The sequence below is a fragment of the Physeter macrocephalus genome, chromosome 19 (genome assembly GCF_002837175.3).
Source record: "Physeter macrocephalus isolate SW-GA chromosome 19, ASM283717v5, whole genome shotgun sequence".
In the NCBI taxonomy this organism is placed as follows: Eukaryota; Metazoa; Chordata; class Mammalia; order Artiodactyla; family Physeteridae; genus Physeter; species Physeter macrocephalus.
Window position 1 is genome coordinate 85,721,946 of NC_041232.1, and position 70,635 is coordinate 85,792,580.

Here is a 70,635-nt window from a genome sequence, read left to right on the forward strand (position 1 = left end):
CTCGGTCGCTGCCAACACCCCCCCCGCCCCACGAGGGAGAGGATCCCGTAACACCTCGCACGAGGAGGACGCCCCGGGACCCCCGCTCCACCCTTGAGCGCCTGAAGCCAAGGCGGGCACTGCCCTCCTCTCTCAGGCCTGCCTTTTCAGGTTTATGTTCAGAAGGTGTCATGTGAATGATGGATGCGGACAGTGGAGACTTGTTATTTAAAAGGAATTTTAAAAGAGGGGAAACACTTGGGATCTTAGAATAAGCATCTTGATTTTTCTCGTGTCGGTATCTGTAAGTGTGTGAAGGGTGTCCAAGCATGTGGAGTGTCCATCTTGTCCAGAGCGGAGAGAAACAAGCACGTGTCTTCTGCATGGCCCTGTTCTGCCTGTTGAAGACGAAGCTGGTCCCTCCTGGGATGGGGGAAAGGAGGAAGAGGAGTCTCTGAGCAGGATGGAGGCCTCCGCGTGGCTGAGACAGCCACTCAGGGCACCAGGAGCACACAGCGCTGGTCAGAAAGAAAGGAAACCAGCCCTCGTTTCTGGAACTCTCTGTGCATTTTGTAGGGGCCAGCTGAAGCAAAGGGAGAGAGGGAAGCAGAGCCAGCCACCGTCGTCGAACACACCCACACCTGCTGCCGCTGGGACCCAGGAAACCCTAGAGGTCTGTCAACCTTGACCCCAAGGCCAAGAGCGGAATGCAACAACGAAGTGGCCTCCCAGGGCTGGGCCCTTACTTGGCAAGTGGGAGCGGATCGGGGACCCTGTTCACGGCCAGAGCCATGAGGGGCTGGTCCATGTCACGGGCATCCGTATTTTAAGTTCATGTATTGCCTTGCTGAGATAAAAAGGGCTCTCGGGGAGGCCCTTCAAAAAGCCTGCCCTGCGCAAGACAAAGGGTCTCGACCCTTTCTGAGGCCGATGGAATTGTTAAGGGCCCCAGAAGTGGAGACACTCAACCCCAGCTCTCCGTGGAGGGGAGGGTCTTGGGTGTGGCCCCTCCCCCAGGCGCCCAGGAAGTTGCCTGCAAGCAAAGCACCCGAGCCAGGACGACTTCCTGTTTCTCCACAACAGGGGGCATCATTTATGACCCACTGTGTGATAACACAGGCCTTATAAACCGAAAAAAATGTCTTCTACGATGTTGTCCGTAAACGTTTCCGGAGAACCAACAGGGGCCCAGGAAAGGCTGGGGGAGGGAATGTTACTCTGGTTCTGAGTTCCTCTCTTTTCTCAAGGTATTAACAGTGGGCCCTGATTCTAAGGAAGGAGACGGGTAGAAACAGGCAGGAAAGTGGAGGGGAGCTGGTGGGAGCAGGCAGATACTCCCCCCGACGCCGGGACAGAAGTCACCGACTTTGGGGGCAGACCTTAACTCCACAGTTCATCTCAAACCTTCCAAACAGGTTAATTATCTACCTTACGGCTTCCTTGAATGAAGATTCCAATCCCTTCTCCTTACACCATGCGCTTCTAAATGAAGCCAGCAGACAAACGGTACAATTCATAACGTCTCTGTTCAAATTCCCGGTGACCTCTCCTGCTTTTAGCCTGAATCTCTAACCTATTTTAAACGTGCCATTCCCGTCCCCATCCCCCCACATTAGGAGACGGGGGATGCTTTTTTCTCTTTCTGTCTCCTTCCCCTCAGTAGATGAACTTACCGTGCAATCCTGTGCTCGTCCTGGCTGACCCCCTGCCGGGAGTCATTGTCTCGAGGAGAATAGGGAATCGAAGAGCCTTTGTGCAAGGGAACAGAGAAGACAGACATTATTATGATTTCGTATTCGAAGCTCTCGTCTTTTCTTTCTTTCCTTTTATTTTTTTCCCCTGGATCTAACAGCTGTTTCCCATCACAACTGGTGTTTGAAAGACATTGCAAAAATGAGTGTATCAGTATCACAATTAGTTTCACAGGCGGCTAATAACTTACTTGCCATCCATGCTTGATTTCATCAGGATGGCCCTGATTTATGGTTGTTTGTCCCCGTGGCCGCCAGTGCTACGGGGAGGGGCCTGCTGGCCCGCGGTGCCCTTGCGGTGCAGGGGTGGGACGCCGGCCGGTGGCTGGAGCACCCCACGCCTGGCCTCCGTGGACACCACGCCAGCACCTGCCCCCTCCTCCCACCGGCTCCCTCCTTACAGCTTATGGCCAGAGATACTTCCAGGCTTCCCATTAGTCCAGACATGAAAGCACCGCGCTTCGGTGGGGAGGCAGCTGTCATTGGTGCCAAATTATGCGTGTCTGGTTTTGGTGATGTGATCTACTACCGTTCGTTAGGGACCGGGCTGAGACCATCGACTCATTTTTCTTGGGCCACCCCGGCCCCCCGAGCAGGTCTGAAAGGGGTCCCAGCGCCGCGAGGCCGCCCCGTCCTTTGCTCACTCAGCAGTTTGGCTCTTTGGATTTTCTTTTTTTTTTTTTAATGAAAAATTTTCATGCAAAAGAGCGGAACCGGGCCTTTAACACGGAGTGAAAGGCTCCCATCTTGCCCAGATGGAGGGCGGGGATCTAGTGGAAGCAGTGAGGGCTCAGAAACACTTACAAGTCTGTACTGGCAGGTCAGGGGGCCTCCAGGCACCCCAGCTGGGCCTTAATGACACTCATAAAAAACAAGGCCAGGGACATAGCACACTTTGGGACTTTGGAATTCGCACTGAATTGTACGGAGCACCTCCAGAAGGCCGGCCATGCAGACCCAATGAACAGGTCAGGGCCTCCTCTCCTTGGTAAACGTGGGAGATTGGGGCTGTTGGGAAAGTCGCAAGCACCAGGCTAAAAGTAAGCCTTCCTGTTTCTCGGTGACCGAGAATGGACAAAGGAGACTCAAGGAAACTAGTGAAAAATGCCAATGGAGCAATAACTAGGGGGTGGGGAGGCTGACCCCCGGCTCCAGGCCCTCCAGCTGCCACGTCCCACCTTAGAGCTCCCGGGGGCAGAGAGGTGACATCATCAGGGCAGAGGAGGACACGCGGGGAGGACCGGAGGGGGCTGGCCTGGGCCCTGTGAATCAACCGGGGCTCGCTAAGCCCCCATCTCCCCTCCCTTTCCCCACAGGGAGCCCCCTCCTCAGCCTTCCAATTCTGGGGAGCAGACGTCCTGGCCCAGGATCTAGAGAGTGAAGTTCCCAGGCTGCCAGGCAGGCCGGGACCAGAACACGCAGGACCCCCGGAGGCCCTGGGGAGCAGGCGCCGCCATCACCTTCCAGAAATCCTTTCGATTCCGGCACAGCCACACACACCGCGCGCCCCCGGCTCCAGATGAGGTCCCGCTGGAGCAAAGGCAGAAACCAACAGGGGCCCCCACGCCCCAGACAAGCCCCAAACAGCCACTTCACCTCCACCGAGCGAGGAAGGTGCCGGCTGTTTTACAGATTAAAAGAAAACCATAAAACCCCCGAAAACATGCCCTCAGGTGGTGACGGTGTAGACAGCTGCTGTTCCCCCAGCTAGCACACGGTGACTTTCACGTGCCGAGCTCGGCAGGCCCAAACGCAAAGAAGCAAAAACCTGAGTCGCCAGCATAATCAAAATCTGTTTGTAATTACCGAAAAAAGGGGAAAAAAAAAAAAAAAAAGATCTGAAAGATCTGTCCTCACACTGTTCAACGGTGCTCTGCAGTTTTATATCTGTGCTGCTGATTATCCCAGATTTGGGGAGAAAATATAACAGAAACCGGCAAAGACTTCAACTTCCGTTTGTTTTGTGTTTTTGTTATGTGTTACTTTTGCGGACCGATTCCAGTGACTGAGACGTCGGTCGGTCGTTGCCTTGTTTGTTAGGAGGGGCGCTGATTAGAGGCAGGTTTCACAAATGATGTAAAGAGAGAAAAGCCAAAACGCCATCAAGTGCCAAAGGAAATGCACGTTTGAGGTGGCCTCGCGGGACATTAGTTCTACATTTTTTCCGCGCACTTTTTTTCTGCGTGTGAGTTTGGCCAAGTCAGGGAAGCCCTGCGTCCTTGGTTACTGCAGCCAAAGAGGAGAAGATGAGAGAGAAAAGTGACAGCCCGTCCATCGCACTCGGCATGTTTACATGTTCTATTACCCCCCAAAAAAGCTTTACAAAATGGAGTGTCAGGAACATTGTGTAAAAGAACGCTTATCTGGGAGACTTTGATCTTTGTCTGAAGCACCATTAGGACACTGAAAGGATGATGGCTCTGTAGTGGGGGGTTGGGGGGAGGGAGGGAGTTTTCCCAGAAAAAAAAGCTTATTGTCCTGCCTCCTGGTTGCATTTAAGACAAAAATCCTGTGAGATCCCACGGGACCAGCTGGAGGTGGGCCAACGCGGGTAATGCCACCGCCCAGGCGCCCAGCACACGGGGAGCAGGACGGCACCCCAGCCTGCGGGCAGCCCCGCTCACGGGGCTAATGGACCTGTCAGTGCCATGGAGGGAACCGGCCCCGGAGCCGGAGAATTAGAGCCAGAGGGCACTCCAGCCCTCCACCCCAGCTATGAGGACACCGCCCAATATGCTCCTCACAAGGGGGTCGGGAAATTAGAGCCTTGTGAATTTCCGGGGATTGTCTATTTCATCTCCATCTGATAAAACAGGCACAAAAAGAAAGAAGGGAAAAAAAAGGGAGGAAGGGAGGGAGGAGGGGGCCAAGGAGTAGGGGGAAGAGGGGAGGTCGGAGGGAGGAAACACTCTTATGATTAGGATTAACATACCCACTTTTTTTTGTTTTGTTTCGGCTGCGTTGGGTCTTCGTTGCTGCGCGCGGGCTTTCTCTAGTTGCGGTGAGCGGGGGCTACTCTTCGTTGTGGTACGCGGGCTTCTCACTGCGGTGGCTTCTCTTGTTGCGGAGCACGGGCTCTAGGCGCGTGGGCTTCAGTAGTTGTGGCTCACGGGCTCTAGAGCGCAGGCTCAGTAGCTGTGGCGCACGGGCTTAGCTGCTCCGCGGCATGTGGGATCTTCCTGGACCAGGGCACGAACCCGTGTCCCCTGCGTTGGCAGGTGGATTCTTAACCACTGCGCCAGCAGGGAAGCCCTCCATACCCACTTTTATTCTTTATCTTTTTATTAGAGTATAGTTGATTTACAGTGTTATGTTAGTTTTAGGTACACAGAAAAGTGATTCAGGGATAGATGGATAGATAGATATAGATATTTATATATACACATAAATATATATATATACATACATATATCCTTTTTCAGATTATTTTCCATTACAGTTTTTTACAAGATAGTAAATATAGTTCCCTGTGTTATACAGTAGGACCTCGTTTATCTAGTTTATATATAGTAGTTTGTATCCGCTAATCCCATATTCCCAATTTATCCCTCCCCACACCCCTTTCCCCTTTGGTAATGGTAAGTTTGTTAGTGAGTCTGTTTCTGTCTTGCAAATAAGTTCATTTGTGTCATTTTTTTGGATTCCACATGTAAGTGATATCATGATATTTGTCTTTCTCTGTCTGACTGACTTCACTTGGTATGATCATCTCTAGATCCATCCATGTTGGTGCAACACTTTTATTCTTTATTTTTTACCTGTAAAGAGACAAACAAAAGTGAACCCAGAAAGGAAATTTTAGTTTGTACTGTGAATGTTCCAGCTGGAAAAATTCAAGGAAGAGTAATTCCGCGGCCAGAGAGAATAATTCATGAGAAGGGTTTGGGCCAGTTCAGATGGCCTCGCAGCTCACAGAGAACTTCGGAGCTTCCCAGTGAGTTTCTTCTTCATAAAATGATGCAAGTGACACTGATTTGCATGACTAGTATCACTCCTAAAAGTGACGTGGAGGATCAGGACGCCCTTGGATCTGAGTTCTTCAAATGTTATTGATTATGTCGCCCAGTAAGACAATCTTGATTATGACCTTTGGGAAAGTGGTTCCATCATGAACCATCTTCCATCAGGTCCTTGCCCATCAACCTGCATCAGGGGGCATCCCAATTCCTCATGGAACCTCCACCCCCCTGGAGAAGGCCCAGCACACTGGGCAAGATCAGAGGTTCAGTATGAGCTCCCTGACTTCACGGAAAAGGGTTTACTAAGCACCTATAACTATGGGTCAAAGGGGGTTAACCACAGAGACCCATGGAAATATAGGGCATAATCGCTGCCCCCAAAACAAAGCAAAGAACATCCTAGATAGAGGTCCAAACAACCCTCATGAACCAGGAAGAAATAATCCCATACAATAAACTGCAAACAATGTGGCCCATACAATTAAAACCGAGAGCCGATGGTGCCAGTTGGAAGCGAGATAAAAGAATCATGAAGGGGTGCCTTGGATGATGAGAAAGTCCAGATCCAGTGGGCAGCCCTGCCCTGGGCTCTCCGTGGACCTCTGGCCACACACACATCTAAGACCTGGGGTACACAAACGGAGGGAAATAAGGGCCCACTGAGGAAATAAACTCAGAAAGCCACCTGGCACAGCTGAAGGGTACACACCCTGACCTGGTAGGAGGTTGGGGAAAATGGGTGTGTTCCTCTGCGCTTCTGTTGTCGACTATGGTGGGAATTCTAGCATCTTCCCCACTTACCTCAAAGGTGTGGTGTAAACACAAAGTGACAAACGGTGGTTATTCTGGTTAGGGCCTCTTTGAGTTCTGCTGGAAGGCAGGCCGCCACCTGCCTGAGCAGCTCCAATTGCGTGGTCAATATTTTCAGCACAAGCCACAGAGAGCTAACTACGTTGCCCGAGGTCCACCAGCTACGGGGAACCAAGGACTTGAATGTGTTGTGTCCAAATTCTACGTTCCTTTTACAACATTCTTCCATCAGTGATTCTTATGTCTTTTTATATCTTTTTCTAAATTTTATTAAAGTGCAGTTGATTTACTATGTTGTGTTAATTTCCGCTGTACAGCAAAATGATTCAGTTATACACATGTATATATTCGTTTTCATATTCTTTTCCATTCTGGTTTCTCACAGGATATTGAATATAGTTCCCTGTGTTGTACGGTAGGACCTTGTTATTTATCCATTCTATATATGAAAGCTTATATCTGCTAATCACAAACTTCCAATCTATCCCTCCCCCACTGTCCCCGCTCGGCAAGGAAGTCTGTTCTCTATGTCTGTGAGTCTGTTTCTGTTTTGTAGATAACGTCCATTGGTATCAACAATTCTTAGACTTGAACAAGAGTTCAAACAACTAACGTCCTAAGATGTTACTTTTGAAAAACAGTCAGAGAATCTAATAGATTTCACCCCATTTCATCCTGGTGGCAAGTGGATGAGGGGGCAGTTAGCTGCTCTCACAAAGGATGAAATTAAGGTGCAGAATCTTCAGCAAAACACCCAGAACTGCACATCCAGAAAAGAGCCAGAGTTCAAAGCCAGGTCTATCAGCCCCCAGAGCCCAACATTCATCCTGCTGTCACGACCCTGAGGATGTGGAGCTTTGCCGGTAGGGAGCAGGAAACCACAGCTGCCCCGGCACAAGCTGCGTCGTGTCATGGACAAGACATTCAGAATCCCTGATTCCTCATCTATGAAATGGGGACACAAACACTACCTACCTAAAGCTGCGTGTGAATTAAATTAAAATATTGACATTTAACTTTTTAATAAAAATTAAATGAATTAAAGCTTAATTTAGTTAATTAAATTAATTTAGATTGATTAGATTACATTAAAATCAAATTAAGCTGATATGAAAATACAGCTCATCTAAGCTATATGTGAATTAAATGAAATAATATATGTACAGGTCTTAGAGCAGTCTAAGCAGTTCAAGGCCCGTTCATGTCATTCATGATGCTTGTAGGTACCAACGGTGTCATTACCACCACCATCGCTATCATCATTTTCATCAAAATTTTGCTTGTGGCCGGGACAGTTCACTCGGGTTCACACTTTTGGTCTGAAGAATATTCTGTGTAGCTTGTATACAGCGGTCAACATGAACAGGATTTTGAAATCATTTCTTTCAATGTCCTACGAATTTGATGTACATTTTCTATGTGTGAGTATTTAGCAAAATGATCAAAGTTTATCATCTGCCCTCAGGACCGCTCGTAGTGCTCCAAATCCATCAACTCAACCCATCTCCAAGGTCATCATGTCTTGTTTGCACACTCACCTGTGGCTTTTGCCCTGAGCACCCCGTCTTTTAAAATCTGACCGTGTCCAGGGCCTGATAAATTGATTCATCATCTTGAATAAAGACACAAGGAACTAGAAAAGGTTGCTTTGGGTTAGAAGATAAACTGGAAAATGCCGAGCACGTGTCCAGAGCACGTCCCTTCCTTCCACACCTCCCTGACCCCCCTCATTTCTTCACCCACCCAAGTCCTTCCTGTCACTCATGATTCAGCTCGTGCACCAGCCCCTCAGGAATTTTCTAATATTCTGTGGAGCTGAGCTAGGAGTTTCTCTGCTATGGAGAAACCATGCAAAGTCCATCACCACGTGTTCCACACCCGGTTGAAATACTGGTTACTTGTTCCCTACTAGACTAGAAGCTTTTCCAGGGTGAGAATTATCTCTTAGTCATATTAGCACAAATGCATCCAAACACTCAACAAATATTCACTGGACATCTGCCATATCCCAGTGCTATGACAGATGGTCCATTCCTAATGCTGCATGGAACTAGCCACGTAGAAGAGAGAACTAAGCAGACTGATCAAACTTAATGAGTATTGAAAGAATCTCAGGCATTGGTCATTTCCAAATAGCTTGTCAATCTAGAATTAAACGATTTCAATGTATCAATATTTTGATGCCCTCCTGCAGGCACGTGACAGGCTTTAGGGATGTCAGGACAAGAAAATGTACATATTCTGCCCTCAAAGACCTTTTAATCTCACAGAGATAAGATACAGGGAAGAGATAAATATAATCGAATGCAGAATACAAACGCTATGAGGAAAGTTCAGTGTCCTGTGGGAATTTAGAGAAGAGGAATTCTTCAGCATATGTAAGATCAGAGAAGGCTTCACAGAGGAGGCTTTTGAGATGGAGCTCGAATGATGAATGGGATTTTGGCAGGAGGAGAGGTGATGGGGCAGAAAGAAGAGGCAGAGGAAGGTTGCTTGGGAGGGGGGCAGTGTGGAGCCCGGCCAGGGAACCTGATGGACCTGGGTTTCATGAGAGCGTAATGTATGTATAATGGGGTGTATTCCTTTGCTGGAGCTGCTGGAACAAACTACCAAAAGCCAGGTGACTTAAAACAGCAGAAACTTATTGTCTCATCATTCAGGAGACCAGAAGTCCACAATCAAGGTATTCTGGAGACCAGAAGTCCACAATCAAGGTATTCTGGAGACCAGAAGTCCACAATCAAGGTATTCTGGAGACCAGAAGTCCACAATCAAGGTATTCTGGAGACCAGAAGTCCACAATCAAGGTATTCTGGAGACCAGAAGTCCACAATCAAGGTATTCTGGAGACCAGAAGTCCACAATCAAGGTATTCTGGAGACCAGAAGTCCACAATCAAGGTATTCTGGAGACCAGAAGTCCACAATCAAGGTATTCTGGAGACCAGAAGTCCACAATCAAGGTATTCTGGAGACCAGAAGTCCACAATCAAGGTATTCTGGAGACCAGAAGTCCACAATCAAGGTAGGGGCCTGCTCCCTCCAAAGGCCCAGGTGGAAGATCCTTCCTTGCTTCTTCAGCACCTAGTGGTTTGAGGCCACCTTCAGAGTACCACTCCGAGGTGTCAGCATCACTCCAGTCTCTGCCTCTGTCTTCCATGGCCACCCTCCCTCCGCGTGTCTCTGTCCAAACTGTCTTTTTCTTGGGAGCATTAGGGCCCACCCTACTCAGTTATGGCCTCATCCTAACCTGATTACGTCTGCAAAGGCCTGATTTCCAACAAGGTCACGTTCACAGGGAATCAGAACTTCAACAAATCTTTTCAGCGGGTACAATTCAACCCACAATGAGGACCATCAGGAAACAGGGATAGAAAGGAAGTTTGGGGCCCTGCTGTGCGAGGTTGTGAATGACCTGGAGGGACATCACTGTTTACATAACATACAAGACTGAGGTCCCCGTCCATCGTGAGAACCTAGAGTCCTTATGGGCTTTATCACGCTGCCCTTGGGAAAAGGGTGGCCCTGAAGAGGGGCCCATGGGGCAATGCATCACCTTCTTCTGGGACACTAACACTTCTGGTTGTACTGTACATACTTTGGGGAAACCTCCAGGCCACAGCTGTACTCTGTAGCTCTGTGAAGCAATGCATCACAGAACGACTCAGCAGTGGCCCGAGGGTCTTGCTGCCCGTGGTGAGAATGGCTGTCCTGATAAGACAAGGCCCACCATGACCTTGACAGATATTTGCGGGGTATTTGATCACCCAAATCCATAGAGGCCAAGAAAAATCCCGTGTGCTATTACAGGCAGACCTCAGAGATGTTGTGGGTTCAGTTCCAGACCACGCAATAAAGCAAATATCACAATAAAGCCAGTCACACAAGTTTTGGGGGTTCCTAGTGCAAATACAAGTTACTTTTATAATGTCTATTAAAATGTGAAATAGCATTATGTCTAAAAAAAAGGGCATACTTTAATGCTAAAAAATGCTAACCATCATCTGAGCCTTCAATGAGTCATAGTAGTAACAGCAAAGATCACTGATCAGAGATCACCGTGACAAGTATAATAATAATGAAAAAGTTTAAAATATCACGAGAATTACTAAAATGTGACACAGAGGCATGAAATGAGCCAATGCTGCTGAAAAAAATGGTGCTGACAGAAATGCTCAATGCGGGGTGGCCACAGACCTTCAGTTTGGAAAAAAAAATCACAATACCTGTGAAATGCAATACAGCAGAGCACAATAAAATGAGGTCTGCCTGGATTGCATGTTCAGTATTTTATTGTGCTCTTACTGTATACTCACTAGTCACAGTTCCTCCATCAAAGTGCATGTACATTAGGCCTAAAAATATCCAATAGGGTTTTAAAAAATTGGATAACTGTCATGCAGAACGAACCCCAATCCGCTTCTAATCAGGGCTGAACCACTCATAAGAGGCAATGTGGCGCCAGGTGCGCCACTGAACAACCGTCTCTTCGGGATGCGTTCAAACCTTCAGAAAAGAAAAAAAACATAACTACGCAGAAACTGATTTTGAACCCCTGATAGTTGGGTCAGAGTAAGAATACACTGCTTCAAGATTTAACATGGGGCTTCCCTGCTGGCGCAGTGGTTGAGAGTCCGCCTGCCGATGCAGGGGACGCGGGTTCGCGCCCGGGTCCGGGAGGATCCCACGTGCCGCGGAGCGGCTGGGCCCGTGCGCCACGGCCGCTGGGCCTGCGCGTCCGGAGCCTGTGCTCCGCAACGGGAGGGGCCACAACAGTGAGAGGCCCGCGTACCACAAAAAACAAAAAAACAAAGCAAACCAAAAAAAGATTTAACCCACAAAATATATGTTGTTTTGTAATTTTATTATATTATTTTCGATGTACACAATTTTAATAGCACCACCTCCCTCACCGCTCCCCATTTGGACGGACACCATTCTGCACCCTGACACTCTGTCTGGTGTCCTGTCCTCCTGCCATATAACTGTGTGAGCCCCTACACCCCCTTTCCTAGGGAGACAGACAGATAAGCATGCAGCCATTTTTTTCAAAAGTTTATCTATCCTGTCAAGGTGATCGGTTTAAAAGACGGGCTTGGTTGTGAGTGTGAAAGAAGATCCTGCCGCTTTGGGGAGAGTGATTTACGGCAGAGAGGAGGAAATAACCAGGAGATGGATCTCTGGCGGCCGAGGCCTCCATCACGAGGGTGGGCCCCCCTGTGCTGAGACCAGGCAGCCACCTGCCGGGACCACAAGTCTCACACTCAAGTCCTCATGAACTGCACAGTTCTGGGGCCGCAAAATCGCCCTTCTGCATTTCCCGGGAAAACTGGGCTTGAACAATTGTCCTCCCTGGGTGAGATGAGTAAAATGTCTGTTATTCCCGGAGCCAGACTCCCCTGCTGGGTGGGGAGGGGAAGGAGGAAGAGAGGCCCCAGGAAGCAGGGCAAAGACACGGGTCCCCGGCCTGGGCGGCATCTCTAAAGGAGGGAAGGTTCTGGCACTTAGAAGCATGACTCGGAGTCCCGTTGTGTTTGTTGTGTTTGCATTGAGATCCAGTACACGTGCAATGCTGACACTTAATTTGCCACCCTCTGATGGGACAAAATGTCCAGCCCTTGTTAACCCTCTGACCACCTAAACACCCCTAACATTTGAAGGTCACCAGGGAAGACACACTTGCATAGACCTTATTCACCAAAATGTAATGGAAGTTGTCGAATCCTACTCTGGGGACCAAAAGCCTCTCCACACACGTGTACAGTTGACCCTTGAATAACAGTGGGGATGCAGACCCCCTCCCTTCCCTGCCCGGCCCCGCCACCTCTGCCTCTGAAACAAAGGAACTGATGATAAATGACTCACCCGAGGACAGGAAGCCAAAAGAGACTGGACAGAACCAGGACTCAAACCCCAGTTCTTTTGATCTTTACATACCGCGATCTCTAATCGAACACGATTTCTCCCCACACGTACTTAATGGAAAGATCTGCAAAATGAGAAGACAGACAGGTGCTGTATTTATTGAACACAGACCTTCCTGTAAAGGGACTGGTGCTGTTCAAACCCGTGTGGTTCAGGATCAGTGTGTGTATTTGCTCCGTGTGGGTGCAGGTCGCTATTCGCTGACGCCTATTCATACTTCCCGTCTTTACAGCAGCCCCTGCTGCGTTTCCGGGGTACCATATCGCGGAATTCCTAAATGATGTTGCGATTTACATGGATGTAGACAGGAAGAGTTCCCCCGCCCTCCGCCTGCACCCTGTGCCTCACCTCCAATAAAGATGCCGGAGAGCCGAGCCGTGTACCCAGAAATTAAAGGCACCGCTGATCCCGGGAGCAGGACACGCGGTGACGCCGGTGGACACCGAGCAGTGTAGCGACACCTTGTGGCCGGAGCCGGCGACAGCGCTCCTCACGCCTTCTCCGCGTCATTACTCAGGAGCGAGGGGGCAGCTGGGCTTGGAGAGCAGCGGCCAGGACCCCCTCCTGCACCCACTGGAACTTTCCCGCTTTCGCAGTGGCGGAGCCTCACCATCCCCGGGTCTGCCAGACCCTCTCCCACCAAAAGCCCTAGAACTGGGGGGATGATTTGTTTGCTGTTCAGTCATAGTTGTACACTCATTACTCACATTTTATTAAAATGATTTTGAGACTTTTTTTTTTTTTTAAGCAGTGAGTTCTGGTTCTGGATAATTTTTGAGTTATTGACACTCCGAAAAACAAAGCATTACTTAATTAAAGCAAGTGGTATAATAATGTGTTTCTTTTAAAGAAACCACATCTCACGTTCCAAGCCCACTAAGATACTGACTACAAATGAATCCGCTTCACTTCGAGTACATACTCTCTTTTACATCTGATCTACCAAACACACCGCATGGGAGTTCATTATTTCCAGAGATGATTATTTCAGCACTTCATCTTGACTGCACCAGTTTTACCATTCCAGGCGTTTTCATAACTATTGTTTAATTTACCATTCGATTTGCACAGCTGACATCCTGTGGTCTTGACATACAAGCAGTCCAAAATGGTATTGCTGCTTTTTTTTGTTCCAGAAACTCAGAGGCCTGGGAGGTTTGCAGAAGCATATTAGGAGTATTGTCAGATGAGCTTTACAGCTTTGACCTGAGTGGCTTTGCATACTTACAACAGACCCTGAAGTTAGTTGGGGGTTTAATTTCTACGACTCCCTGGATATGAATTTACTGATAACCTGGAACCTCTTGCCGGGATGAAGGGCTTTGAGCAGCACGTGGCCTGCCCTCTTCCCAGACAGCACTCTCCCGGCATCTCCTGTGTGTGCAGAGAGGTTCCCAGACCTTCACCTTGAAGTCTGGGGTAACTGTGCTGACCAGAATCCCTCCTGGAAACAGAATATTCATTTTTCTAACTAAAAGGATTCAGTTCAAATGTCAGCTGAGTCATCTGCTGATAGAGAACTAATCTAACATTACAAAGAAACCGTTTTCCGTAAATAATTTGAATTTCTCTGTTCTGCTACAGTTCCAATCAAGATGGCCACTCAAGAAAAATCACGTTTCATTCTCATGCACCCAAATCATCTGTCCTTCTCCATGTGTTGGTATCACTTATTCAGTCCCTGCTCTGGACAGATGCTGTGCTGGGTGCAAAAATACTGACCAAGATAGAGAGGACACAGTCATAGCTCTTCACAGGCTTAAAATCAAGAGGAAGACAAGAGACACATGAAGCTTTCACCAAGGACGGACAGTGAAAAGCGGGCATCACCAGGGTGTGTAGCAACAGAATACATCACCGTGACCGAACATGGAAATGCAGCAGTTCAGAGACCTGGAGAACTAACCCCGCCTCGCCCCGTCTCCCCACCCTGCCCTGCCCACTGAAAGGCATGATGCTCCTCCCGAGCTGGTGGGGAAAGAAAGGGTAGCATGAAAAACAGAAACTAAAGGAACCTAACCAAGCTCCTTCTCTGCACATTTTAGAGAAAAGACAAATCTATTTTCTTCCTTCAAATCAAGGTCAATGTGAAAAGAAATGATTTCTAGAGTTGGATGTCCACCCCCTCCACTCCCCGTCTCGGTGTGGCTCCATTTCATAAAGCATCGCTAACCCAATGATAAATGATAAAGTCACTTGGGCAGTAGCCAGTAGCTCTCTCCTTCTGTTCTGAGACCTGCATCCAAATTTGAGCCTGTGAAATGGCTTGGGTGATCTTAATTGGACAGTTGTCAACATTTCAAAATCATTGCCAAGTTCAACCAAATGGAAGTCTTTGATCAGGCCTGGCTGTGTGTGTGTGTGTGTGTGTGTGTGTGTGCGCGCGCGCGCGTGTGCCTGTGTTGTGTGTATCGCAGGGTTGCCAATCTGAGCCCATATAATACACCTGTGCACCCTTGCCCTGTCACGTCTCATTAGCATCTGCTCTACATGACGAGTTCTGTGGGAGGGGGAGAGAAAATGGCACTTCACCTTCAGTAAGTTTGGTCCAGGAGGGAGCAAAATTCGTAGATGAAAATTTTGGAGAGTGGATTCAACTAATGAAACATTAAAATCTAAGAATATCGTTGCATAGAATATAAACGTTTACATAAAAAAGAAGAGGATATAATTGTGGACAAAATGCTTCATAGTAAGCATTCCTTTTTCAGTGCATATATTTTTCAGCACAAACATCTCAGTCTAAGCTAGACTTGAGAACAATTTAACTGATTCCATGTCAGCAGAAAAGCAACAGTGAAAGTAATGAAAATAATCAGGAGAATAACGAGACTTTTCTGAGATTTGCCATGTACGAGATACCTTATTTGAAAATGAAACTGTTGGCACGGCAAACATGGACTCATCAGAGGGAAGTTATTGAAATAAAAATGCAAAGATATCTAAACCCTCCGTGTAGGGAACCCAGCTCTGAGCTGAGGAATCTTTCCCCTTTATTCTGTAATGTTTACTCATGCAGAACCTAAAGGTCATTTCTATTAGTGCCAAATATCACGAAAGCATGAACAGAAGAGAAAGAATATGTTTTTGAGACCTTCTTTCCCTTTTTTCTTGTTTCAATATATTGGGATGAATGTTTGCCAAAAATTAAAGGCTTCCATGAAAGTGTAGATGCAAAAATACAAGGCCTTGCCTGATAAGAGTGGGTGAGAATAACAGAAGTATCAAATAAATGTTTGTGAAATCAATCAGTGGGTGGTCAAGGGCCATAAACAAATCCATACGGTTCCATAAAATGAAATAATATTGTTAAAAGCTGAGGGTTTTTAAATTTCTGGTTAATACTGTATTTCCAAAACCATCACCAGCTAAATTGTGCCGAATCCTTACGTCATATAGATGTGCCAATTGCCTTTAATTTCCTGTAATCAGCTCACTGGAACAGTAACTAAACAAAAGTCTATGGCAGGTTCTTGATCTTGTGACGGAATCATAATTAGAGCCTTGAAGAACTCAGTCTCCCTGGTCACACACTTTGTTGCACAGATGTGTTGACCTCACTAGGGTCCGTCTGTCGAGACAGCTTAGAATTTCCCCCACTGCCTTTTACACGTGGCCTTACATAGGTGGACTAGAGGTGAGAGATGCTCTTTAGAGTCGCTCCATGATGGCTGTGTGTGTTCCTACCCCGTGCTTCCACTGCAAGGGTCAAGTCAGGTTCTGTGGAGGAAGAGAAGCCCATGAATTGTCTCAACAGTTTAGAGAAACACAGAGGTCTCTTCACAGCCATTGCCCCATATTTCCTATTGGGGATAAGTGTTCATTTGAGTGCCTGCAGCCGTGACTGGGTTTCAAAAATGTCCATCAGCAACAAGAAAGGTTGGTCCCAAAATGGCCAACGGACCCTGGGCGGAAGAGAGACCACTTTCCCTGTGCTAGAAGCTCTGTGCGTCAGAAGTGGAAGGAACCTCGGACCTTCTATTGCTAATCATACAAATTTGTACACCCATACTTCTGTTGTTGTTGTTTTTAATGAAGCTTGTTATTGTGAGATCATTGTTAATTTGCATGCAGTTGTAAGAAATACTACAGAGATCCCATGTACCCTTTACCCAGTTTCCCCCAATGGTAACATCTTACAAAATGATGGTACAATAAGCATGACCAGGAAACTGACATGGATTCAGTCAAGACACAGGACGAGTCCATCCCCGCATCCCCCAATGTCGTGGCCCTTTTATCTACAACCAGGTTTCTGCAGCCCCACCCGCTCCTTTACTCCGGGCAAACCCTAATCTGCCCTCCATCTCTATGATTTTATCGCATCAAGAATTTACGTAAATGGTGCACACGAATAGAGATGCAAACTATTATTATGGAATGGATAAACAACAAGGTCCTACTGTAGAGCACAGGGAACTACATTCAATATCCTGAGATAAACCATAAGGGAAAAGAAGATTAAAAATGTATATATATGTATAACTAAATCACCTTGCGTTACAGCAGAAATTAACACAACATTGTAACTATACTTCAATTTAAAAAAAGAATTCCTGTAAATGAAATCAAACAGTATGTAACTTTTGGGGTTGCCTTTTTTGACTCAGCATAATTCTCTGGAGATTCATCCAGGTAGTTGCAGCAACAAAATCCCATTTTATTCCTGAATAATGTCCCATTGTGTGGGTGGACCACAGCTTGCATAACCAGCCACTGACAGACACCTGGGATGTTCCCAGTTTGGGCTTATTACAAATACAGCTACTCCGAACATCCATGTGGAACAGGGAAGAGCAAACCTGACTCCGCACTGGGTCATTTCCTTTGCTGCAACCTTTGTATTCTATTGCTTTACCTACACGTTAATCACTAAAGGAATCTTGCCTGTGGCTTAAAGTATACATAATGGCCCCCATCTCCAGGAACCCCGCCTCCCACGCCTGTGTCTTAAGCTAAAATACCTTTGTTCAGCTCACAGGAAACATCCTGACCAGGCCCACCTGCGAATGGCTGCAGGAAAGAAGAAATGAACACAACCCCTCCGGAGTCTGGCCCAAACCGGGAAATATTTTAAGAAAATGTAGAAAGAGACTTACGGATAATTTTTAACGTTGACAACGAATCAAAACTCTTTAAAAATACTGGTTTAAAGAAACTTCTGTGTCTTTTAAAAGAACTGAAAATAGCGACAAAAAATTCAAGTTGGCACAGGTTCATGGCAGCTCTGTGCAAAACAGCCGAAGTGCAAGAGCGCAAGTGTCCATCTACAGATGAATGGTCCATCCATACACTATGATCCCACGATAAAAAACGAAGTGCTTACACACGCAAAAATGTGGATGAACTTGCATCGGCCTGACACCAAAACCTCTGCTCGGCCAGGAGTGGAGACCCCGGAGCGGAGCCCACCCACCCCCCAGACTCCCAGGGCCACCGGAAGCAGCCTGCGAGCCTCGGGTGGAGGTGAGCACGGAGCCCACTGTCTACTGCTGTGCCCATAGTCTGACTCCCAGGCTGGTGTAAACCGGGAAACAGACGCCACATCAACTTGCTCTTGAAGCAGCCTGGGAGCCTCGGGTGGAGGTGAGCACGGAGCCCACTGTCTACTGCTGTGCCCATAGTCTGACTCCCAGGCTGGTGTAAACCGGGAAACAGACGCCACATCAACTTGCTCTTTTGTGCAGGAATTGGCTCACGTGCCCACTCCAGGCCCCGCCCTGAAGCCTGGGGGTCACTGGAAAGAGCGGAAGGGCTCCTTAGGCTCGTTATCCAAAGCCAATGTGAACACAGCTTTGTGGGTTCTTTGGGGGTTTGTCCCAGGATGACGGCCAGAGGTTGGAGAAAGGGGCATTGGAGGTGAGGTGGCCGCAGGAGCTGAGGATGCCTGGCTTGGAGCCCAGCATTCCCTTCTCGGATCTGCTGCCTCTTTGGGGCTTCGGTTTGAAGCCACATTAAATGAAATGAGTCCAATGCTCTCTGAACTGGTCAGGCTATGCATTTGGTCTCCCCTCTCCCTCTTTCCAAAGATGGCTAAACTACAACTACTAGACCAACTGTCCCAGATGTACAAGGAGGTACAGTGTTTTCAAAAGCTCCTCAGAGAGAGGTGTTCTATCATTTCCCAATCTTACTAACACTCAGTATTTCCACAATTATTTTCCTATGTCTCCTTCTTTAACTAATAGTTTTCATATATTTGTTTATTTGTTTCATTTCTCAAGATCTTTTACTATTATGGGAAAACTTTGCAATGATCCCAGCCAGCTCACAAAATAAATCATCTTAGGTTACTCTCAAAACAATTGGCCCAACTGTCGTTCATAAAGAGTCTCCATGCCATTAGCCCATGATAAGTATCTTTGAAGTAGGTAGAGTGAAAACTATTTTCTTAGCCTCTAAGAGAGGAAACTTAGGAAACTGGGGTTGTAGAAATGAAGGGTAGATTTCCTTTCCCTACAAATAACTGTTTGTGTACACATCCTTCAAATAGCAGAGCCAGATATGTAAATAATTGCACCTGTGAGAGGTTATTTACAGAAAAACATCTGTTCTATCTGCGGTCAAGATACAGAAGAAAAGTTAATTCACTTCCTAGTCTTTGTACAGAGCAAAAAGATATCATTTCTGAGGTCTCTTACATCCTACGTGCTTTACTTGCCATCTTTAGTTATCATAATAACCTTATAAATTAGTCGGTTTTGATCCCATTTTACAGAGAAACTGGGGCTGAGAACTTGCTCAAGGTCACATAACTTGTCACCGTCTCTCTGCCTAACCCAGGACCTGGGTGGCACAATGCCCTTTGATTGACAGGCAAATGTACCAGTTAGCTATGCCCCAGGGAGGACCACACATTGATAATAGTGTGGATTACTCTATCTGAATCTGAAAATTTTAACATTTTTTCTTACATGAGACTTCTACTTAGTTACCTCGACCTTTCCTAGAGAAAGTGTGTGTGTGTGCGTGTGTGTGTGATCTTATTTTCTATAATCACTCAAAGTGAATGTTTGTTCAAGACAAGAAAAACCAAGTGACCTGGCACTAAGCCTCCTTCAGGTTTAATTTCATATTTGTTTGTTTTGATTCCCAAACTGGCTGTACGTTAGAATCACTTAAGGTACTGAAAAACACAATGCCTGGGCACATTCCCCAGAAATTTTAATTCAGCATAAAACAATGTAGAAGAATTTCTTATGAAGCAAAAATAGTTTTCAAAAATGAACTTAAAGGCATTTATTCTTGTTCTGTATACCTGCATAACAGGAAATGCCAAATAAATTTTCAGGCTGAAGATAAATGACACCAGACGGACACCAGAAGGAAAAATTTGCACTAGAAATGATATATGTTACTATAAAAAGTTATAATTGTATTTTTAAATTCATTCGAGACATGTGACTATTTAAAGCAAATATTATAGCAAGTATTATAGGGATAATGACATATGTAGTTGTAATATATAATAACTATGGCACAAAGTTACAATATGTAACAATAGTGTAGTGTAGAAAACTATACTATTGTACATTTCTTACTTATTATGTAAAACAGAATAATATTAACTCTAAGCAGAATGTTATTAAAGATGCATTGTAGTCTCTAGACAACCACTAATAAATGACGCAAAGTGCTATAGTCAAAAAGCCAATTGAAGAGTTACATAACCCAAAATAAGGCAGAAATGGAGGAATAAAGAGGAAAAAAAACCTCAGAAAACCAAAAACAAAAGAGTAAACCTAAACCACATAATATTAGTAATTACACTGGATGTAAATGGATTAACACTCCAGGTAAAAGGCAGAGATTCTGAGACTGGATTAAAAAATAAATAAATAAGACCCAACTCTGTTCTGGCTACTAGAGATATCCGTAAATATAAAATGAAATATAAACATACAAGCTGAAAGTAAGAGGATGGAATATATATTATTATCAAAATAAGCTGCAATGGCTATATTGATATCAGAAAAAAAAATAGACTTTGAGACAAGGAGTATTATCAGGATAAAATACCTTTTCATAATGATAAAAGGATCAATTTATCAGGAAGACAAAATAACCATAAATATGCACATACTGAATAAAAGAGCTTCAAAATACCTGAAGCAACAACTGGCAGAACTAAATGGAAAAACAGATGCAAGTACAATCATAGTTGGAGATTTTATCACCACTTTCTTCGTAATTTATTGCACAATTAGATAACACAGTCAACCACACAGTAACTATAAACTGCACACTCTTTGAACTGTACACGGATAGTTCATCAGGATAGACCATATGCTGGGCTGTAAAACATGTTTCAGCACATTTAAAGGGATCAAAACCTCATAGAGCATGTTCTGTTACCACAATGTGGTTAAATTAAAAGTCAGTAAAGTAACTGCAAAGCTCTGATTTTGGAAAGCAAGTGTGATGGCTAATTTTATGTGTCAACTTGTCTGGGCCATGGTGCCCCGATATTTGGTCAAACCTTATTCTGGATGTTGCTGTGAGGATGTTTTTGGTTGAGATTTACATTTAAATTGGTGGACTTTGAGAAAAGCAACGTGCCCTCCATCATGTATATGCCTCATCCGTCAGTTGAAGACCTGAATAGAACAGGTTGACCACTCCCGAGCACGGGAGAGTCCTCTAGCAGACGGTCTTCAGACTTCATCTGCAACGTCAGTTCCTCCTGGTTCTAGAGCACGCAGCCTGTGGACTCAAATCACAGCTCTCTCCTTGTTACGAGTCCAAGCTCGCTCTGCTAGCCGCACGACAGGCCAATGAATCGGAGACGAGGTGTTGGGGCCAGGAATACGACTTTATTCAGAAAGCTGGCAGACCGAGAAGATGGCCGACTAGCGTCTCTGAAAAACCATCTTATGGGGGTTTGGATGCTGGTTTCTTTTATAGCAGAGATGGGGAGGAGACGAGGAAGTAAAGTAAAAAGGTCATAAGTTTTGCAAATGTCCCCTGGAATGGCCAGCCTCGGGGAGGGGATGGGTTAATTTCTTCTTTCTTGCATCCATCCACAGGTGGACAGGGTCAGGAGGTACAAAGGCACTTTGGTTTAATATTCAGGCAATGGGGCAGGGTTCCCTGAGGCAGGCCATTATGTATGATTATAAAACAAAAGCAACGAAAAGCAAAGGCTAAAGTCAAAGACACAGACCGAACATGGAGTCTGATTTAGCTCTTTCCTGTTACATCCCCACTCTCCAGCCTGCCGACCCCGCCCATCAGACTTCTGGACTCACCAAAATCATTTATAAGCCATGATGTGAGATAACCTTGACTAATACAGCAGGTGACACATGTCAATACATTTAAAAATAACAATAAGACTCAATATAAAGGAAATTAGAAAATATCTTGAACTGAATGATAATAAAAAGTATAATTAATTTGCTAGAGTGGCTCACAGAACTCTGGAAACAGTTTACTTGCTATTTACCAGTTTTTCATAAAAGGATGTGAGGAAGGATATGGATGACCATCCAGAAGGAAGAGACACATAGGGACGCTAAGTGGAAAGGGCGGAGCTTCCACTCCCTTTCTGGGCTAGCCTCCCTCTCAGCACCTCCACATGTTCACCCTCCTGCAATCTAATCAAACCCCACACTTTGGGGAATTTTATGTGGGCTTCATCATGTAGGCATGATCAATCATGGATCCATTTCCAGCCACTGTCCCCTCTATGGAGAAAGGGGGGCTGGGCTGAAAATTCCAAGCTTCTAATCTCGGATTGGTCTTTCTGGCGACCGACCCCCAACCAGGAGCCCACCAAGACTCACCTCCTTAGAACCAAAGACACTGTTATCACCCAGATTATTCTAAGGATTTAGGAACTCGGTGTCAGAAACCAGGATCAAAGACCAAATATTAGGATAAAAGATTCTCCTAGTGGTCTTATCACTTAGGAAATTACAAGGGTTTTAGGACCTCTTGCCAGGAATTGGAGGCATATATACATATATATATATTCTATTACCTCAAATTATCAAAACTTCTCATAAAGAAAATCTCAAGCCCACATTTTTTCACCAGTCAGTCCTATCAAATATTTACAAAAAAATTAAACCAATTTTATACAAGCTCTTTCAGAAATACAGGATAGATCATTTCCCAAAGCATTTTATGAGGCCAAGATAATTATCATAAGAAAACTTTTAAAGACATGAGAAAAGAAAATTATAGATTAATAACTCACATGGACACAAAAATTATTAATACAACTGAGCAAATTAAATCCAGAAATATATAAAAAGTAGAGATATACAATGTTCATGAGTTAGAATCCTCCATATTGTTAAGAAATCAATTTTCCACAAATTCTTGTATAGATTTAGTTCATTCCAAATCATAATCTCACCATGTTTTTCAATAGAAATTCACAAACTGCTCCTAAAATGTATACAGAAATGCAAAGAACCCAAACAGTTATAAAAAAAAAAAATCTTGAAAAAAAAAAAAAAAAAAAGGAACAAACCTGATTCTCACACTACCTGATGCCAAATATTATTAGAAAGCTACAGTAATCAAGAGGGTATAGTGTTGGCATAAAGAGAGGAGAAAGGGTTTCTTTAAAAATATATAGATTCCTGAAAGAGACCCACACTTCTGTAACCAAATAGTTTTGAAAAGGACATTTGAATAATTAAATGGGGAAAAGAAAAGTCTTTTTTTAATGGTTCTGCAAAAATTGGAAAAAAAATTGTTGAAAAAAATAAGGACCCTCAACCTTATGCCTTACACTATACACAAAAATTAATTTGAGAAGCAGCATGTACTTGGACACTAGAAAGTGATAACTATAAAGGAGAAACAAGATAAATTAGCCTTCAGCAAAACTGAAAACTTCTGCTCATCAAGGGGTGGAGGGAGGTCCAAGCGGGAAGGGATATAGGTATACATATAGCTGATTCACTTCCGTGTACAGCACAAACTAACACAACATTGTAAAGCAATTATACTCCAATAAAAAAATTGAAACTATTAAAAAAAATCACCATTAAGAAAACACATAGGCTAGAAGAAAAGACTTAAAAACAAATGTCTGATGAAGTATTTGTCTCCAGAACACATAAATAACTCTTTCAAGTTAATAATGAGACAAATACACTTTCTTTAATTCTTTGATCATACTTTCCTTCAGTCTTTAGACATGATTTCCTTTAGTTCTTTGAACTTACTTGTAATAGCTAATTTAAAATCTTTGCCTAGTAAGTCCAATATCTTCAAGAACCATTTTTTTTTCCCTTTATATGGGCCACACTTTCCTGTACCTTTGCATGTCTTCTGAAATTTCGTTGAAAGTGGATATTTTGGGACTTCCCTGGTAAATGGTAAAGAATGGTAAAGAATCCGCCTTACAATACAGGGGACATGGGTTCAATCCCTGGTCAGGGAACTAAGATCCCACATGCCGCAGGGCAGCTAAGCCCATGCGCCACAGCTACTGAGCTCGAGCGCCTCAACTAGAGAGCCTGCATGCTGGAAACTACAGAGCCCACACACTCTGGAACCCATGAGCCACAACTACAGAGCCCACGCACCCTGGAGCCTGTGCACCACAACTAGAGAGAAGCCCGCGCGCTGAAACAAAGAGCCCACATGCCTCAGTGAAGATCCTGCATCCCACCACTAAGACCCAACACAGCCAAAAATAAATAAAATAAAATAAATAAATGATAAATAAATCTTTTTAAAAAGTGGATATTTTACATAATGTTATACAACAACTGTAAAAATCAGAATGCGTGCACACACACGTTTTGTTGTTTTGCTTTTCTTTGTTTGCATAGTGATTCCTGGGCTAATTCTTTAAAATCTGTATCCCTTTTAGTGTGTGGCCAATGGAGTGTCTGTTCAGTTAGCTTAGTAGTCAGTTAATAATTGGTAAGGTTTCTTTAGGTGCCTTAAACCGTAAGGTTCCACCGTTTGACAAGGAGCTCTGCACAGGTTGGGGCATGATTTCAAGGCTCAGGCTGTGGAGGGGCTTGTCTTAGCCTTCACTTACTGCTTGCATATGAGCTCCAGGTCATTCAGAGGTGAAAGGCTGTGTGGCTCTCAGGTCTTCCCTGGTGGTGCACATAGCCCTGCACATGTGTGTGACCTCGTAGTTTACCAAGAATATAACAGCTTTCCAAAGCCCCCATGGACATTTCATACCAAGGATCTTCCTTTTGCCAAATGGTATCACAGCCTTAGGCAACTATGTCATTAAACAGTTACAGCTGATTGTTTTTTCAACAAATGCCCTGGGGACAGAGCCTTTCCTGCAGGGTGAGCTCTGAGTCAAGTCAAATGATAACAATATGTTCATGGGGCTTTTCCAGGGAGCTGTGGGGCAGGTTGAGTAGTGGCAATGAATTCCAAACCTGCTTGGTCTCCTTTGATAGCTACCCGGCTGCTGGTTTCCACAGCAACCATGGTTGCATGGCTTCTGGTGTTCAAGGCTACTATGGGGCTCAAGAGATTTACAGGAGGAGGACATGTTCTACCACAAACCCCATCATTCTAACTGAGTCTCAGTCGTTTTTCTTTAATACATGCCTCTCAGATTGTTGCAAGCCCTTGGTTAATTTCTGGAGTTCTGAAGAAGTTGATTTTGACCATTTTGCATGCCCCCCTCCTTTTTTTTTTTTTTTTTTGCTTTTATAGAGGAGTGGCATATTACTTTCCCATTGCTGCAAATTAGCACAAATGAGGTGGCTTAAAACCACGCAAATATATGATCTTAGTTCTGAAGACCAAAAGTCTGAAAGGAATCTTTCAGGACTAAAATCAAGATGTTAGTAAGGTTGAATTCATTCTGCAGGCTCTAGGGGAAAAATCTGTTTTCTAGAATTTTCTAGCTTCTAGCAGCTACACACATTCCTTGGATGGTGGCCACTTCCATGTTCACAGCCACCAATCACACCTCTGCAACCTCTGCTTCCACCGTCACATCTCTTTCTCAGATTCTGACTCCCCTGTCTCCCTCTTCCACACTAACATGACTTGTGATTATACTGCTCCCCTCCCCAGAGAATCAGGATCATCCCTCAACTCAAGATCCTTGACTTAATCATATCTGCAAAACCCCTTTTGCCATGTAAATTAACATATTCACAGATTCCAGGAATTAGAACATGACCATCTTTGGGGAGCCATTATTCTGTCTGCTACAAACAAATCTAAGGAGGTCTTCAGTCTGTCCTTCCAGAAGTCCTGCCCCTATCTCTCCATTCTTAACCACATAATTCCATAGAGTTGATTCTATCCTCTGACTCATGGAAGAGCACGTGCCTTAGGCCTGTGCCGACTACGTGTATCAGTCAGCTCTTACTTGGTCATTCCTCATAACAGATGATCCCAAAGATTGCAGCTGCTTACAGCAACAGTGGTTTATTGCTTTCCATGTTATATGTTATGATGGGTCTACTGTAGTTCTACTGGCCTCTGCTCAGCTGTCTTCTTTATTCTGTCATCTAAGCTAAAAAGAATTCCTCACCTGGGCCATGTCAGAAATGTCATTTTTCCTTGATCTAAGATAGTAATTCTCAATCAGAGGTTATTTTGTCACCCAGATTCAAAATTTGACTACAAGTGCATATGTGTAGGGAGGACCTTTTGCATCTCTGAATAATTATAATTTGCTCTGGTTCTGGAGGATAACTTTAGAAAAAAACTGTAACAACCAAGATGAAGCTTTTTTCCAGTTGAACCATTCAGCATTTTGTACACATGAATGAGATCTTCCAGCACCACAATAAGTAGGTACAATTATAATGAAGAAAGAATTGAAGGGGAGATACAAATCTGAAACATCTATTGTCTCCAGTTACTTCTTTAGTTATAAGAAAATAAACTATATAAATGTTTGAATTAAGGAGGAACAGAAAGAACACTGAAACAAATGTGAGCACAGGAGGATAAATGGATTATTTGGACAGAATAGTCTAAATTTCTTACGCAAAAAGAATTTACCAAGCCCATATATTTGCTCAATTCATGGATTCTTCAAACACTTAGGAAGATCCATGCACATAACCCCAAATTATTTGCCCTGAGATTGTATTATACAGATTTTGTAGCACATTTGCTATCAAAGTGAAGTTCTGTTCAAGCTAATGGTAAAGTTTTCTTGCATTATTCCAAAGCAAAAACCCCAGATGATAAAACCTCAGGCTGGCATAAGCATTGTACTGTGTAGAGTCCACAGAAATGGTCTGCATGTGCAGAGGTAGAATGTGAATGTAATTTATTTTCTCAAGACACAGTCTCAGATTGAAATATCGCACAGCCTCACATATGTAAGTGTGGAATATTATGTATGTATCATTATGTTCCACCAATAAATTCAAGGTTAAAAAATGGAACAAATAAAACACAAAGATTAATTCACTGTGAAAGACTAAGGGTAAATCAAGGTGTAAAACCTTTTCTTAGCATGATTTTGGTGATGGCTATTTTTCTCCACCCAAAGGATCAAGAATCTAGCTTTATGGGGGCAAGAGGTTCAATCCCCGCTTGCTTCAAGTTGCCTGGTCTGGTGCCAGCCAGGCTTGAGTCACGCTATAAATGCTTACTGAATCTAAACACAGGTCTACACAAGCAGCGCTGAGCCTACACAGTAGACTAAACGTTCGCTTCTCCCTAAGGATGTGGGTTGTGGAGGATTGAGGCCAACGTGGCTGTTTTCATCGAAATGTCTAACAGAGGAGTCCTGTCCTTGAAAAACGGAAGGAACAACATAAAGAGACTTGCGTGATTCACTCCGAATCTGACCAAAGGAAATGCCTTCCCTCTCTCTCCTCGCCTATATTTCATTGGTCCTGTAGTGTACATGGAAGAGTTCTCTTTAGGGTAAGAAGGTGATTCCATGTGAGTTGCAGGTTGAAAGCAAGCAGGGCCCCGTGGGGCTTCTGGACACAAAAGCTTTTCTGTGTACCCCGTTTCTTGATTATGGGAAATAGGCTTCATTCAGCCTCCAAGACCTTCCCTGAGTTCCAAGGGGCAGGTTCAAACAGTTTCTAATTAGGGAAGGGAGGGGATGCAGAGACCCGGGAGGAACAGTCAAGAGAAACAATAGCGCAGCCTTGGGGAGGGTCCTGGTCCCCCCTCAAGGGATACACAGAACAATATCTTCAAGCTGTTTTACAGTTACTGAACCCCCCCCGCCCCCCCCCCACCCCGCCAGGTGGGAGAAGTTAACTCTTTGCTGCCCACAAGCACGTAGACCCCAGCCCGGTTGGAACCGGAAGGTTGATGATGCGACTCCCACTTACCTCACCACCAACCAATCAGAAGAAGGTCCACGAGCTGACCACGCCCCCTCTGAACCATGGCTATAAAACTCCTCACTACCCCCTCCAGGTCGGGACACACAGTTTTGAGGGCAGGAGCCCGCCGTGGCCCCCTTTGCCTGGCAAAGCAATAAAGCTATTCTTTTCTACTTCACCCAAACTCCGTCTCCGAGATTTAATTCAGTGTCAGGGAACAGACGTCAGATTCGGCTTCAAGGTCAGCTGTTATTCACACTCCGAGGCCCGGAAGGAATGATTCTGACCTAAAAGGCCAGGAGGGGTTTCTCCATTACAAGTCAAACTGCTCAGCGAGTTCCTTGATTTCAGAGGTACAGCCTAGAGAATCCACCTGTGAGGTTGCTTCTTCCCATACACCTGGGATCTCAGGTCAGGTTTTAAATCCAAAGGCCCGGGGTCACTACCCAAAGCCCACAAAACTGCCACCCCAAACAGACAGAGTCACAGACCCTGTGCCTAGAGGGGAGGTTTGAGGCAGGGAAACCAGATGTGGTGTTTTTGTAAATACCTAAAAGAAGACCGTTGAACTTCAAGGGGTAACATTTTCCCAAGGGTAGCTCAAAGAACCAGCTTTGTGGAGGTGAGAAGTGCACAGACAAATCGCAGCCTCCGAAAGAGGCTGAGTGGAGGAAAACTCACAGATGAGCAGCAAAGAGGGCAAGAGTTTCTGGAAAAATGAAAACCTAGAGCCACACGAGCGTCCAAAAACACTAAAACAGCACAAACCTGAGACTTGGAAACAAATCGTGAGATAAAATCCAAAAAGATCTAACTGGTAGTAGCCTGATTTAAATTTTGGAAAGAAAAATTTTGGCCAAACACCCTGAGATGTTTCCTCTGAAACCTCCTAACATAATCACGCCCGTAGGCCTGACACAGCTTCACGTCTGGGGAGACCTGACAAAGCACTGGTCAAATGTTTTGAGCAAAAAAAAAAAAAAAAAAAAAAAAAAGGCAAATAGAATGGATCTTTGACCAGATTTAAAAGATAAAATACAGAAAAACCCTGTCCCATTGGGGAAGAGGAGGAGCTCTCCATCACTTAAGGAGATATATTATTTTTTGGATCCAGCTGAAATCTGGGAAAATAACAGAACTTTCTGTGCAAGCAGCCCCAAGGGGATTCTAAGCTGCTGAAACACCCTCATCCCCTGCAAGAGACACAGATCTGACAGGGTAAAGGTCATGGGCTCTCAGAGCAAGAAAGGTTTTATCAGCATTCCAAGAAGGCATCCCTACCCTCCAACGGAACGGATTCCTTAGGAAATGAAACACTTGTTTTAACACCTTCGCACATGTTTGTACTTCTTTCCCTTTTCCTTGGAGCTCCTTGGGAAGCTCCCAAAATGAAAGAGAATAAATTGTCCTCTGCGATCAGTTCTGTGCTCCTCCATCTTCCTGAATGGAAGCCAAGACTCATGCAAGACTTTCCTGTGTTTAGGTGTAAATAACACTGCCTGAGTAGGAGGCTCCTCCTTTCCCGTTCATTACTGTCACAGGTTTGAAAAGAAAAAAGCAGAGGTCATTTATTAGAGGTTATTTTTCATGCAAAACACCCCGTGTTAGCTGTCATTCAAAAGGATGTAGTGTACGCCTTCACTCATATATTAACAGAGCTTTGGGTCATAACCTTTTATGGCATTTGGAATTCCAGAACCTCTGATTAGTGCAATATTTACATATCCTTCAGTAAAAGTGTTCCTCCATAGAAATGCATGAAGTGTTGTAAATTCGTTTGGCCTTTAGTCTAGACTCCGCATGAACTCTGAATTCAAAGCAGGGTGCATTAAACCATAGGACTTTGTCTCGTGATGGTGTTTCCATTAATGGGATGCCGATTAACCCCTTAAAGATGGGCAAGTCTTTCAAACCAGTAACATCAACCCAGGGAGGTCTTTTCAATAAAATTAATAGTTGCCACTTACCCGGACTACCTTGACCATCTGATCCCATTTATATGTTACCGTATAAGAGAAATATTTATGTCCAAATCAGCCTTGATTTAATGGCCTCAATAAGATTTGAACCGGTGGAAATTTACTGGAAGTTTTCAGAACATCATTGAATTATTGCATCATTGTATAGGAAGAGATCACCAGTCAGGACTCTGGGAAGTTCGATAATAACGGAGCATCTCCTGTTTATGTGGCGTGATCAAAGTATGCTTTTTTTTTTTTTTTGAATTTGCCAAATCACATTGTTCCACTAGCTGAGAGAGCTGTGCTGAGCCTTCGGCTGGCTTGTTGCTGCTGTATAGACTCTTGAAGCCTGCCGTACTCCAGTACTGAAACAGTGGCCCAACAGATCTATCAACTCCAGGTTACTTTGCTGAGTCTTTTTTTTTTTTTTTTTTTAATAAAATTTAACCTAGAAAAGGTGTCCATGAGGTACGGTAAAGGTCTCCCAAGAAACAGAGCATCGAATTCCTCTACCAGTGAAACGGAGGAATCTCCTGGACTTGGTCAGAAACAGAGTTTAGAAATCTCCCTTAATCTGCTGCTCGAGCTGCACTGTGGTTTTGAAAAGACAGATATGTTATTGTTATCTTCTTCCCCAAATGGTCTCTCTCCCGGGACATTCGCACGTGTGGATGCCTAGTGGAACTTCATATTTCAAGCAGGATTTTCTCTCTCACGTATCTTAATTCCCACCTGAAGCTTTTGAGCATCGTTTAAAATATGTTTGGTTCAATAGAGAAACAAGGGTATTTTTAAATTTTATGTTTTGAAGCTGTCCAGTCTGCCCTGGATGATGAAAGTGGGAATCTGTGTCCCACCCGTAAAAATGACAGGGCTGGTAGACGCACAGGGGTAAGAAGCAGGACAAAGTTGAGAAGACCAGAAGTGGGTGTGGCCTGTGGACATTTACAACACTCCTTCCAGACACAAGGAGGGCTGACATCCTTCCCCTACTTCCTCTTCAGATCTTTACTCATAACCTGCTTCTATTCTTTCACCTAATGTTCCTTCTTATTCCCATTTTCCAACCCTATTCCTCTCTTTTCTCAAAACCTTTTTCCATCTTTCTGATTGTCCAGCCAGAACCTTCTAAACAAAGTATATGTATCTAATAGAGCTATGTTTTCAAAACACCTGAGACAGTAAATGATATCATATCATACTTCAATCCATAAAGTCAAAGAATATCATCTTTTCATTTTATTAGTGACAAAATATATTTTTAAAAAGTAATGCTTTCTCCCTAGCTTCTAGAAAAATATGTTAATTTTTTAGCTTGGTTAGAGAAACAAGTATGGTTGAAATAATACACATTTTCTCGGCAAGGAATCTTCACTTTAGCATAAGAAGCATTCAGACTTTTTCGTTTTGACTACTTCATATTTGTTGCAGACAGGAAGCTGGTTTGCAAAGTCAAATTATCATTTATTAAGCCCTTACTATATGCCAATATTGGTGCTACCTAAGTTATTTCCACCGTATTACTTAAGACTCACTGTTATAACCTCTATAGAGCTGGGAATTTTATTCGCAGCTGGGGACCCCGAGGTTCAGAGAGGGAAATTAACTTGTCTAAAATCACGCTAGGTTGGTGATGGCAAGAAAGAGATTTGAACTTGGGTCGGACCCCAGGCCGTTGCTTTTGACCACGAGGTCATTAAAGGTGTGTACTTCCTCTCCCTTCATTGGTTTCATGCCTTGTATCTCAGTTGTGATGGACAGGACAGAAGGAGGTGACTGCCTCATTGAAAAGCCCTTTGTTCTGAAAATATCTGATCCAAAAGAGTTTAATGTCCCTCCCCCAACCGAGAATGAAGGGAGCAATAAATTGTGTCCAAATGACAAAATACAGTGAAAAAGCTGATTCTCGCCACTTTCAGAAACAGACTGGCCGTATCCAGCTTTGTTACGGGTTGTGTAGTCTTCCTGGCTCTTATTACAATGCAGGTACAAATATGCCTTCCCAAAACAGACGCAAATGGCTTGAGGATTATTCTCAGTTTGGGATTATCCACTCCGAGGCACACTTTTATTGCTATGGGGAGTCTCAGAGTCTGCCAAGGTCAAAAGCGTTCATGCAGAGGAGAAGAATAAATAGCTGACCAAAAGAGCAGACCTAGCTCCTGCAAACGGGGCCATTCTCAGCACCGCCCTCAGACCTCAGCTCACACCGGCAGCAGCTGAGCATTCTGTAAACCTCTGGGAACAACTCAAGCCTCCCCAGAATAAACGGGCTGTGAACATAGTATCTGAGAGGAAAGGGAGAACACCTGGAAGTCCACAAGTACTAGCATCATTCCCTTAAAACAGGCAAGTCCAATGGACTTCAGCACTGGGCTCTGTCCACTCTTTCGAGGGTACGAACACGACTCTGATAAGCATCCACGAGCGTTTTAACATAGGTTCCAAGTCCCAACAGCTCACTGTGTGTGCACATGGGCAGAGAGTTGGGTTACTTTGCTTCCTTATTCATAAAAGTGAATCCTAACATTTTATTTAAAAGAAAACAAACACTCACCATTTCTGTAGAAGGATTTTATCTCCATCTTGGTCATTAAAGGCCACGAGTGGGGAGCTTGCAGAGGAAAAGCGGAAGAAGCAGATGTGTGCAGAGCTCCAAGCCAGGCGATTTGGAAGATTCTGGACGTGAAGGAAGGGGCAGGCTGAGGAGTGCTGTGCTGTCGCTGCGGGCTCCTCGAAGAACCTGGGACGAGGCCGTCCTCTCCGGGTCTGTGGATGGCCTGTGCTCAGCACCTTGACGGCCTCTTCTGCCTGATGTGACCACATCCCTCCCCTTTCGACAGCAAAGGCGGGAAGCCTGGAACCCAACACCCCAGCTCCTTCACCCACCCGGTGCCTTGAATTCTCGGTCGCCTTGCCTTTGGATGAAAAGTGGGTCTTCCTGTGCAGCCCATGGATTTGATGAAGGTGCCTGGGTGCTGATGTAAAAGGGGAGGAGGACTTATTTATTTCACACATCAGTTAGGACTCCAGGTCGGAGCAACTCTCAAAAACACTCCACGCTGTAGCACAGCTTTGCCTTGATTTTGCTCCTTATGGCAGAGAGGGCTAAGTTTGGTTGAGCTTTAGAAACGTGTATCTCTCTTTTTCAAGGGAACATTTGTTTGACTGATCCCTGACAGTTTCGGAAACAGATACAAATGCTTTCGCTTCAGAAAACAAAGCTGCGCACGACACTTAATCCATTACACTGATGGCGCGCTTGGCCGGTGCGGCTCTTGGCCGTGTGCACTGAAGGAAGGCCCGTGTGCACAGACTTCGGTTTTCGACCAACACTTGGTCTCCCCTTCCAAATATTCCCATCAAAGACCAGGCTCCGAGTCCAAGGGGAAAATGCCTGCACAAGAACCACCCTGCCACACAGACGTGTGTCGGGCCGATTTTTAAAATTAAGTGCAAATACACATTCTTTTCTCTACACGGTGACTGAGGCAAACACCCAGTGAAGGGCAGCCTCCCTCTGGGTTCACGTGTGCTCGGATGTTTGCTCGACCAGGGAAACCACAGCGACAACACACAATTACACTCTTCTACCCAAGTACATCCTGTTCCTCAACATTTATCTTCTTCCCCCTTCTCTAGAAAACACGCCTACCCGGCGAGAAGATCACCAAGGCGCTGAAGTTCAAAACGATTACATAAAAAGAGACTGTTCTCCGAATACTTTTCTGTCCCTCTTTCACGGGCCCTTTGTGCAGAGAAGATATGGAACAGACCTTTTGAGAACTCACGAAATCACTCCACTTTATACTCCAAGAGCCCATAAAATGCACAGTGAGAGTCATGAGGTAACTTTTATACCCAGATTGAATTGCAGCCCAGGCAGCAGTTCTGCCGGGGACCAGCTGACTGGACTAGTTATCTGGAGCAGACTGTAGACTCCTGTGGCTACCAGTTAACTTGGCTTTCCTCTGGGGCCTCACACAGCTCACCTAATGCCAGGCAAGCTTCTTATAAATGGAGGTTATCGGTGACAAAACACTCGGGCAGGACCACAGCGGGGAGGCCACGGCATCAGAACTCCTCTGACCCTACTGGGGGCTGGGCAATGGTACCCTGGCGTGCACGAGGGGCCCGGAGGTAAAGGGTGAGAGATCTGAGATGGTGACAGACCACACGGCAAGAAGTTACACTCAGAGACCAAATCCAGGAGTGGCAAAAGCAGACTCGGGAAATATTAGCTTTTATACCTACACTCTGAACCAGGGTCACTACTGCGAACCCTTCAAAGTGGTAAGTGGTTTGTGATTAGATCATGAATCGAAGTGCAGCACAGATTTAGAAATTCAGAGTTATAAGAAACCCAGTGCCCTCACTTTACCATCGAGAAGAGCAAGGCCTAAGGACAGCGTGACTTGCCCACGATGGTGGAGAGCAGGCTTTTCAATCCCTTATTTTTCTTACCAGCTGTGTCCTCATAAAAACACGAGGCCTTGACAACACTCTAGCCAAAAAAAATAGTTGAAAATGTTAAGGGCAGAAAAATAATAGATAGTCAACAGGTGTCAGTGTGTTTGTGTGTGAAATATGTTAATAAGCTTATAAAGAAATGCACATAATGATTTTACGTACACTGTGGTATTTATATATTTTTGTAGGTATTGTACCAGGCAGAACAAGACACCCCCCCCCCCGGAGATGACCACATCCTCATCCTAGAACCTTTGACTATGTCACCTTACCTGGCAAAATGGACTTTGCAGATGTGATGAAGTTAAGGGTCCTGAGAAGATGATCCAAGTTTGTCCTGGGGGGACCGATGTCATCACAGCGTTCCTTATAAGGGAAAGAAGGAGGCGGGAAGGTCAGAGATGCGAAGTCAGAAGCAGCTGCGAAGAGCAGCTGGAAGGTGATAGGCTGCTGGCCTTGAGACGGAGGAAGGGGCCGCCATCCAAGGATGCAGGGGCCTCTGGGAGTTGGGAAGGCAAAGACACAGGTTCTTCCCCAGAACCTTTGGAAGGGGTACAGCTCTGCCAGCACCTTGACCATAGCCTGTGAGACCCATCTCAGATTCTGACCTCCAGGACTGTAAGATAAAATGTGTGTTGTTTTAAACCATCAACTTTGTGGTACTTTGTTCCAGCAGCAACAGGAAACTGGAATATATATACATACATAGGGATTTCAATCATTTAAATATGTGTATATGTAGTTCCTCTTCCTCATCAACTTTATTTCTTCCTTTACATTTTCTTCCTTTATATGAGGTCAATCCAGTTTAACTAATCCTTTACCCAACTAAATCTTCAGTTGCATGAACCGTTGCTTTAACACCACATAGAAGAGGCCTAAATAATATATTTTAAAGTTGCACTTTATAGATGGTCTCAGTGAATAGGTTCCACTTTAGACTCCTCTCTGGGGTCAGACAGCCCTGGGGGGGGGCGGGTTCCCAGCCGCACCACTAACTCGAGATTCAGGCCATCAGCTCTGGCTCCAAAGGCACGGTTTCCTCATCAATACGACGGGCATCATAGGACGTGCTTTCTGAAATTGTTGTGAGGGTTAATGAGCTTATGCACAGGAAGGGCTTCCCATCACATGTCACCACTGTTTCCAACACAGTAGCTGAGTCATGGGATAAATTATAGAAACTGCTCTACACCTGAATCCCTAATACCTTGCCAGGGTCACCCCCCTGTTCCGCCTCCTTCCTTCACGGTTTTGCAGACTCCCAGTGTCACCCCCCCACCCCGTGACGTCCTCAATTCTCCCATTTCCAAAGGAAAATTAACCCCTTCTGCAGCATTTTCTTTATAGACACAGAAAGTACTTGTATTATGTGAACCATGGTCGTGTCTCCATTTCTAACAATGTGGCTCGTACCCAGCACTCAAAAACCGTGTGAAACCTACTTGTGTCCTTTGGGGCTCATGGCTGGTAACCCTCTCTGGAAAGGCAGGCAAAGACTTTGTCTTGGCCGTGGTCATTTACAGGAGTGTGACAACAAAGCTCCCTGGTAAATATCATTATGTAGCCGTATGCAACCAATTCTGAATTTGCTGTGGATGCATGAGGCTTCTCCTTGGCAACAGCAAAGACTCTGGGTAACAATGGAGGAGAACTCACGGGGCCTTCTCATAGCACGATAGCCGGCGCCTCCATTTCTTGGCTATAAAAATTCTCAGAGACACACTTTAGGTGAAATGGATACATTCAAGATGTGTGCAGAGGAGAACGTTCAACGTGAAAATTACAGCACACAGGGAGTCCTTTTTTTGTTTGGAAAGCTCACGCTCATTTTGCCAAGTGACTAATCGGGTCAAATGCTATTGCACCTACTGTAAATTTACCCAAACCTTCCACGGAAGCACCTGTTTCTTGAGAGGTTAAATGTTGCTTGGAGCACACAACGCAGAGGCTGATACTGCTGGGTTTACGACTTGGGTGGAAAAGTTTGACAAGATGACCTAGATGATGCTACGTAACTAATTACAAAGTAACTGATGTGTGTATGATGGCCAAGAGAAAGTCCGGCTAACTGTACATTTTTAAAAACGTAATTATCTGCAAGTCCTCAATTCAGAACCAATCTCAACAACTTTTAAAAGATGTCCCCCTGTTTATTAGGAAAATTTTAAAAGGCAATTTTTTACAGCTCTGTTGTCTTAAGAAATATAACGAGTGAGTACACTGGCACATTTTTAAACACTCACAGGAAAATATTTTTGCCTTTTGAATGTTCCAGCGGAAGATACAGAGAGGCAGTCCTTTGTGTTAAGCTGTATTAACCTGCTTATTTAAAAAATAACTCCATGTTTGTCAGGCTACTCAGCCTTTAAAGGAAAATATTGAGAGAGTTCATTAAAAAAACAGAGAGAAAACTGAAACCTTCCAGGAGGAATATCTCAGTTTCTTCCAAGCTACCCAATTTAATTCAAGCCTTTCTCTAATGGCCTGGATTTATTCAAAAGTGTTCTAATGCAACGACCCTGTAATTACTGTACCCTCCACACTGATCCAGGGCTGATTACCGCTCAGGATCTTAAATCTCAGTAATCTATTTGAAACATTATTAAATATTAGGGATTCGTGTGATCTGCTTTGTCATCACTCTACTTGTAACTTCTCTGCCACTCACTGCCAAGAGATTATGAACAAGAGCTGCTACTTTAATCTCAATTTGTTACACTAAAAATGCAAAATTAAAGAAAAATGGGGAAAGTGTAATATTACCAGGGAATGTGATTGATAACATTGTGTCACGTTACGAGCTTTAATATTATAAACTGAGTTTTATGTTACTCACTTGTAATAGTGACATATTTAACATTTTAAGACTGGATATAATAATTTTATGGGGCAAAACGGATATTATTAGATGATTATACTGTAGTACTTTGTCAAATTCTTGTATATTAAATACAAAAAAACTACAATAAAAATAAGAAGAAGTTCTGCCTTCAGCTGAGTGAAAAAACACGATTCATCCTTGATTCTCTTCTTTGCTCAAGTGTTACCCTGGCCCATCTCAGGGATCTGAATCATGTCATTTCCGTGGCATCGGATAAAGGCCACGAGTGGTATTTTATCGCCATAAATAATTTAAAATCATTTGTTGCTGCTATCGTGGCTGTGTCTGCAGTTTTATTCTCAGGCAGCAGTGCCCCACCCTGATCTCATGCCTATCTTGGAATGCATTCTCAAAAGTCATAAAGAGCAGGGTGTACATGGCCAGTTTAAGAAAGGCTGCCAGATGACATTGCAGACCCTGGGATGCTGAACTTCTAGAAGAGTCTCTTCAAGCAATGCTGCTTAAACCTCTGAAATTACAGTGAAAGGCAGATCAAACTTCTGTAGAACACCTACAACAGAGGAGCAGTTTTCTTTGGGGGCAAAGATTTCACATACTGCACACGGCAGGTATGTGTAAGACCTGATCAGGTGAGAGCCACAGAGGTGAGATGAGAAAAGGGGGGGAATCAGGCTTTGCGCTCCCCACTGAGATTTCGGGAAATTCTAGCCCTTCTGACCAAACACGGAACACGCAGGGGGGTGTGAGACCAGGAGCAGCGTTCTTTTTATGCCGTTGGTACCCACTCTCTTAGCCTTTCCGCGTGCTGGGTAGAGCCGACATTTCAAACAGATTTGCACTCATCTCCACACTGTTTTAAGGGCTGTGGCGCTACTACTCCTTTGTGGATTAAGGCACAGCTCTCTCTTCCTCACCTCCCTTTCCCAATACACAGACTCCTGACTCACCGCTCCCCTTGGGGCAGGAGCTCACGGTCTCATCCCAAAGGCTCTACTCTCCTCGATGATCCTGGACTAGGCAAGTGGCAGTCGATCTTTTTGCTTCCTTTCTCTTTTTGAGAAAAAGGGGAGGAAGAGGAAATTAAGAAGGTGAGGATGCCAGGAGAAAAAGCGGAGAATAAAGCCAGGTCTTCCTACTCATCAGTTCTCCCACGAGCTTCAGATGTGTCACAAGCCTGAGGGTGTGACGGGGCGTGATCTAAGAAGGGCACCCAGCCGTCTTCTCAGTGTGGTGCAGTTGGTTACCTGGATAAAGGCACTGAGAAGTCCTGCTCGCCTTCACCTCAGGAGGGGGCAGGGCTGTGTTCAGGTGAGGACACAGAGAATCGCCAAGGCTTCTCCACACCAGCTCACCCGTCAGTGACTCTCCACAAATCCACTGTCGGTGCAGAGGTTTTGGGTCACCCCTGAATTCACATCCATCATTTTCTGAAAACAGGAAAAGTGAAAAGCAGAACTTTACCTTCACTTTCTTTTTTTTAAAAATACATTTATTTATTTATTTATTTATTTATTTATTTCTGGCTGCACTGGGTCTCTGTTGCTGCGCGCGGGCTTTCTCTAGTTGCGGCGAGCGGGGGCTACTCTTCCATCATTTTCTGAAAACAGGAAAAGTGAAAAGCAGAACTTTACCTTCACTTTCTTTTTTTTAAAAATACATTTATTTATTTATTTATTTATTTATTTATTTCTGGCTGCACTGGGTCTCTGTTGCTGCGCGCGGGCTTTCTCTAGTTGCGGCGAGCGGGGGCTACTCTTCATTGCGGTGCGCGGGCTTCTCATTGCGGTGGCTTCTCTTGTTGCGGAGCTCGGGCTCTAGGCACGTGGGCTTCAGTAGTTATGGCACACGGGCTCAGTAGTCGCCGCTCGCGGGCTCTAGAGCGCAGGCTCAGTAGTTGTGGCGCACAGGCTTAGTTGCTCCGCGGCACGTGGGATCTTCCTGGACCAGGGATCAAGTCCATGTCCCCTGCATTGGCAGGCGGATTCTTAACCGCTGTGCCAGCAGGGAAGCTCCGACCTTCATCACTTTCAAATGCTAAAAACACAATTACATCCCAAACACCTTATGACTGTCTCCTCCCTGCTTTCTTTAACTCTCAAACACACATATTCTGAATATCAATACAGATCTAAATACAATATAGATTTGGATTTAGATACAAATCCCATACAGTTAAAGGCACAGATACAGATAGAGATTTAGATGTAAATTTTTTCGATAGAGATGTAGGTGGTTACCTTTCTGCTAGCTTCATAATTTAAATATCTGTGGTCATAGTAGCAAGCCTAGTAAAAAAATAAAATGATCCAGTAGAGATATGTCAAAAAATAAGAATACCCACCATAGGTCTGCTTGGCTCACCTTACATCTTCTCAGCCCATTTGAGAGGAAAACAAGGCCCAGCAATGTCTCATCATTACCGTTCACTCAGAACACCTACGATAAAAGCAGGCCCTGCAATGTCTAAAAATTTCCCTCTGTTCTGATAGTAAAGCACAAAATAGGAGTGAATTCAAGGTCCAGTCTATGGGGGAAAATTCCTATCAGGAGATGCACATGTTAAACCTCATTTCCAGTCCAAAAGATAGATTTCTAGTATGATTTGTTACTTCAATAATTCAATTTCCCTGACTCCCCTGATTAAAACTTAAAAGAAATCCAAGCAGCCTCCAGGACCCAAGCCCAGGGCCTCACGAAGATCTGGCATCGGAATTAAAAGGTGGTGATGTAACCACCTGGTCTCTTTTTTTCCTGTCATATTTGGCTTTTATGAGGCACAATGTCGGCCAACGTTGTCCATACAACCTTTCAAGACCAGCGTCTTTTTCCTTTTAGGCTGATGATCAGAAGAGGGGGCTTAAGGATGGACATTCGTCAGGATGGGAAGGAAGGGTATTCAACAGCGTGTGGTCCAGGGATGGGAATTTGACCCAGGGCAGCAAAATGTTTGCAGAGCAGTTTTGTTTGAAAATTATCTGGAAGGCTGTATGTATGTGTTTTTCCTTCTAAAATCTTGTTAGTATAGAACTTTTCCCTTTACCTATATGGGAAAAAGACAGTCAACATGGGTCCAGCTCAAGGATCCTGGATTAACCCCAGAGTTTTGACCAAAGCATCAAGACATATTTGAATTTGAAGAGAAGTTTATTTACAGTGTTCTTTCTTAAGAAAGAACAACCTACCACACAAAGAACAAAAGAGAGAAGCCAGAACTTTGCCTGAAAACTTTTATCGATATTTTCTAAAGACTAAAACAGTTAGACTAGCTGCTTCATTATACAGGTCTACTCAAAATTGAACTATTTAAAGCTTTCAAATGGAATGGCTGAATTTAGTAATCATAAGAGTAAACAAATTTGCATTTGTGCACTGGCTTCGTCAGGGGCTCAGACTCATGTCGCTGGAGCGTAGGTTTTACAAGGTGGGCCCTGTGGTTTCTTCAGGCTGTGGCCCTGGGTGGGAAGAGCTGAAACCCCTGAGTCAATCCCTTTCCAGTCTCCCTCGCCTCTCAAGTCTCGGCCCGGGAACCAGGGATCCCTTCTTGGGAAACCCTCCCAGAGAGCTCAGCTGACCCTCAGGACACCTGCCCTCCCGTCCACTCACGTATCACAACGTGTGTCACTGCAGCCCGCTTGTCCGTCTGGGTGCTGGGCTTCTGGAACCAGAAACCACATCTGTCCTGTCCAGGTGTGATCAGCCTCTTAATGAATGAACGGGGCCACCTTTCCATCACGTGCAGGTGACCGACAACCATAATCGCGCAATGCTGGCTGTGTGGCCCGTGACACGAGCTCACAGAACATGCCGGCAAAGTGGACAAGGCGTATGGAGGCTGCATTTATTAACAATGACTTTGAGTTCCAAGAAAGCAGCATGCACATTGTGCAAAATGCTCCCTGTGACCCCCAGGTGCTCTGTAGCACTGGACAAGACCCCAGCTGTCTTTAAGTTGTTGAGTCTGAGGCCCCCAGAGCATTAAAGCAGCAAAGCTCCAGAGCGAAGAAAACAGTCAGTCTTTGGAACTAGACAGATGCAAGTTCCAATCCGGGTTCTGCCACTTTTCATGGGGCGACATTTGATAAGTTAATTAACCTCTCTGAGCCCCAGAGTGGTGATATTAATAGCTCTGACTCTCCAAAGTGCAAATAATAAAATCATCCTTAAGAGGTAGATATAAATAAGACGTGTATATGAAGAACACAACAATATATTTTAGATGAAAATAACTCATTAAACTGCCATGAAAAGCCAGGGTGAGTGGGAAGAGGAGAGAATGGCTTCGAACTTGGCGAGAGAAAAAAAAATTGAGAAGACATTTAGTGATTCAGCTGCACTATTATTAATGTATTATTTATAAAGCATGTTAAATGAGCAAGACATTTTACCAAACACAGACAATAACATGGTCTCTATTTTTACTTAACCATCACAAAGACATAAAACCAGCCTCCTAATTGTCTCAGTCAGATGTTTCGGTGGTGTTTTAAAGTAAATGTAGAGTTCATGGTGCTATTGTAATGCTGTGTGTGATTTATGTCTGCAAAGTACACCATCACACACACCCTCCAGAACACCTGGAAAAATGTGGGGGAAAAAGAGAAGGAGGCTTACTGTTGGCTGTATCTTTACCCCATAACTTTCAAGTTTTTTAATAAAAAAAAAAAACAACAGATTCCAACCAAAGCTAGAATGGCACCAGAAACATCGAGAAATATGAAAAATAATTACTCTTTGGGAAGAAATTACTAGAAATACCAGTGAGTGTATATTTTAGATCTGATTCCAAGCCTGGGCCAAAAGATGGAGGATGTAGAGAGTCAAAGTTGTTTTCCATTGATGTTCCGTGTAGCAGAATCCATCCCCTGACTCATGACAGACGGATGATGGCATCAGAGGCCCTGACGGGAGGGGCGCTTCCTTGTTCGACCCAACTGTTGTTTCTGTGGACTTTTTGCCTAAACTCTTCTGGGGGGTTCTCTACCCACCGCTGCTTGTGAGAGATGGAGCTGGGGGCTTCTCTTACCCTCCCCCGCCACTGAAACCCAAGAAGCATCCATCTCATAAATGAGGGTGTTTGTAGAGAGCGCTTCGGTTGAGTTTCAAATTGTCCAAAATTATCAAGCAGCCATTTTCTAAGTCATAGCACCACCGAGCTAATTGCAGGGACCATTTTATATTATGACATGTTCATGGCACAGCACGAGGGTGGCGCGTGGACTTGTCAAAACAAATAAACCTCTTGTTTTTTTAAATGAAATCTTTTGCACAAAGAGCTAAACAAATTACAGGGTAAAGGCAAACGTCTACCTCCCCAACAGCATTTACTACCTGGAGAAAAACAGTGGAAATGTTCAGGAATTGACTGAAAAATTAACTGAGCACAGATGAAAGGTGAGCACGAAGGCAGTCAGGATATAACACCCTCCTTTATCATTCAGGGACCCAGGGGCCACCCCACAGGCCTAGACTCAACTCACCGCTGAGACCGCAGGGGACTCTCTGCAGAGGCCCAGGAGAGGTGTCAAGGCCCTGGGGTGGCACAGGGAAGGGAAAGGAGATAGTTCTCAGGTTACAGGACTGGGTCCATCCCTGGTCCCTGAAAGTCAGAGACTGGTTTAGCATCCGAATCTCTACCTTCTTGTTTTTAACCAGAGATGAGAGAATTGGCCCGAAATGAGAATGGCAAATAGACAAGAACCAGGTAGTCAATAAAAATAAAATTTAGAAGAAAGGGGCCTGCTTTAAAACGAAATGAATAAAAATGTTTAGGTTGGGGGGCAAAGGAGCCAGAGCAGAGGAGAACCGATAGAGCCTGTCTGGATGGTCATTGACAAAATGTTTCAATTGCTTTTTCAGATCAGGGTACAATAAAGACTGGAACAGTGTCCAGAGATGGGTGAGCCAAGATGCTTATCAGAGCTTTCCGCATATTAACATTTTTCAAAAATAGAAAATAATCTATAGGCCCATCAAAACAAAACTGGTTAAGTAAATAATACATCCACAAAACAGTTGGCTTTGCAGCCACTAAAAAGGATATTGTAGACAAAAATTTATTAGCATGGAAGATGTTCACCTGATAGATTAAATAAACAGGTTATAGAACACATGTAAAATATAATCTCATTTTGGAGAACACAGGATACTCTATCCTATTATGTTAGCTATCGTATCATATATAAAAACTCTTTGGAGACATAGTGACCAAAATGCTAACAGCGGTGGTTATCTCTTCACTGTGGGATTTCAGATAGTTGCTTTTTCTTTTTGAGAACCAGTCTTTTCTAATTTAAGAAAAAATTAACGTGTTTAGTCTAATATTTTTTTATAGATTTATTTATTTATTTTTTGGCTGCGTTGGGTCTTCATTGCTGTGTGCAGGCTTTCTCTAGTTGTGGCGAGCAGGGGATACTCTTCGTTGCGGTGTGTGGGCTTCTCATTGCGGTGGCTTCTCTTGTTGTGAAGCAGGGGCTCTAGGCGTGCAGGCTTCAGTAGTTGTGGCACGCGGGTTCAGTACTTGTGGCGTGCGGGCTCAGTACTTGTGGCATGTGGGCTCAGTACTTGTGGCTCGCAGACTCAGTAGTTGTGGTGCACGGGCTTAGTTGCTCTGTGGCATGTGGGATCTTCCCGGACCGGGGTTCGAACCCGTGTCCCCTGCGTTGGCAGGCGGATTCCTAACCACTGTGCCACCAGGGAAGCCCTAGTCTAATAATAAAGGGGAACTATTTGGAATTTTTTTAAAAGTAAAGTGAAAAGGAAGAAATAGCCAGCCATAGTACATACTAAAAAAATAAAGAAAGAAAATAAAAGAAAAAGCCCACAAGCACGCAGCAGAGGAGGCAGGGTGATACAGAAATGCAGCTGCTGTTGCTACAGACAGACAGGCTTCCTTCCTTCTGTCTATGATCAGCCCCGTCCATTTGGTTCCAAAGTGTGAGACCAAGCACTAGTCGTGGTCTCTTTCTCTGTTTCTGAACATAATAGAAACAAAGCCTGCAAAACCAGCCCCGGGTGACGGCAGAAGACGCCTGGCTTTCGGAAGCACATACCAAGTTGCGCGGAGCAACAACTGCTGAGCCCGTGCTCCACAACAACAGAAGCCACCGCAACGAGCAGCCCGCGCACCGCAATGAAGAGCAGCCCCCAGAGTGGCTGCAACTAGAGAAAGCCGGAGTGCGGCAACACAGACCCAGTGCGGCCAAAAATAAATTTAAAAATATATCAATTTGTCAGTACAAATGTATTTGCATAGGGGTTCCTTAAATACCTTTTGAGTGAACAAGTAAATAACTCGTGAAGAGGTCTTTTCATCTCTACATATGTCCAGGTCATATTTTTCACTTTTCTGCCAGAAGAGCTGGTCAGATCCCTTGCTGCAGTCCAGATAGGTGATTTCTCTCTTAATTTCTTCATTTACTCATGTTTTTAAAGCTTTCAAAGGAGGAAAGGCAGTTAGACTCAGCATGATTGTTTCAATAATTTGTATTTATTCAATAGATAGTTCCAGAATACAGTGATATGTCAGCCCCGGGCCGGGAGGGGATGATGTGGAGGGACCAGTGACACAGTTCTCAGTGAACTGCTTCCTCTTCCAGGTGCTCTCAGACCCTCTCCTTAATGCCATCTTCCAGAAGACCGCTCAAGCAAAGCGGTATGGACTGTGTGAATCTACCATCTTATTATTTTAAAAAACTAGAGCGACATTTGTCTCTTTCTTGGCACTTCCTCAATTTTCACAATCCCTCTGAGGTCACCGACAGTGCTCTCATCTGCAACTTCTTTCCACGTCTTCAGATGGAATTGATCCAGTACAGGACATTCAAAGGAATTTCAAATATCTTGGACACGCTTCTTTTTAACCCCACAAATTCTTCTGAACCCCTCTCTTTTCCCTCCCAGCTTTCTTCAAAGTGCCGGGCACAGTGTAAGGTATCAGACACATAAACACGTCCCTGCCTTTGAGAAACATTTTACAATGTATTGGCTCATGGTTACATAATCTAGAATTTATCCGAAAATAATAAACAGCTTTACTGATGCCAGACATTTTATATCATAGTCACTTATCTATTTGCCTTGCAAATTATTTTAATGAGAAAGTATTCCAGTGACATTGTAAGTTCATCAGAGCAGTTCCTGCAGTAAGTTCACTCTTTTTCTCCCCTGAAGTCTTACATTATAACAGATGCTTCCTCGTGGCTTCCTGAAGTGATACTACGATAAAAGAAATGGTCTGAGAATCTCCAATGACCACTCTCTTCCATTTAATAGTTATGTAACTGATTTACGTGGCCTCTAAATGTTTTCTATTAATAGTGCAAGTTTACATTCTAGTTCTCCAAGCAAGCTTGTCAAAAGAGGCTCCTTAATTCGGTTCATTACAAACCCAGCAGGTGTCCAGCCAAGGGCCAGACTTGTACGTCTTCTGAGGAGCAAAGGCATTTGGGTGGCAGAAGTTCTGCCACGTCTGGCGCCGTGAGAGGTGTGCCCTGCACTCTGAACTCTGTCTCCACACTCCCCAGAAAGCCCACCCTCCCCATCCACAAAGGCGGGCTTCTCCCAAAGCGCGGCAGCCTCATCATGATCCGTGTTTGCCTTGATCTCACCCAGGCATGGAATGCTCCCCGTCCCGGCAGCTCTATGTCTGACCCTTAACTGGCTACAGTTCCTCCACCTTCATTCCTCCAGAAGCATCATCACCTAGCAGTACTTTGATCTCTTTTTCATTTTTATTTTCTCTTTAAGGAGAACACATATTTTCCCGGTTTTTGCCATGAGCGACTAATTGCATACAAATTTTTATTTTCAATCTTACTCCCTAAATCTTAGGTCTATGTCTCCAGCTATTTTATTTTATTCCAGGACGCTGTCATTTACGTATGAGGATAACGGTAATGGTGAGGATGGTGGTGATCAGAATGGTGACGGTGATGATGACATCATCAGAACCTCACTCTTGCCCTGGACGGAATCCCTGCCTCTGGAAAAGATGGTCATTCAGCAGCTAATTTAGAGAGAGAGAAAGAAGAACAACCTAGTCTAATAAATCTGCAGATCCCTGAAAGATCAAGACACTCCAGTGTGTGAGACAAATAAACAACAACAAACATATGTATATACACATATACGGCACATAGTGACAAGTACCAAGAAGAAAACAGAGCAGAGAAGTGCACAGAGAATAAGGAGGATGGTTCCATTTAGATAAGACAGCGTGGGAGGGGAGGCTGCTCTGAGAAGGGGTGGAATGAAGTGAGGGAACAAGTCAAGCAAAGATCTAGGGAAAGAAGAGCCTCCAAGAAGCACAAAGGTTTTGTCAAGGACAATATTTATCCACCACAACGTGTAGCCCACTCCCTGGGATGCAGATAACGCTGCATATTTGTTCGCCAGAATGTGGAAAAGCACAGTGTGTATATTGGGCTTTAGCGATATTTCCAAATGTTGACCAAAAAAAAATTAGATATGAGTCTTTCCCCAAACCAGAAGTATTTCCAGCATAAGCGAAACTAATGGTATTTATAGGTAGACTCACTGACAAGTTTGATCTAGAAAAATGCTTAAATCTGCAAATCTAGAAAGACCTTACAAGTCTACTCACCTACATTTCACTCACCAAGCACTGTTTTCCAGAATCTTCCCAGTATTTTCAGTGAAGTAGGACACCCCAGGGTCGTTTGCAGTCATTCATGGCAGACGAATGGGCCAGTTCCAAGGAGGGGGCTGTGTCCTGCCTGGGCCCCCAGCTCATGTCCTGGGATGTGGCCTTGGACCGGGAGCCATGCTTCTCTCTTCATCTTTGCCAAATTCCAGGATTTACGTTCCCCTCGCCAGGTCTGCACACCTGGATCCCGGTGGTCAGCAGGAGCTGCGCGGATGGGGCCGGCGGGGCCCCGGGGGGTGGGGGGGGAGTTACTGTGTGACCCACGCTGGGCCTGGCCTGGTGTGGCCTCAAAGACCCCCCGGGTGCCCGCGCTTCTCCCCCACCCACCTTCTCCACAGTCAGCACCGTCTTCCCACCTTTAAGACAATCGCTCACTCGCGAGCCCCGGAGCCCTGAGGCAAGTGCACCACCGACCCACCAAGGCCACATCAGAGCTCCGCGCAGAGGGCCCAGTTGCCTAACCCCACCCCCAAGCCCCGCTGGGCCTTTATGCTCGTCCCCGGGACCCCAAGGCCTGAGGGCAGAGCTCACCGCCTAGACCCGCTCGGTCCAGGCTTCGGCAGAGCGGGTCCTCGGAGGGCTGACCCCAGGCATGATGGGGGCGGCTTTCTCCGTCTCCCCTCGCCTTGTCCCCGGACGCTGTGTCCAAATGGCCATCCCCTTCTCCTCCTGCGTCTCCCCCGCCCGCCCGCCCTCTCTCCCTGGGCTCCTTTCGGGGAGATGTTCACCGTTACGGACTGCATTGCATCCCCCAACATCCACTGGTGATGCCTAACCCCCAGTGTGACTACGTCTGGAGATGGGGCTTTAGGGGCGTGACTGAGGGAGGCCCGACAGGACTTGTGCCCTTCTAAAAATTAAAGGAGACCCCAAGACCTCCCTCTCTCTGCCGTGCGGGGACACAGCAAGGAGACTGCCGTCCATAAGCCAAGGAGAGAGGCCTCCCGAGAAATCAGTCCTGCGGACGCCCTGCTCTTGCACGTCCAGCCCCCAGACTGTGAGACACTGTATTTCTGTTGTCTAAGCTGCCCAGTCTGTGGTGCTCTGTGACGACAGCCTGAGCGGACAGATGCGTTCAGTATTCCGTTTATGTTACAAAAAGATGGACGACTTTATTCCCCGAGTAAAAGAGTCTGCGTCCTCTGCAGTCACACCTCCTGCACCCCTTGCCCCGGAAGAACGTGGCGTCCCAAGCCCTCTCCATCCTCCCCGCCCCCGCCAGCCTCGGCCCATCTCCTGTCTCCCCACCCCGGCTCCGTCCTGCCCTGCCTTCCGCTTACACAGCCACGCCGCCCGGCCGTTCTCCCTGCGGGGCTGGCGGCCTCCTTCCCCGCATCCCGTGAGAACGTTTGCACCGTGGGCCCTTCCCGGTGCTCCAGGCAGAGCTGCCAGCCCACTCTCCGTTCCCTTCTCAGCTCTCTCTCTGGAGCGTCCCCCGGGCTCTGGACCGGGGATGCTGTGTAGACGCTGGCTGCCCCCGCTCTGCAGCCCAGCGCTCCCCTCCTGCGCCCGGCGCGGACCACGGGGCCAGCTGCCCTGCCCCGTTCCCGAACCTCTAAGGATGCGAGGTCCCGGCCCCGCCGTTTAGGTAAAGAGCGCCGTGCACAGGCCCCGAGACCCAGGCCCCCGTGGAGGCCTCAGGCCCGGCACAGCCCCGCTCGGGGCCCGGGAAGCAGGACGTCCCGGGAGCCTGGGGAATGTGTCCGCCCTACAGCCTGTCTGTCCTTCCTCCACGCTCGGGACCCGGGACCCCAGCCCTCGCCCGGTCTGCTCCGAGCCCGAGGACAGGGTCCTTCATTTCCACGACCCAAACGCTTCCCGCAGGCACGATAATCCACTCCGCCAACAGCAAGGCGAGGGGCCTTCGACAGACAGGAAGGAGGTCACGTCTGCCCACAGCGACCCCCGCCCTCTAGGGTCCCGCGGCCCCGCCCCCGGCCGCTCCTCTGGCCCCGCCCCCGGCCGCTCCTCTGGCCCCGCCCCCGCCGGCCGGAGCGCCTGCAGCCCTGCCTCCCCGCGGCTGCGTCGGCCTCGCGGGCCTCCTTGGCTGCGCACACCACGTGGTTTCCCCTCCAGCCCTTTGTCCTTCTCGCCCTCGGCCTGGATGTGACATTTGTCCTTCTGGAGGAGGGTACACGTCCGCAGAGGCCCTGCCGGCCACCGGCGGTCCTCTTCACGACTCCCGGCCTTTCTCCGTTTACCGCACTCATCTCCTTCCGAAAGCTGTGCCTTTGTCCTTTTGACCACTGAGTGTACCCCCAGGAGAAGGTAAACGCCCTTGAGAGACGCGCGCTCGGCGTCCGATGCACCCCCCGCATCCCAGGTGCCTGGATCTCAGCGGGGGTCCAGCAGCTGCTCACTTCGGGCACCGCGGAAGGAATGCCACCGCCGCCGACGGCCAAGGCCTGCGCGCCCCCAGCGCCTTCATATGCCTTCATCCTGGCCGTGCCCTCGCCAGGCAGTAAGCCCACTGTCTGGCATGCAGTAGGTGCTCAGTACTTGTTTGCTGACAAAAGTGATGAATAAAATGCGTTGGAAATGGGGGTTCCTTTACATTCTAATGTGACCGCCATCTGCCATCTAGTGGTGAGAGCGGGCAACTTCAGGACGACGAGCTTGGGAGAAGCAGTGAGGGAGCCGAACGGGGATGGAGGCCTATGGGTACCAGGGCGACGGCGGGGTTCCCCTCACCTCCATCCTCCCGTCTGTAGGAAGAGCCCTGAGTACTCCGCTGTGGAGCCAAATCTTGCACGTTCCTGCGGAGTAGGGTGGGTAACACGTTGAAACCCCAGCGAAGCAAATGATGCAAAGGAAAAGGAGCCCCAGATAAATGCACATTAAGCTTCCAGTGGTCCCACAGGTAAGACTGTGCAAATATTCGTGGTTGTGTTTGATGCTCCAGCGGGACGATCTGCTTTTCTCCCGACTTTGGCGGGGGGGATCAGATCCGTACGGAGTTTTGACTGAAAAGTACAGCAACACTGCGTTCCGAGTTTCCTTGGGGAACCTACAGACAGTGGGGGAACATTCAAGTGAATTGAGAAGGAAGGATGAGAATGAGGGAAAGGTGAAGAAAGCACGGATTAGGAATCACAGAGATGCCCGAACGACACACACTCACTACATAAGGTTACAACAATGCAGTAAGACTGCAAACTCCAGGTCCCTGTGGGTGCGGGGGAGTCACGTGACCCCTCTGGACCCCAGCTTCCTTCGTATAAACAAGAATTTTGGAAGACGTGGTCTCTGGGGGTTTTACAACCTTCAAGTTTCCTAGGCAGATCCCTAACTGAAACCTTAACGTACATTCGTGACAGGTGTGAACTTTTCAAGTATCTCCTTGGATAGTGGTTGGTTACGTGTCTGTAGGGTTCACCTCAAACTGAAGGGTGCTGATCCCAGATGAAATGTTACATGATTCATTAATAGGTTAGCCTGCGCCTCGGTTATGTGGAACCCTAACAAGGCTTCGAGAAAGCTGAAGAGACATGGGATTGAGGAGATGGGAGTGGGCCTGCCACACTGTGAGCCGTGGCCTCCCCAGCACGGGGCGAGTCAGGCCACATAGGTGGCCAAACACAGCGTCATAAACAGGCACCGAGCATCGCTGTCCGTGATGATCCACCAGCAGGCGTTTTAATAAATCCCAGGCATTGCTTGACCGCAGGCTACACAGACAACCGTGCGATGGGCGCCAATCTTATTCTTGGGGAAATTAGCCAAGAAGCCCTGGGGGTTCGGAAGTGGCAGGCCCTCCCTATCCCCCCATGCCCACACCCTCCCACACTCTCAGCGCACAGCCTAATCGCTCCCAGGTGTGGTGGTACCTGCGGGGCACCTCAGCCCACCTTCCACGCCGGACGGGCACTCCAACCATCCCAGGGCGCGAGCCAAGGCCCCCGTCCACCACCCACCCCCCCAAGCAGAGCGTGCCCAGAAAACATCCACCACCTCACTCCTGAGAATGAGACTTGGGACCAAGACCCAGGCACTGGGTGATGGAAATCCAAGCGAGGAGCGAGGTTTGAAAAGAAATTCCATGGAAGGCTCAGGGAATATAAGGAATGCAACATTCCTGTTATTGTGGTTTTTAAAAGTACATCCCGGGCTTCCCTGGTGGCGCAGCGGTTGAGAGTCCGCCTGCCGATGCAGGGGACACGGGTTCGTGCTCCGGTCCGGAAAGATCCCACGTGCCGCGGAGCGGCTGGGCCCGTGAGCCACAACTACTGAGCCTGCGCGTCCGGAGCCTGTGCTCCGCAACGGGAGAGGACACAACGGTGAGAGGCCCGCGTACCGCAAAAAAAAAAAAAAAAAAAAATCCCTCAGAGATGCACATTGACATATTTACAGTTGAAACGTCATGACGTCTGGGAATTACTTAAATGATTCCCAAGTCAAATCAACCACGACAACAAAGTAAAAGATACCAACAAATCTTGGCAAAATGGTGTCACTGTTGGAATCTGGATGATGAATGAGTGAGAGTGTGCGTGTAATTTTCCATTAAGAAAAACTTAGAATAAATGTACAATAGAAGGAAAAAATAATCCCAATACACGACTGTAAGGGCCTTGATAACTTAGTTTTGGGAAAGCAGATGTCTGGAGCATGAAGGAAAGAACCAAGAAAGAAGGAAAGACTGAGTCTGGGCAAGATTGGCTAATGGTTCACTATAGGACCCACCTGGAACTCACACGCAGACATCACAGTCAGTGTTTTCATCTCTATGTATGTTAGTTCTTAACTTACAGAAGGTCAGCCAAGAGAAACTTTGATACCTCTGAAATATGAACTCAGAAATCCAAAATGTCTTGTTCTGATCCAGTGATGGTCCTCCACCCATCTCCTGACGGGCCGTGGTATGTACACTCCTTACCTGGCAGATAGCTGCGGGGACCCACGGGATGATGGGTGTCAGTGCTTTGGAAAGCGGTAGCACGTCCCGTGAAGATCATCATCGTTACTAGGCTGCATGCAGGGCATCAAGGCAGAACAGAGCAGGGGGCTCGCAAGCCCAACACAACTGGGCTCTGATGGTGTGGCCGCGAGCTACTGGCTGTGTCACTTTGACTATGCTGTATCTCCTTCTCTGACCTATTTTTTTCGCTTATAAGATGGAGCTAATAATGCCTGCTTTGAAGAGTGCTGTGAGGCTTAAATGAGTTAAAGTAGATGAAAACTTTCTACCTCAGTCCCTAGCACACAGTCCTTTAAAACATTAGCTCGTTGTTGCTATTGTCCTGAACGTACCTCAAGACTGAAAGGTGTATCACCTAGACCTAGACTAAGACAATTCACTGTGCAACACGGTCTGACCCACGTCCTTCCTGGCCTTTGTCTTTCTTACCTAAAAGGTCTCACCTTCTCTGTCTCATGTTCAAGCTTCCCCTTGACCCCTGGATTGTCCACCCCTGGCTTGTCTCTAGTCCTTGAACGACGACAGACACACACGGGAACTCAGGACAGATGCACGAAATCTACACAAAGGCAGGCTGTTGTGCTGATGCTGGGTTTGGCCACAGCAACTTCCCCACTGATACACGTTGTGTATCTTTGCCTGAAGCCTCACTTGGAGTTAATGTCATCAAGGGATAATTGACAATGATCTCCACCCGTTTCCTCTTGTCAGATTTGACAATTCAAAATATGTTCTAAATGTACCGAGGGGCATTTCGCAGGATACGTTTCCTTAGGCTCTTCCTCGCAGAAACTCACATGTCACTTTTCTCTCTCATATCAAGATCTCCTTACAGATGATCCAAGTCAACTAAGGTTTGATGCCAGATGCAGATTCTGTTTTAATTCCAAGTCATTACCCCGAGCGTTTTATAAAATTGTTTCCAAAATTTCAGGCGGGTGCCACCCGGTCCTGGGGACACGTGGGCATCTGGTTGATTTTCCGAGCTCCTTGACCTCTCTCCCCAGGTGGACCCCATCCCTTTTCCATCTACACCCCCAGAGCTTGCAGCCCTCTGGCTCAGAACTCATGTTGACGTCTGCCTTCCTCCCCGACTGTGAGAGCGCCAAGAGCATGTGCTATTTTGTTCCTCTTTCTATCCTGGTATCCAGGCCTGCCTATACTTAGCCACGGCAGACACTCAGAATTTGCTGAATGAACGTATAATGTCAAAGTTTCTGCACAATTTCAGAGAAGCCTGAAGTATTTTGATCAGATGAGACTTGCGTGTTCATCTGGTTCCAACTGCCCTCTCCGCACAGGGGCCCTGATACTGATCCCCTCACACGTGAACGTGGGGCTTCTGTTTGACCTCTCCAGGGTCAGGGAGTCTGCTGTCCTACTGCTGAATGGCCTGACCCTCAGGTCATCCTGTCTGTTAAGCCAAAGTCAGCCTGTACCTTCCACCCGCTAGTCCCAGGTCTGCAATGCAAAACATCCACAAGTTCTGACCTGCTATTTCTCAGGGCAGACCTCCAATCACCTCGTAACTGCTCACCTGTCTCGTGTGACACCTGTCTTCTCTGAAGGAAACCCCCTCTTTTGGTTTCTGTTACCCCGTCCTAGAAATGTTTCTAGTTTCTTAACCACTCTCTAGATGTCACGTCCAAAACTGAACAGAACATGACACAAAGAGACTCGTGGAGCACAAAGTGGGAATGACCCTTCTTGTGACCTGAAGACTGCTCTTCTGTTGACAAATCCCAGGACGATAAAAGGCCAGCCTCCTCTTGCCCTTTTACAAGATTAGAGCTGTTGGCAGCAAAGCTAAGGGTTCACTCGGATGCCCTACTCTTAGCAGATCTGACATCCCGTTAGGAGAGGGGGCTTGGAATGGCTCTCTCCATTATGTCTTCTTTAGTTGAAAAAAGAAAGAGGGAGAATGAAAGAAAGAGGAAGGAAAAAAGGAAGGAAGGAAGGAAATATTCTCAGTGCAATCTTCATTTCACTGCATCTTTCCTCTTCTCATAAAGGAAACTGACCGGAGACGGCTGTGTGACCATCACGTGCTTCCAGATTCCTGCAGGACTTCCCCGACCTTGAAGCCTGCCAGGGCTGGTGCATCGGTTGGCAGAAGGGAAGTCAGACATTCCAAAACCTCGTCACAGCGGCAAAGACCAGGGCATCTCACATTTTGTTTCAATAATCTTGCTGATCTGTCGAAGAACACCTCGCCTGTTTAAAAGGTTAAGACTGAGAACGTGAGCAGCACAGATCAGGGATGCACTGCCGTTGTTTTCCAACAGCAAGACAGCGAGGGGGAAAGAGAGGTGCCGTCACAAGTGGAGTGATTTGTTCTGTGTGCGCAGCTCGGCCAGATTGCCTCCAGCAGGGCAAGGGGTAGATGACAGCCACGGCGAACGTTCAGGCGCCGTCTGCCACCTAAGTCCCACCGCCAAGGATGACATCGCATGGGCATGTGGCAGCACATCCACACCGCTCTTTGGTGACCAGTGGACGGAGAGAGAGAAAGGACAGCCGCTTTCCTGAAGGAAGGCGCACGGTCACGGTAGGACACCCCAGAACCGGGGGAAGTGTCTATCTTGGGTTTGACTCCACGCACATCCCACGCCAGTGTTCCCTGGAGGGAATTCCCCACACCTGGTGACACACACAGAGATCTGGGCCTGTTTTGGTTGTGTCTCACACCAAGAGGGCTACCAGGCTGGCGCTGCCCCTTCCTCATTTAGAATCAGCACCCTGTGCTCAGAACCCGCCGCCCGGGAAGAGAGAGGTTCTCGATAAACCGAGTCATCAACCTCCCCCGTGCCAGGTCGGTTCTGCAGTTTACGAAACTCACAAGGCCTTCCACAAACTCCTCAAATCGGCGTTTTCATCCAAGAATGGAGGAGCATGAAGGGGCCACCAGTGACCCAGGCCTGGATGCTCTATTTTCTGCACCGACACAATATGTGAAAGCCACGTTCAGGTCCTCACCCCATCCCTTCCTTTTCCTGCCAACTGGGACACAGATCTTTTAACTTCAAAACACGTGTTACCTTTTTACATTAAAACTCTGTGAGTGCATCTGAGGCCCCCGAGTCCTGTTTCTGCCATCTAAGCAGTAAATCTACTGCGAGTCTTAGAACAGTGTTGTGTATTTGGCGTCAGGAAGTGAGAGGTGCCCGGGGAAAATGAGAAATACAGAGTCACCTTTAAAAAAGAAAAAAAGTGTGCGTGTCCTGGAGTCCACAAAAGACTTGAAAAAAATACTGTGGCCACCTTGGCATCTTTTTAGATGAACTATCTTGTGAATCATCCAAAAACTCTTCTGCTTCTATAAATACAGAGCACTAAACACTTGGGTTTGTGTTCAGCCAACAAAAATTTTCAAACCACAGATCCAGACGGGCTGTCAAAGGATTTAAGCCACCTCCTGAAATAGGGGAAAAAGGTCTTACAAATCTCAAGAACTCCAAGATGTTTTTATTGATTTCAGTTTCCAATAGAATGAATATGTTTTCTCTAAATATTTTTTATCACACAACTGAAACAATGAATTATTTTTTCAGAAATAGAGTTAAATACATCAATCTAGTTACAAATTCTAATATAAAGAGTACAAAATATAATGTTATAAATTGTATTTTAAAAAAGAAATACAAACTCTATGGTCTTTTGCATTTTACTGCCTCAAAGCATAATTAGCAAAGTTGAAGAATGAACATTTTCCCTCGGTCACTCCGCAAAGACACACTACGGGGTACCTAAGCCATCACCTGACGTCCTGGCCTGTGGTTTTTTTCTTCTCTTTCTTTTTGCTCAGTGTATAAAATGTCCTGCGATTAGAACACACCCGAGTTAAAAGCAGTGAAACAGCATACGCTACTTCAGACACGGAGACACGTTGGAAGTGGAAAAGTAAAGTTGTACAAACGCAGTCGTTCTTTTGTGCATCGATCACACCCCCCAGGGGGTGATTTGCCTGTTTTCAAGACCGCATGTTGGTAAAAGAGAATCTGGCTGTGAAAACCCAGGAGGTGCGTTGCGTTCCAGGCACAGACTGAGAACTGCCCGTCACCTTCTGTGACCCTGTGGGCTACACTCTTCTCTCCTGGTGGAAAGAAGGTGCAGCTACCTGAGCCAGGTGCCTGGGAGACAGCAGGGAGGTGTCACCTGAGAGCTGCTGGGTCCAAGGCCACATCCCAGAGGCCTGCCGAACGATGACCCTGCGTGTGCACGTGCCTCCGTGTACTGTTTGCCTGACGCTGTACAGCCTGTGACAGAGCGGCCAGATCTGAAGATGGTTCTCGACATCCTGCGCAAAACCCATGCTCTGTAAGCTCGCCAAAGTGGCATATGTCATCCCCGGGGCCATTTCCTGGAGCACCTTCTTTTCAAGAAACTAGTGTCTTTCTTGGTTTAAAAAATAAATAAGTAAATATTGGGAGGCACCTCTTAAAGCACTGAATACTTTTCAAAACCAAAAAGGCAAAATCCACTTGGCTTGAAAAATCTGTCGTGTGCCATAACCAAGGTGAGAAGCATCCATCGGAGACGGCCCCAAGGCCTTCCAGGAACCAGGGGAGAAAAGTGACAGAACGGCCGACGAATGCCCAGAGAAGATGCTTGAACGGCTGATTTTTCAGAGAATTTAAATGTTCATTCTTCAAATTAAGGAATACGAGTGAATAACCTGAAAGAGTCTCTAAGCTCATTATTTGTGTTACAACAATGAGGAAGAGGGCGAGAAGGGGAGGAGTACGGGTGATGCCAGCAGCGGGGGTGTGCGGGCAGGGGCGGGGAGACACACGGAGAAGCTGCGGTGTAGACAACCAGACCCTTTATTGTCTAAGTTACATTGACGCCAACACTGTCAAATCCTGGTCAGAAACAAGGAAACAGCAGATTGGTAGAGGTAGTAGAAAGTCTGTAACAGTCAGAGGGTGACTTAACAGGAGAGACCATGCGGAAATTATCAATCGAAAAAAAGTGAATCAAAACACATTGGCTAAATAAATAAGAAAAACACAAATCGTATTAAATACTACGGTCAAACTGACATAAACACATGAACAAACCAATACAATACTGATGCTCAGTGGAAGAAAGGAAGCACAGTCGGGCCCCCAGACGGCTTGCCTTGGAGGGTGGTGTTCTTGGACGCCCCCCGCCCCCGACCCCCGTCTGCTGAATTAAGGGAAAACCTTATTTCTGTGCTCCGGGCAGAAACAAGTATTCCAACTGGCTCGGGCTGCGCGTCCGGCCAACGGGACCCCGGGACGCGCCCCTCTCCACCACGCTCCCCGCAAAGGGGTCTCCCGGGATGACACCTGCGGCTCTGAAGGCCGCCTCTGAAACGGTAAGAACGTACACGGCTCCTCCCGTGCCACTTTGGGTACAGAATTCCTCTGAATAACTAAAACACAGAGAGACCGAATCACGAGCCCCTGTGCGTTCCTGAACTGTCACCCTTCACTGTCAGCCAAGAAAATAAAAGCCAGAAAATGCAGAAATGATCACTGTGGGGAGACTATGGAAACGATCAAACATAAGTCAACAGAAAGGCATGTTGATTTCTAGGGTGAACAGAGGAATGTATCTCTGAAACTTTGCTCAAAATAACTTTAGAGGACAGTCACTGAATCGTATCTGCAAGGACATTCCTAATGACACCAACACAACAGATCATTCTGGTACATATCCGGTGTAAGAATATCAGGAAAAAATAAGTAAAAAAGTTATATATATACACACACACATATATGCAGCTATATGTGTGTGTATATACATGTATATATATATTTATAGATATAAGCTAGCCAGTTACATTGCATTGTTTGCAAATGTTGCAAAGTAACCTGAACCGTCAAGTAATTTAAATTCAGTAACAAGTAGAATCCAGAACCAAACATTAACTAAGAACAACAACAATAACAATAATAATAATAATAATATAATTCAACAAATCATTAGAACAGGAAAACCACACTTTAGGGGGTGTGTGTGTGTGTGTGGCCCCTGTGCGTTCCTGAACTGTCACCCTTCACTGTCAGCCAAGAAAATAAAAGCCAGAAAATGCAGAAATGATCACTGTGGGGAGACTATGGAAACGATCAAACATAAGTCAACAGAAAGGCATGTTGATTTCTAGGGTGAACAGAGGAATGTATCTCTGAAACTTTGCTCAAAATAACTTTAGAGGACAGTCACTGAATCGTATCTGCAAGGACATTCCTAATGACACCAACACAACAGATCATTCTGGTACATATCCGGTGTAAGAATATCAGGAAAAAATAAGTAAAAAAGTTATATATATACACACACACATATATGCAGCTATATGTGTGTGTATATACATGTATATATATATTTATAGATATAAGCTAGCCAGTTACATTGCATTGTTTGCAAATGTTGCAAAGTAACCTGAACCGTCAAGTAATTTAAATTCAGTAACAAGTAGAATCCAGAACCAAACATTAACTAAGAACAACAACAATAACAATAATAATAATAATAATATAATTCAACAAATCATTAGAACAGGAAAACCACACTTTAGGGTGTGTGTGTGTGTGTGTGTGTGTGTGTGTGTTTAAACAAGTCTTTGTATCAGAAGCCCATTTTCTACAAAAACTGCACTAATCCATTACTGTATTAAGTAAACTGTCGCTCTCACCAGTATTAAAGATTAGGATAATTTCTGTACATGTAAAATTATTGCTTTTTTGAAAAATATATTTAGCATGCTCGTTTTAATCCATTTCCTGCCTTTACAAAATTTCACAATTAAAAAAAACCTAGTAAAGCTTTTGCAAAAAATTTCACAGAACATTTTCATTCAAGGCAGCAGTAACTTTTGATAATGCATAAAATCATTATGTGCAAAAATCTGAAACTCTCAGAAACATTACCATCACACATGGTGTCATGGTAATAGGAAAAGAAAATATTTATATCTGTGGAATACAATTTTAACTGCGTACACTGCAAGGTTTAAGACCCTTTGCTACGGCCCTTAACTCCCCACCGCTAAAACTGGCATCTGCGCGACTGAGGAAGAGGTATATAAAGCTGCCCGACCCACGGGCCGGGGTGCCGCCACGCTCTGGGAATGAAGGGACTCGTCCCATGGAGGCCCCCCGGCCCAAGAAGAAAAGACGCCTACTTGCTAGGACAGATGGACAGGAAGGCAGGGAGGGAGGGGGGGCGCAGGAGGCCCCAGAGCACCGGGACCCCGGCGACCCGGGCCCCCCACGGGCTCAGGGATCCTCCCGCTATGACTAAAAGGGTCCAAATCGAGGGGGGTTCAGTGGCTAGATAATTTGTTAAGACGGGCAGTCTTCCGTTGTAAGCAGTTTGCAGAATGTAGCCCTGTTACCAAAAGGTCCTGAGAATAAACAAAGAAGCCTGCTTTTCTTAGTGTTCAACTAGCTCTCTTTTCCGAAGCACAGTAAAAGCCCTCCCACGGAAGTGTTTCCTCTGCCGGATTCACTGAGCACAACGGGAGAGAGGGACACACCTGGGAAACGCAGAGGGCCCCCGAGGGGATGCGATGGGACCACTGAGGAAGGAGGGCCTCGTCGTCACCCGCCCGCCCCCATCGAGCCTGTTTCCAAGCACCTCAACGCCCATCCTTCCTCTTTTATTCACTATTTTAAATATCCACTAAGACAAGGAGAGGCCAGAGCGTCAAAACTCCGTCAACCTGGACCCCCTCCACTGTCTGTCCTGACGTCACCTCCAACAGGCCTCTGAGTGTCGGCGGCTTCTGTTACAGTGCTTGGCTGCTTCACTCTGTCCGACACGCACGAGCATCTTTCTTCCAGTGTCTCAAACCTGTCTTGAACGACATCGATGCTCTGTGCTCCTACCGTGCCTCCCACCTCCACCGTTTATTGTAAGAAAATACGGACTACGGTCGGTGAGCACGTATATGCATATAGAATATCTACATGTAATTCTAAGTCGAGCATCTTCGTTGATGTTTAACGTGTAACAAGGAGAAGCCCTCCCCTTCAGCTTCCGCTCCGCCCAGCGGCTGCAGGATCTGAGGTGTCCGGTCAGGAGTTCTTCCACAGGGAGGTCAGGGTCACGGTCGGGACATCCACAAGGGAACTGCGGACGCTGTCCCGGGCGGGGCACCTGGGATGGTGAAAGCGTGTCTCTAGGTTCCCTTTCTGAGAGGCACTGTTTGGACAGTATCTGCATTAGAATGGTCTCTCCCCTGGGGAAAAAAGAGACAAGAGAAAAGCTCATTTCTGCCTTTGGTTTCCAAGTGCATTTTTCCTATTAATTTTCTTAGCAAGGCCCAAAGCACAAACAGCAGCCTTCACAGAGCCACTGAGTCAGGTCGGCAGAGACCCCTGGCTTCAGCTTTAACTCACTGCACACGAGCAGGATATGTCTGCACTGTGCCTTCCTGCCTTCCAAGGCAGCTTGAGAAAATCACCCCCAATGATCTACAGAGGATCATTAGCCGTCTCTGTTCACATGCAAGAACAGCAAATCATAATGCCTGAACCAGCTCCGGAGGAAAGGTTAAAAAGACGGCCAGATGGGACCGGAGGAGGATTCAAAACAACGATGCACCGTGAGTAATACAAAGCGGGGTTCACAGGTGAACGACAGTGCCAGAGCAGGGTTGAATGTGGGGGCCATATGAACCAGAAGTACAGCACTCCCGTAGGTCTGTCAGCACCTGAGGGAGCTTCCACCCACTTCCGTAAATAACTACCACGTTGGAAAAACAGAAAGGGTATTCTAAAGTCAAGGGAACTGCAAGATGAAAATGAGAACGAAGGAGAGCCAAAGCTTTCAGAGAAGGCTCTCACGTGCCATGTGAAGCATCACTGTTTGAACAATGGAGTTTACAATCTGAGGACACAACAGGGCAAGATTAATCTTACTTAACTGCATTAACCTTCAGCTAAAGTCTCGAAGAAGTAAAACCAACAGCTTGAAATTAACATGCACACATAAAATGCAGCACTCGTGTGAAATTCCAACTGGTTTCCAGCTACGCCTGCAGGAACCCTAGATATAAGTGTGTGTTGGGGGGGGGGTCTGCTTGACATAATGAATTAAGTGCCTCTCTTTAGTTAATAGTTTCAGAAAACTCCTACGTAAAACTAGCTCTGCATTCAAGACACCTACCAGTCGACGTCTAGCGGAAGTCAGAAAGATACTCAACAAAATTTTATGGGGGGCTTGGGGGAGTAGGCACAGTGGTACGGACAGTAGTTTATTTGAAATGTAGGAAACAGTAACGGAATGAGAGAGGTGATAAAACTTCCTTAAGTAGACGGTGAATTTCCTGCAGTAAAACTGAGAAGGATGTTTTGCATTTTTCCACAGCGACATCACGCCGTGGGGAGATCCATCATCGACAGGGCTCATTTGGAACTGGTTCCAGATACATTTGAGGACGGAAAATGGCCTTTGTGTTTACGGACAGAAAAACGGGAGTTATTGTTAGCTGTTAGGTGGCTGGCCTTGAACGTTTTGAGGAAGTATGTAGCAAACAGACTTGCTGGGGAGTCCATAAATGGGCAAAGAATGTGTATGAACACGTGTGTTGTGTGTGCCTAGATTGTGTATACACGATCCAGGCATCTCCTTGGATTTCCCTTCCTTTGGACCAGAATACACAGACTTGTATTGGAAGAAGGAAAAAGGATGGTTAGAGAAGAAGCATGAAGATGGCCCTCTGTCCGTAAAGGACTGAAGTTTTACACTGCGGGCTCAGAAACTTTTAAAGCTATGTATTTTAGAGGGACTGCAAAACCTGGCTAACCCGAATAACCAGGTTGTTTAATTCAGTCCACAAATCTAGAGGCACAGATGCCAAGTTTCTCTTTATAAATGAGGGGATGTGTTCAAACAGCATCTCACTTTTAAGAGAGTTGTTTTCACTTCCGATTCGTTGGGACCAACACCTTATTCCTCAATACAGCAGTCCTATAGAGGGTTTTTAAGAAATGACTGAAATTTATCTGAGAAATGAGGCCCAGGGGAAAATGCAGCCATGGAAGAAAGGAGTCACAGAAATACTTAAATTAAGTGGACACATGATATCTGAGCACAAACAAGTTGCTTTTATTCTCCCACAAAGGAAGAGTCATCAGAAAATGAGAAGCACGCTTTTAGAAAATTTGGCTTTTCTTTATTGCAGCTGTGTGAATTGTGGACTCTTCAGTAAAACTGAACAATATTTATTCAGAAATAAATATTATCTTTCTTTAAGGCGTTTCAGTGTTCCAGGGATGAATACTGACTTCTGGAACTTGATGAGGCCTACTTTTTCTTCCCCTTTTGTCTTATAAGGTAAAGGAATGCACATGTGCTCATGCGTGGGAGTAAGTGACCTACACACACACAAAAGCCTATATCCCCTGGGACACACACGAGTCTCTCGGCCTCCGTGGACCAAGGCCTGCATTAGACATGCGTGCTGATGCGAAATGCTTAACGATGTACAGGGAACATCTTACTGACAAGGACCTTTCCCAACAAGCCAACAGTTAGCTGGGGCTCGCGTTATTACGGGTCATTTTGGATAAATCACTAGCTATATTCACGACTCTTCACGTTACGTTATACTGAGTGGGAAAATGGATACTGTGTTTCAAGACATTTGGTTTACATGAGTAAGAAAATTACTGAGACAAACCAGCTGAATTCTGAAATGCGATCTGTGATACTGAGAATCTAAAAGTGATACTGAAAACAGAGCGTACATAGATTCAAATATACCAGCCTATGGGACTTCTCCATCGTTTGCATTCTAATCTCCATAGCTAAAAATGAGACAAATTAGGCTGCCGTTTTTCTTCTCATTTCCCTTTATTTTGATTAATGGAATTATTTCTCCAGCTTAACTATTTTAAAGTAACATTCAGAATAATAAATAAACTATTAATCATAGTCTATAAATTTTGGCAAGGGACCCAAACAAATCATAACACCAGATTTCATATTTCAGCAAAAGGCGGTCTGGTCTTTTAAATCCCAAAACCAAGGGAATGGAGGGAGAGAGGGTTAATTATTCTTGGTTTTAGAAAGACCATTATTTAATTTCTAACATTTAACGAACAATACAATTGGAAAAATACAATTTCTCCACAACATTAAAGAAACCCCCTACTTTTTTCTCTAACATCCATAGCGCAGTGATACCAATATTTTAAAAAGCACATTATTTTCAAATAATGTTCTTTCTAATGATGAATTTTGATGACTACTAGAAATTAAATGTTCAGTTGTGTTAAATCTATGGCAAAGCATCTTGAAAATGATGATATACATGAGTTCCTCCTCTTATGTAGAGTTCTGCTTGGAATATTAGCTTCTCTTATGATCAGAATTATCTTCCTAATACAACAAGCACCAGCAGCGGGTGCCTTTATTCCCGAGGGCTGGGAGATTGATCCCCACAGCTAGGGAAGCTCCACTAATGAAGAAGGCTCCTGGCTGCCAGGGCTCAAACGCTTTCACAATAAATGCAAAGGAACGGGACGCCTACGGAATAGATGCTGTGCCCAGGAAGAAACCATCCGACACTACTATCACCTAATCCAGACCTTTAACTTCCAAGGAGTCAGTAATCCTCTTCACCCTACCCATCAGAGGAATGTGCTGATAAAGAAACTGCTCTGGGAGCTCCGAGTTCAAGCGCAAGCCTGTAACACAGAAGGGGCTTAGCCGGTGTGCGTGCAGAAAAGAGACCACGACCAAAAACACATCAAAACGGAACTCTCTGCGGGAGGGGTGTGGGAGAGAGATGGGATGGGAGGTTGGGGTTAGCAGATGCAAACTAGTATATATAGGATGGATAAACAACAAGGACCTACTGTACAGCACAGGGAACTATAGTCAATATCCTGTAATAAACCATAATGGAAAAGAAAAAATAAATAAACTGCATGTATAACCTTGTAAACACAAAAACAAAAAAGGAAACTCTTTTATTCCTCCTCAAGTAACTAAATTAACTGAATTTAATCCACTCCAACGTATGTATGTTATGACATTAGGATTATCCCACATAGAAAATTCAGATATTAATACAGCAAAGTAAGGGCAGCTGCCGTATGGCTGTGGGTACACACATGGCGTCTGCCCACCAGCGTGATGTCGTCTGAACACAAGGCAGCAAACTAGGGAGCTACGTCTATGTCGACAACTTTTCTCAAGCTAAGAGCTCTCCCATCCTCCCTTTAAGGCACAACTAGCAACTAGACTGTAAAACAAAACAAGACAAAACCAGGGTGTTTACAAGCACACGACCAGGCTCTGACAAAGCAGGGAGATGCCGAGGAGAGGGAGTGGCCGTGACGACTGAGCACAACGGTCCACGATGGGCGCATCCACACGTGCGTCTACGTGTTTACACGCGTGTGCACCGTACACGTACACGGCGCCCGTGTCTCCCCAGCTGTTCAGGACAACTGTTCGCTCTTGGAATAACTGACAACAGCTCACGTGCTGGACGCCTGGTCTCTGCCAGGCTCAGTCCTCCGTCTCGTCAGTCTTCTCAGCAAGCACAGAAGTACGTGCTGCTGTTGTCATCATTTTACAAATGAGGAAACTCAGGTGAAGTTCACCTGCCTGGGCTGAGGTCTAGGTTAGAGCCTCCTACTCAATAACCCAGCACCTTAATAATTCAGGTTATTGGGTCCCCTGGAGTAGAACTGGCTGATCTTGGCTGATCTCCCACGTTGAGAGCTATTAAATATTTATATGTTCTCCACCAGGATCAACCCCACTTCAAACCCACATATTCGCCCGCCAAGAGGCATCACAAACTTGACTTGAAGGTCAGCTGGAACTGGTTTTGTCCGGCTCCTCCTGCCACGTTCCAGGCTCCAGGAACGGCTCCTCCCGAGAGCTGGAGCCTGAAGCCAGGACCCGGGTCCGCTCCATCCCTTCCCCTCCCCCTCCCATCCTGCATCCAACCCCCAGGTTCCTCCTGCCGCCAAATATCCCCACACCCATCTGCCCTCCGCAGCCCCACCCCAGCTCGGGCCGCCCCTGGGTCTCGCTGGGATGACCCCAAGCACCTCCAGAGCGGGGCTCAGCTGACTGTCCGGAACCTCCGCGACCCATCCCCGACCCAGACCAACCCGCCCCGCCCACAGACACAACACTGCTGACGTCATCCCCGGCTCAGGGTCCCCACCGCCCCCAGGACGGAATTCCCACGTCTCAGCGCTGGTACCCAACGGCGGTGTGTCTTGTCTCCCCAGGCTCGTGTCCTGAGCGCCTGGCCACCCGCCCAGCCCTCCCCCCGTACGATTCCTCCAACGAGACATCTCTTCCACCTCCGGGGTTGGGGTCGGGGGCTATCGGCGGGGGCATCTGCTGGCTACCCGCACCCTGGCACAGTCTTCTCGACGCCCCAAGCCTGGTTCCAGGACCCCCACCCTATCACAGTGCTGCGCCTCTCTGCCCTGTTTCCTTACCCAAACCACCCACTGGACCTCAGGAACCATGAAAGCAGGAAAATTATTCACCTTGTCTCCCAACATCCTCATTATCTCCACCAATATGATACAGCCTGGCACACAGGAGGTGCGCAATAGGTACCGTTAATGAGTGAATAAATGATTATTGTAAAACTGAATTCCCAAATACTGTTTCAGTTAGATAATTTAACATCTATCATGTATATCTATAAAAGTCCATCAACTGTTAGTGTTACATCAAATAATTTATGCGTGAATACAGTGTTGTGTGATTTTAAAAACTCCCCTGATCCACAGCTTCTAAAGCCCACAGAAAAAGAATGATTTAAATATTAACTAGTTAATGTTTGTAAAGCACACTAAACATGAAAAAGAACATGGCTGGTAAGTATAATGAGTCCCGTTCTAGACATAAATAACCACAGAAATGTCCTATGAATCTATATCGCATTCTAAATCTAAGACAGCAGTTGTGATTTTTGTAAACAATGAGAACTCCAGAATAAGAAAGAACAGTAAGATATACGCCGATAACTACTACTGCCATGTTTTTCACTTATCCTGGCAGACACACCTCTAAGAGAATTCTTAAATTCCAAAGTACGTTAAAGAAAACAAAATTTCCTTCAAGAACCAAAATGTTCAGTGATTAATCAACAAAAGCTACTTTTAACGTAACGGAGGACAAAAAGTAATTCCAGAGGCCATATCTCGAATATGCCAGCACGAGAGGTGTATAAATCCAGCTCAGTTTTGGTGTCACAGGCCTGACAACCACGGTCAGGAGACTGAAAAGCAGGACAGCTGACCCACGGAGGCCTTGCAACAGGAGTAAAGAGTTCCTAAGACCACAGTATTGAGTCACTGTACACGTGAAACTAAGAGGCTGGCTGGTAATAAGTACAAAATTGCAGAACTTGGGTTTACAGAGACAAAGACAAAAATATAGATACATCTTTTCTCTTTCATCACCAAGAATGGGTAACAACTGTGATGAATTCCCACCATAACTGTAAGTAACAAAGAACTAATTTAAAATACAGTCTTAGTGATGTGCTCTGTTGATCTATTTCTCCCTGTACCAGAAGCCTTTTAAAGAGGCTTAGGTAGAACCCATGTGCACCAGATAAACTGATGTGCGTTCCTAAAGAATCTCACTGGGTTATTCAGAGACCTGCCTGGTGCTTCCCGGCCCCGTCAAACACTCTTCTGGAAAAGCCGCATCTTAGGTGGACTGAATGGGCCGCTGTCTGCAGGAATGCTCTGGATTGACTTCACTTGTACTGTCGGTATGTAATTCTCCAATTACGGCACGACCCTGCTGCTACTACAACCCACAGACACATCACAGTGTGCCTTGTCGAAAGGGGGTCTTACTTCTGTTTGAAAGGAGAGTGTTGCCTAATTCAAGCTGAGGTCACAGGTGTCCAGAAATCTTTTAATTCTGCGTTCAGTGAGATGTCATTTTTTTCATCAATTGTCACAGCATCGTGAAATAACAGCTTTCATTCTAAAACTATGGGTTTTATTAAGAGAGAAGTCACTTACTAAAAAACTGTAACAAAGGGAAAGGCATTCTGTCCATGACATATGAAGAAAAGGCTTTTAACAAAAAAACAGGGATTCTGAAAATTCGATAAAAAACAAAACCAAAGCCTCTAATCGGGTACCGTCCATCCTAAGGCCAGCTCAACCATTAACGAGCAGCAGGCTCTGGGCAGTGTTTTTATCGCTCCCTGTTCTCTCCTAGAGAAACGGACTGGGATTTCTGGAGGCTCTTCTGACATCTACGTCACCATCATCATGGTCAACAACTGTGAGTCCCACACGTGTCCAGGCAGGTGTGCTAACCGGGTCTGACCGCCTGGACCGGATCCTGGGTGTTTGTTCTGGCAGCAAGGAAACCCCTCTTCATTTACAAGGGAGAGAGGCTGCAGTTACAGAACCTTCTATGGCAACCAATCAGAAATCAAGAAGGTTATGGAGAAAATGCTTGTGGGAGAACGAGGACGGGTGTGACATCCTGTCAGGGGCGGAAAGGAAGAAGAGCTCTGACACCACGTGCTCTTAGCCCAGGATGACGGGACAGACCACTTAGGACAGCGTGTACCCCTTACTTCAGAGCTACAGACTGCATCCCTCCATCACGCGTGCCCAGGAACTGGCCACCTTTTGTAGATTGAACGCACTAAGGCCACACATCTACGGTGACCCGCGTTCTATGCACACGCACACGCGGATCTTACACATTATGGCCGAGCCGGTGGTGTGCATTAGACAGAATCAAATCAGGGTAAAGATGAGGCCCTGAGACACCAAACTCAGCAGAACGCTTCTTATGGAGTGATTCAAAAATACGGTTCTGGGCTTCCCTGGTGGCGCAGTGGTTGAGAGTCCGCTGCCGACGCAGGGGACGCGGGTTCGCGCCCCGGTCCGGGAAGATCCCACGTGCCGCGGAGCGGCTGGGCCCGTGAGCCGTGGCCGCTGAGCCTGCGCGTCCGGAGCCTGTGCTCCGCGACGGGAGAGGCCACGGCAGTGTGAGGCCCGCGTACCGCAAAAAAAAAAAAAAAAATACGGTTCTGAAATAATGCCATATGCAGCGACATGGATGGACCTAGAGATTGTCATACAGAGTGAAATAAGTCAGACAGAGAAAGATAAATATTAATCGTATAATATCGCTTATATGTGGAATCTAGAAAAATGGTAGAGATGAACTTACTTGCAAAGCGGTAAGAGAGTCACAGATGTAGAGAACCAACTTATGGTTACCAAGGGGAGGGAGGGGTGAGGGACAAATTGGGAGATTGGGACTGACATATACACACTACTATATATAAAATAGACAACTAATGAGAACCTACTGCGTAGCACAGGGCACTCCACTCAAAACTCTGTAATGGCCTATATGGGAAAAGAATCTAAACAAAGAGTGGATGTATGTATAACTGATACACTCTGCTGGACACCTGAAACTAACACAACATTGTAAATCAACTCTACTCCAATAAAAATTTTTTTAAATACGGTTCTGAAGACGAGAGACAAAGCCTAACTTGCTCTCAAGCTAACCTCCAAGCAAAACATCTCGAGTGGAAAAGTAGGACTTTCTGGTGTTTTCCGTCACCACCGGTCTCTACCAATTCCGTCACCCCCAACAAGACCCAACGCAGCTGCATCGACCTCGACCGTGTCGTTCACGGCCTGAGCCACCCTCAGTGATTATCAGGCACCCACAGACTGTCCCGCAGGACTGGGCTCTGATTCGCAGCAACGAAAAGCTACTTACACATCCGGTAAGACACCACGTGGTACCCTTGTGATGACCACCGTGACACCCCGCTTCCCAGCTACGACATGAAAACCCACACACCCGTGAGTCGGGAGACCTACTTGTTTGGGGGCATCTGCGGAGGTGGCGTGGGCTTCAGCACCTCGGAGGCCGTTAGACTCAAACAACACTGTGAGGACAAGGATGTGCGTTAGCAGGAGGACACTAGCTTCCCGACGCCCCGCGACATGCGTCCCTTACAGGTTAAGCGCTTGCGCAAAAAAACAAAAAACAAAAAACAAAAAAGACCCAGCGCCCAGCCTGTGGCCGGAAAATACCAGTTTACCGTAACACTTACTGTAAGAGACTGAAAACGCTGCCTGGGGCCGGTGCCCTTTTAAATTCAGGCTTCGTCGCCAAAGAGACCCGTCAGTGACAACATTAATTAGCCGGGCGCGTGCAGAGGGCCCCTCCTTCTGCGTCACTTACCGTTTGGCCCCTGTCACTTTCCATCAGACCCGACCCGGGTACGGATGCATCCTTCACGCTTGGGATGAAGCACCCCCGGCCCCGCCTGGCCCCGGCTGTGTGATGTCGCCACCACACACACACTGCTTCCCCCCGATTCCATCCCAGGCCGGCAAGCTCTTGACAAACAGGCCGAGGGATTCAGCTGCTCGGCACCCGCCGGCCCGGAGGCCAGCGGGTGCCGAGGAGGAAAGCAGCAGCCGGGCGTCACGCCGATGCGGGACTTGGGTTTCAGCGCGTCCCGGTGGCAGCGTAACTGACTACCCCGTGCACTTCTGAGGAGTCCACTCTGATTAAAGTGGAGCATTCGCAAAACAGGCTTATCTCAGATTAAAGCACACGGCACTTGGATGCAAAGGAAAAATCATTTCAGGTGCAGGTGCCGGATGAGACAGCCTAGAGTGTAATCCCAGGAGAGAAGGCCTGCCCCCTCACCTCACCCGGCTGAACTCTAAACCTGTCACCGACCGCGGAAAACAGAGACTGCCCGCCCCCGGGGCCCCCCGGGCAGGTACCTGTGTGAGCCCGCGCGTGGGCCCGGAGATGGCTGGACTGGTGGAAGCCCTTTCCACACTCCACGCAGACCAAGTCTCCCTGGTGGGCCGGCGTCCGCAGCGTCCCTGGGCGGCGGTGCAGGGGCGGGGGAGGGAGGAAGGGGGCGAGAGGAAAACACCGTCAGCCCCCGCGCTGTGTCCTGATGGGCGCTGTGTCCTGATGGCGGGCACCTCCAGGCCCCCGGACAGCCCGCGCACGCAGGACCGCGAGCGAGCGCGGATTAGAGAGGATTACATCCCGCTCCCATGACGCGCCCCCAGGTGTGTGGGACCCGGGCAGCTGGAGGCCCGCCTCCGGCCGAGGCAGTGATGCGGCCAGACCAAGTGAGGGGCCAGGAAGCAGGGCCGGGCCACACGCCCGGGAGCCGCGCCATCCCCACCTTCCCGCCCCGCCGGCCCCTTACCTGTGTGTCCTGCACATCCCGGGCAGTGCCCAGACAGGACACCTAGGAAGGAGGCCGGTCGCAGAGCGCCGACCTCCTGTTCCCTCCTGACCCTAAAAGGTGTCCGGCTTTTGCTAGAAAAGGCACGCCGAAGACGCATACTTGTCTGTCTGCCTTTTCTGGATGAGGGCATCTCTCTGAAGAAAAGCCTAATTTCTCATGGAACAGTAGCTCTGAAATGACTTCCCTGGGCCTCATCTTTCCCATCAGGCTCAATGGTAGCTCAGCTCAACGGGAAAGCAAACATCAAAAATACTAACTAGCGGGCTTCCCTGGTGGCGCAGTGGTTGAGAGTCCGCCCGCCGATGCGGGGGACGCGGGTTCGCGCCCCGGTCCGGGAGGATCCCACGTGCCGCGGAGCGGCTGGGCCCGTGAGCCATGGCCGCTGAGCCTGCGCGTCGGAGCCTGTGCTCCGCAGCGGGAGAGGCTACGGCAGTGTGAGGCCCGCGTACCATAAAAAGAAAAAAAAAAAATACTAACTAGAAAAACGTATGCCTGTAACAACAAATTTTTTTAAATGACGTTCCCTGAGCTGAGTATTTACACACCTGAAGCCTGACATTTGAATGTAAAAGGCGAGTGAAAGGATGACCAAGGGTCTTAGCCAGAACAGCTGAAACCAAATCATTCTCTTGTCCTAATTCAGAAGCCACAACACATAAAAATAATATAAAATTGGGCTTCCCTGTTGGCGCAGTGGTTGAGAGTCCGCCCGCCGATGCAGGGGACGCGGGTTCGCGCCCCGGTCCGGGAGGATCCCACGTGCCGCGGAGCGGCTGGGCCCGTGAGCTGTGGCCGCTGAGCCTGCGCGTCCGGAGCCTGTGCTCCGGAACGGGAGAGGCCACAGCCG

At 46.5% G+C, this 70,635-nt stretch overlaps 1 protein-coding gene and 2 long non-coding RNA genes across 3 annotated transcripts in view; all 3 read right to left on the reverse strand.

Annotated features, from left to right (window-relative positions):
* Nucleotides 1–5,257: 5,257 nt before the first annotated feature.
* LOC129391605 (uncharacterized) lies at nt 5,258–12,464 on the reverse strand. The gene is made up of 3 exons (XR_008616031.1): nt 12,364–12,464; nt 10,909–11,004; nt 5,258–5,488 (listed from the first exon to the last, which is right to left on the reverse strand). It is a non-coding gene; the product is annotated as an uncharacterized lncRNA (long non-coding RNA).
* An 8,023-nt stretch (nt 12,465–20,487) lies between these two features.
* On the reverse strand, nt 20,488–38,359 carry LOC114484458 (uncharacterized). The gene is made up of 5 exons (XR_003677356.1): nt 38,201–38,359; nt 37,904–38,006; nt 34,384–34,477; nt 32,199–32,619; nt 20,488–21,318 (listed from the first exon to the last, which is right to left on the reverse strand). It is a non-coding gene; the product is annotated as an uncharacterized lncRNA (long non-coding RNA).
* A 19,182-nt stretch (nt 38,360–57,541) lies between these two features.
* Nucleotides 57,542–70,635, reverse strand: part of ZNF516 (zinc finger protein 516) — a 112,508-nt gene continuing 99,414 nt past the window's right edge. The window contains exons 5-7 of the mRNA XM_028480768.1: nt 69,304–69,408; nt 68,383–68,450; nt 57,542–59,750 (exon numbers count right to left, since the gene is read on the reverse strand). Of these exons, the coding sequence (XP_028336569.1) occupies nt 59,691–59,750; nt 68,383–68,450; nt 69,304–69,408 (233 nt within the window). The 3' untranslated portion in view covers nt 57,542–59,690. The remainder of the gene's footprint in view (nt 59,751–68,382; nt 68,451–69,303; nt 69,409–70,635) is intronic.